Source organism: Chiloscyllium punctatum, chromosome 9 (assembly GCF_047496795.1).
Source record: "Chiloscyllium punctatum isolate Juve2018m chromosome 9, sChiPun1.3, whole genome shotgun sequence".
In the NCBI taxonomy this organism is placed as follows: domain Eukaryota; kingdom Metazoa; phylum Chordata; class Chondrichthyes; order Orectolobiformes; family Hemiscylliidae; genus Chiloscyllium; species Chiloscyllium punctatum.
The window spans coordinates 86,523,834-86,595,922 of NC_092747.1; positions in this window are offsets into that span (position 1 = coordinate 86,523,834).

Genomic DNA, 72,089 nt, shown 5'->3' on the forward strand with positions numbered 1-72,089 from the left:
CAGGATGAATAGAAAGCAGCTGTTCCCCTTTGTTGAGGGGTCAATCACAAGAGGGCATCATTTTAGGGTAAGGGGCAGGAGATTCAGAGGCTATTTGGGAAAAAAATTCTTTTTCACTCAGCGGGTGATGGGAATCTGGAATGTACAGCCTGTGAAGGTAATGGACCCTGGAAATCTTACAACATTTAAAACATATTTGGATGGGTACTTCAAATACCATAACATTGAAGGATTTGAAACAAGTGCAGGAAATTGGGACGAGTACACTTTTGGTGGGACTTACATCGATGCAGACTTGACAGGCTGAAGAGCTCTTTCTGTTCTGTATGAATCTATGAATCTGAATTAACATAGAAGTGGGGTTGTTCACTGATGTTTGCACAATGTTTAGCTTCATTCTTAACTACTGAAGCAAGCCTTGTCTAAATGCAGCAAGACCTTGACAATATCTAAGTTTAAGCTGACTAATGACAAAGAACATTTATGCCACACATTTGACAGGCAATAACTATCAGCACTTGGCATTCAATAACATTACCTTAAATTAATCCACCAACGCCATTGTTTTGGGAGTTACCATTGACCAGAAACTGAATTTAACTGAACGAACAACTGAACTTAACTGCAGGTCAGAGGCTGAAAATTGTGCAGTAGTTAATTTAGATTGTTACTTCTCAAAGACTGTCTGTTATCTACAGGGTACAAACAGAAGTGTATTGGAATACTTCCTACACACCTAGATATGAGCAGCTCCAATAACACTGAGGAAGCTTGACACCATCCAGGACAAAGCAGCCTACTTGGCTGGCATCACATCCACAAACAAAAGTAATAAAGAGGACTGATGAGGACAGAGCGGTGGACGTGATCTATGTGGACTTCAGTGAGGCGTTCGACAAGGTTCCTCATGGGAGACTGGTTAGCAAGGTTAGATCACATGGAATATAGGGAGAACTAGACACTTGGATACAGAATGGGTTTGAAGGTAGAAGGCAAAGGAGGGTGGTGGAGGGTTGCTTTTGAGCCTGGGGGCCTGTAACCAGTGATGTGCCACAAGATTTGGTGCAGGGTCCACTACTTTTCGCCATTCATGTAAATTATTTTGATGTGAACATAGGAGGTATAGTTGGTAAGTTTGCAGATGACACCAAAATTGTAGGTATAGTGGACAATGAAGAAGGTTACCTCAGAATACAACAGGATCTTAATCACCTTGATCAGATGAGTCAATGGGCTGTGGAGTGGCAGATGGAGTTTAATTTAGATAAATGTGAAGTCCTGAATTTTGGAAATGCAAATCTGAGCAGGACTTATACACTTAATGGTAAGGTCCTAGGGAGTGTTGCTGAACAAATAGACCTTGGAGTGGATGTTCATAGTTCCTTGAAATTAGAGTCACACATAGATAGGATAGTGAAGAAGGTGTTTGGTATGCTTTCCTTTATTAGTTAGAGCATTGAATATAGGAGACAGGAGGTCATGTTGCAGCTGTAACATTGGTTAGGCCTCTTTTGGAATATTGCATGCAATTCTGGTCTCCTTCCTATCAGAAGGATGTTGTGAAACTTGAAAAGGTTCAGAAAAGATTAACAAGGATGTTGCCAGGGTTGAGCATTTATGCTATAAGGAGAGGCTGAATAGGCTGGGGCTGTTTTCCTGGAGGGCGAGAGGCTGAGGGGTGACCTTATAGAGATTTATAAAATCATGAGGGGCATGGATAGGATAAATAGACAGAGTCTTTTCCCTGGAGTCGGGGAGTCCAGAACTAGAGGGCATAGGTTTAGGGTGAAAGGGGAAAGATATAAAAGACACCTAAGGGACAACTTTTTCACACAGAGGGTGGTGCATGTATGGAATGAGCTGCCAGAGGAAGTGTTGGAAGCTGGTACAATTACAGCATTTAAAATATATCTACATGAGTAGGAAGATGGTCAGAGGGATATGGGCCAAGTGCTGGCAAATGGGATTAGATTACATCAGGATCTATGGTCAACATGGATGAGTTGGACTGAAGGGTCTATTTCCATGCTGTACATCTCTATGACTTTATTTCTCTATTCACTGTCCACACCACTGATGTTCATGGTTGCCGTTTATACTATCTACGAGATGTACAACAGTAATTCTCCAAGGCTCTTTGCATAGCAGCTTAGGCAATAGATATGTGGAAACATCATCATTTACAAGTTCTTTACCAAACCACTCACCGTCTTGTCTTGGAAATTGTTATTGACCAGACCAAACCCTCTCAAAATGTATTAAGAAGATAGTTTAGATCCTAACTTTTAAAGATTGTAGATGTAAGTGTAAGGCATTGTGTTCCAGATGCAATCCAATTGGACAAATTACTCAACATGATGAAAGCACACTTTATTTTTACACTACAGTTAAAATAAAAAAGGAAATTTAAAAAATTGGCTTAGCTGTCATGATATCAAAACTCTTAGCTAAATAATTGACGTATTATTACTACTAATTAATTTTTCTAATTTAGTAGCATCCCAAAAACACACTTATGGCAAAGTCAAATTCAGTATATAGATAGTCTCACATGAAACTCTAGCAGCAGGAAGAGAACCCTAGCTTTGGCTTTAACATTGAGAGGAATAAGAGCTTCCACATCCAGCTTCAAGACCTCAGCAACTGCAGAAACGTAAAGCTAAAATTCCTACCGTCTGTGGGAGCTTGACCCTACCTACTCAGCCGGCTTCTGTTGTTCCAACTTAAAAAACACACTGCCTCACAAGCTGTTTATTTTGTTGAATGTGAGCAGACAGCTCAGCATTTTGGTCTCAGCCTTTCTTCACAGAAAAACCAGGATAAAATATGTCTCTTAAAGCCATAGTATCATCACAAAATATATTACCATTTCTTCAATGCCACTGGGTCAAAATACTGTCACTCTCCTCTAACAGCATGGTGGGTCAACGTTAGCAGTTCAAGAAGACATCATCTTATTGTGGGCAACTAGGGATCAGCAATAAATGCTGGCCCAGCCTGAAATCCCTACATTCCATGACAAACTTAAAAAAAAGGTAATGATCTGTGTCAGGGAAGTCACATTGAGATAAACTTTGGTCAGGATACCATATTTCTTGAGTAACATCATGGCATCTTTTCCATCCACCTGGGAGGACAGACTGATTTTAGCTAACCTACTCTTCCGTATGGCAGCGTCTCTGAAGGTCGTGTAATCCTTCTATGCTTAGAAATACACTCATAACCATGGAGTGTAAGGTTTTTTAAAATTTAGTCTTTTGCAGAATGTTGGAATCGATGAATGAACCAGCATTTGCTGCCCATCCTTGGATGTCCTGTACCTGCGTGGCTAATGGGTAAAGCCAGCAGAGGAAAAGGAGAAGATGTGACTTTGTCTAATCCATTCTCTGTTCTTTTTTCTCACTATTGTGTTTCTGGCAGGATCTGTTAAGTCCAGCCTACACTTGGTTACAGCTGTTTTTCTTCCCTCCTATAGTCAATCATCCTGTGATATATAGCACAAAATGTCACCTGGTGCGTTATCCAAATCTATCTTTTTCTGTTGCTACATATCTAGCATTGAGCCTTGATAGGAACCAGGAAGATCAGTTATTTCTCCCATAACCCCTGCAGTGCTGCTGAAGTCAGTTATGGAGTCAAAATAACTACCTAACTATTCTAATCCCAATAATGAGATGACTTACAGTGTGGAATCAGGCCCTTCAGCCCAACCCAACCATCCAAAGTGCAACCCACCCAGATCCATTCCCCTGACACATGGCCAATTCACCTAACTTGTGCAACTTCGGACTGTGGGAGGAAACCAGAGCACCCAGAGGAAACCCACACAGACACAGGGAGAGAATGTGCAAACCCCACACAGACAGTGATCTGAGGTGGGTTGCTGGTACTATGAGGCAGCAGTGCTAATCACTGTGCCACCGTGCCTTCCAAATCTAGCAGTGCTTTTAAAAATCATTTGGTAAACTTCAATAATGTTAAACCTGTGTAGATATTATCAATTGGATTATCACAATTATTTTCTGATCACAGGTAGCCTTAAATCTATTTAATAGGTACTAATAGCAGAATAGCAGACAAGTTCAGATCCCATGTTAACAACCAGATAATTTCATAGAATCTGCAGAAACATAAAAGTAAAACTCCTACGGTCTGTGGGAGCTTGACCCCACTTAGTCAGGCTGGAATCACCGACACAGCTCACAAGCTGTTTATTTTGTTAACTGTGTGCAGACAGCTCAGCATCCAGGTCCCTGCCGCTGAGAGGCAGCAGTGCTCACTATTGAGCCCCTAATTTTATTTCGAGTCTGTATTGCTCTGAAAAAAGTTGAATAAGAATTAAAATTCTTAATCCTACTGCTTTGAAAAAGCTTATTATAAACATCAAATTGCTAAATTTGCTCTATCATGCATGCTGTTAACGAATAAATAATTATTCAAAAAGAAGATTGAGGTCATTGAGTTAATGGTCCCTTGATTTGGGTGCTAATCTTACTTCTTGCCATAGGTCATCTTCATTGCTGAAATAAGCACTTCACATCTACTCTGGCTGTACTTCAACATCATCTCAAAAGCCAGAGTAAAACTGTGCCATTACAATTTCAGAAACCTTCAGAGTCCCTAAAGAAATCCATTTTCTTCAGAGCTTTCAGAATTAGGCCTTTTTGAACAAAGTAATGGATGCTGCCTTAATTAATGTTTGGATTTTTCACAGACTTCAAGTGGATTCACACTGTCTTCCAGCAGGCATGAGTTCTTCTGAGCCATGCGGAAGGAATAGAGAACAGAGAAAGCTGTTAACTCCCTCCAGTACTCTCACTTAGGCAGAAAGTTTAGTCACATGGCCATAGATATCCGAATCGCTAGAATTTTCTGAGCTGGGGCCAGAAACTACTACAAAGTCTCTGTTCCTTGAATGGCAGGCTTCTGCTCCAGGAATTTTGTCTATGTTAAGTTTTGATTTTCACTTTACCTTTTGACATTCTACACCTGTTTGAATTTGATCTTTTATCTTTGAAATTTAAAATTGTGTTGTCAACATTTGCCGAACATGAAATCAATAGCAGCCATTCTTCTGACTCAAAAACATCATAGTGTTATTAGCTTTTATTGAGAAACTTGATCTCTGTCTGAGTGAAAGTCTTGTACTTTCAAATTTAGTTGTGAAATCTTTAGTGTCGACTCCCTGCGGATAAAACCACTGTATTTATAAAATGGAGTAAGTAGTTCAACCAGCAATGTGTTAGGAGTGATGGCCAAAAATCAAAAGTCAGAATCAGTCTGGCAGCAGTCTGTTCAGGTCAGGTCATCATATCCTATATGAATGAGAACTAAAGTGCTTTTGGTGTATGGACCATAATTGGAATTCCTATATTCAACACAATTAAATAATCCAAACCCTTTCGTTGTTTTTTTTTTAAATTCCTGTCTTTGAACAGCTGTCTGTTTATTCTAATATGTTTTTCCCTTGAGCAAGGCCATTTTTGTTCTGACAAGTCAATAACCACAGTTTTCATACATTTTCTAAATGAAAATAGATATTCAAATGGCTCAGCTGTATCACTGGTGGGAGCAGAAGGTTTTGAGGCAATTAGACTGACAATAATCCTGCTTTTGATCATCAATATCTTTACATTAACACAATCACAAATTGTGACAAGGTCAAGGAAATAAAGCTATCCACCTGACTTGAAGTTGATTGTTGATGCAATTTGTTCAATTTGAATTTGTGGTATCATTTTTTTTTAGTAACACAAAGGAGGCAATTCTAGCATGTATTCATCCTCTGTCTGGGGAGATGTACCATAAGGGTACATATTGTGCTTTTAGATCTCTTAAAGATTTGCAGAACAGTATTAAATCTTTTTTTAACTTGAAGAACATTGAAATATTCAAGAGCTGAAATTAAGCAATTTAAAATCAAACATCGCAGGTGGTAATTTCTGGGTGAATCACTTTGAATTAACAGATAATTTGAATTGAGCAATTAAAAGTAGATGGTACAGAAAATGAAATGCCAAATTTATAGGACCTATTAACCAATGTGTTGATCAAGTCATTGCAAATTTTTTTCCAAGTGTGATAGTTGCTTTAATATTGACTCTGCTGTGTAAAATGTGTTGCTCCAACCCCATCCCCTTAAGTAACTCTTTAAAGAAAAATGAGATCAGATGATTCACTTTCATTGCCAATATTTCCTGCTGGGAATCTTGCCTTTGGTAGCATTTATAATAAAACTGGATGCTGTACTGAACTTGATTGTGTAATTAAAACTAGATGGGCACAGACGTGGCAACATTTCTGATATGCACTCTTGCTGGTGATTGTGATTCTTTTGGGTAATTCCATGCATACAGGCTAATAGATCAGCAATTCACTTCTCATTCCCAACTAGAAAATCATAAAACTAGTCAGCTCTACTAATCCAGTGACAGAAATATAAATATTTCATCACTATTTGTTTTGCTGTGAAACAGAAATAAATGTTTCCTCTTTCACCGTACTCTATAGACTGGAATTGATGACTGTATTATTGCATTAAGACTTGTGATAATGTCCAGTATTGAACAGACATGTGGAAGGAATGATAGTTCAACTTATATCATCATATTGTCGCACGATGTTTTTTATAATGCTCGATTGTGGTGACGATCAACTTGCAGAAAATAAAATGCTGAAGAACCTGAGCGGGTCAGGTGACATCTGTGGAGAGAGAAAAACAGTATTTGTGTTTTTTGAGTTCTTTTTGACTCTTCTTTGCAAAATGGGAGTTATGGATTGTGATAGGTTTTATACTGTTTAAAAGGTGGTGGAAGATAAGTCGAGCAAAATGGAATGTCAGGAAAATGTTAGAAGTTGAGTGTTTTTAGAGATCAAAGATAACGTAGAACAAAAGTAAAAAGGAGTAGTAATGCTGTTGACAAGCAACAAAGCATTGTGCCATAATAAGTGTAAATAGCAGAGTAAAGGTCAGCTTTGACTGAAAGTGAAATAATGAAAACAAGCTGCTGGCAATGGGAATAACTACATTAAATTGTAGGCCAGCTTTATGGTCTGAAGTTGTTAAGCCTGACACTGAGTCCAGAAAGCTCTGAAGTACCTAATTAAAAAATAATGACTACACTAGGGTTGTAATTTTGTGATTACTGCCTGTGCCACATGTCACTGAGGCTAGGAATAGGAAAAGAGTATTGTTGGTGTAGAGGCGAGGGCTTCAGTTAAATGGATCATTGGGATGTCTCTTTAAGGTTGAGTTCCTTACATTGCAAGTAATAAAGTTGTTGTGTATGTAACAAGCGTACTATTGTCTACCTGAATGTTTTTCTACACTTGCATAATATTATTGCAGTTAGCTTTCCCCCAGTTTAGTGTTTTCACCTGAGGACTATCCTTATCTTTATCCAGGAAAGAACGATACAAGAAGGATGGATTGCACCTACGCTGGAGGGGCACCAATATCCTGGCAAGGAATTTTGCTGGTGCCACTTGTGACAATTTAACCTAGCGTAGAAGTGGGATGGGAATCAGGGCAGTAGGTTAGCAAATAAAATGACCAAGGAAGAGTCAGAGACAAAGGCCAATAACACTAGAGGAAGAAAAGACCGGGAGAGGTTACGAAACATATCTGGACTGGTGGTCGAAGGCATATTTGGTTAAATGCGAGATGTAAGACTGAGGAACATGGAGCTTAGATTAATACTTTTAGTATGATGTTGCAGCTATTACAGAGACTTGGTTGAGAGAGGGACAAGTCTGACTGTTTAACATTCTGGATTTAGATGTTCAGGTGAGATAAGGAGAAAAGGAAAAGAGGTAGGAGACTTGTGTTATTGATAAGGGGCAATATCACATCTGTACTGAGGGATGACACCTTGGAAGCTATACAGCAAGACCATTTAGGCAGAGATCAGAAACAGGAAGGGTGGCAATCACTTTTATGGGATTGTACTACAGGTCTCCCAACTGCTTATGGCTAATAAAGGAACAGATATGTGAAAACATTATGGAAAAATGTAAAACCAACAGCATCATTGTTTCCTCTCTCATGATTGGGACTCATTTAGTACCAGTATCAAGGGTTTGGAAGGCCATAGTTGGATGCAGGTGGGGGGAGGAGCGCGATGATGGTGATAGCTTGGAACGGAGGGTGGAGCAGAGAGGCAGGAAGGAAGATGGACAGGTGGGAGAAGTTCAAGAGGGTGGAGCTGAGTCAGAGGGTTGTATTTGGGGTAAGGTGTGGGGAGGGGACGGGAGGAAACTGGTGAAATCAATGTTGATGTTGTGTGCTTGGAGGGTCCAAAGACAGAAGATGAGGCGTTCTTTCTCTAGGCATTAGGTGGTTAGGATTTGGCAGTGGTGGAGGCCCAGGATTTGCATGTCCTCAGTTAAAATGCTGTGCCAGATTATAGGTGATGCACATTTTTGTTGAAGATTTAGAGAAGTGGAGAGAATAGAGAACAATATGATTGCTGGGAGAAGTAACCGAGAGTGAGTCAGTCATAGAGTATTGGAATTGCTTTCTTCATGAGCTCACTTTAATTTTGGAATCAAACTCAGGGCTTTTGCCTTCTCACTTAATCTGTTTATTTCCCTATGTAGACTCTATATGTATTCCTCACTGTTTGCCTTCCCACCTGCTTTAAGTCATCTGCAAACTTAGCGATAGTTCATTCATTTTCATTATTCAATTCATTATTATAAATTTTAAATACTCGTGGTCACAACACTAATCCATGTGGCACTCCTCCGGATACAGGTTTCCACCCTAAAAATGCCCCCCTTATCCCCAACTCTGTCTTCTATCATTAGTCAATCCTCTATCTATATTCATCTACTACCCCAACACCATGGGGCCTTATTTCATTAAGCAGCCTTATGGGAAATACCTTATCAAAATGCATTTTGGAAATCCATTATATTATATCCACTAGTTCCCCTTTGTCCATCCTGTTTGTTACCCCCTCAAACTACACCGTCATACAAAGGACAGCATGAAGTGCATAAGAAGTGCAAAACACCTAAATTACTGTGTAATAAAAGAATGATAATTAATAGAAATTATTTTAGCAGCAGTTTGCAGTTGTGCAAAGAATTTCAGATGGAAAAGAGTCCAATCATACAGTGTTAAGTAGCCTGATTGCTTGGGGGAAAATACTGTTGCATAGTCTGACCTTGAGCGACCGAATTATACAACATCTGAAGTTCGTCAATTTATTCCAGAAAAAATATTAAACTGACATTAATCTGCAAACTTGTGGAAAAATATTTCAATGATTAACCACCTCAGTAACCAACTGCAAAACTTAACCATATGATCTAACAAGCTGTGTTACATTCTAGGGTTTGACTTGTCTCGTATTACCAATCAGCCAGGTTCATAACTATGTATCAATTTTTAGGAATAGAGCATTTTTACAGCATTATAGCTTTCTATATTGTACTTTGAGTTGCAGCTCAACAGGGCACTTTAGCCTTTTCATTTTAAATGAGGCAATTATATAAATTTATTTTACCTTGAAAGATCTTACATTCAAATAAAAGTAACTGTTTTCTTGTTGTTAATGTCCAGCCAATGGATCTGTAGTTACCTATGCACATAGAAACTGATGCTGCTTAAGAATGTTACATAGAAACACAGAAAATAGGGGCAGGAGTCGGCCATTAGGCCCTTCAAGCCTTTACCACTATTCAATATGATCTTGGCTGATCATGCAATCTCAGTATCCCACTCTCAATTTTACTCTATACCCCTTGATCCATTAAGCTTCCTCTTGCATATATCTAATGAACTAGCCCCAATAGCTTCCTGTAGAGTATTTGTCACACATTGTGAAGCCCATCTAATTTCCAGGTCATTAGATTAGCATCAATTAAACTAAATAAATAAATAAATAGAACAGGTTATACAATGTCAATTTCTACTGGTAATGTCGAATTAATCCATCCATATTTAAATGCATATGAGTTTACTTTCAGTCAATGAAATCCAAGTTTTTATTGAGAACTGACGAAGACTCCTTGAAATGAACTTCCATAATTCAGTAATTCTCACTTAGAATGGAATATTGTTGAGACAGTAGAGGTCTTGTCAACCAGCAAGAGAGGTGGTGAGATGACTCACACAGATGCCTTAAGATAAGATATGCAAAATTATCATGCCACTTACACATTGACAATGCCATCAGCAAACCTTCAGTTGGAATTAAAACCCCAGAGCAGAGGCTGGCAGCCCTCATACTAGGTAATGTCACAATCAGAGATTGTGGCTGTTGCTGAAAGAATACTCAGGATCATGATGGATTAAGGAATGAGTTGTGTCGGATGTACTGCAGAGCCTACTAGTACCTGCTTATGTTGAGATTGAATACAGTGACCAATCTTAATTTCCTTTCTCTTCCTTTCAAAGGGCAGATTTGGCTAACCAAGGTCATTATTTATTCATTCATTCATAAGGTGTGGGCATCACTGACTAGGCCAGCATTTGTGGTCCATCCCAAATCGCCCAAAGGGGCAATAAACAGTCATTGCTGTTGGTCTATTATCACATGTTGGCCAGATCAGGTAAATATGGTAGCTTCCTTCCTGAGTAAACAAGATGGGTTTTTCCTGATAATTGACAGTGGATGTATGGTCATCATTAGACTACTAACTCCAGATTTTTCTTTTATAATTGAATTTAAACTCCACAATCTCGCATTGTAGGATTTGAACCTAATATCACAGATCTCTTGGTTAATTGCCCAGCAATAATACCACTCAGCCATCACTCCCCTTAAATTATGGCCATGCATATTGACTTAACTTGAAGTACTTAAAGGAAGCTTTCTCAATTTCTGATTTAGATAACAGTAAAATCAATTTGTAAACAGAATAAGGAAGCTGCTAATCTGATCCTAAGAAATTTGATAAGATAGAATTTAATGAACAGAAAATCAAATATCTAAAAATAAAGATAATTTGGAATATCAATCCAAATCTGCTGGAGATTCTGCCCAAGCTATGCTATCATTGTTTCTATTTAATCTCCTGGGGCCTTCACCTATTCACTACTAAGTTAAATGAGGAGCACTATCAAGTAAAGCAGTTCATGAAAGTTTGGACTGTAAGACCTAATTTTGCATCCACTGAACTAAAGACAGATAACTTTCATCTGCAAGTTGCATTCTGATGCTTCACCAATAATAACTAAGGTGCAGTTCCAATATGGTTGGTGGTGTTTTACAGTTCACTCAGGGAGTCAACATTGCTGTGTAAACATATACTTTCACATGTATGTTGCAGTCTGAAGTTATAGATGGTAACATTAGAGGAACCAAGTTCCTTTCCATCACATGAGGCCAGGAATCTCTCCCACATTTAATGTACTCTGGAAAGATATACAATTAATAACCAACTTGCTTAGCCATGTTGTAAAGACATCTCCCCTATCTATCCCTCTCAAAGTTGGAACTTGAACTTGGAACTTTAGGTTCAGAGGCATGGATGCAACCATTGTGCTATAAGATTTCAACCTCCAGTCAACCTTTAAAAGTAATGCTGCCCATGTAATGCTAGATAGAGCCATAGAGTCATTCAGAAAAATAAACCCTTCAGTCCAACTCATTCACATCAACCAGATGCCACAATTTAACTCAGTCTCTTTTGCCACCATTTGGTCCATATTCCTCTAAACCCTTTCTATTCATATACCTATCCAGATGCCTTTTAAATGTATTCACCTCCACCACTTCCTCTGGGAATTTGTTCCATTCATGCACTATACACATGGAAATGTTACACACCAGAACCTTTCTAAATCTTTCCCTCTCACCTTAAATCTATGCCTGCTAGTTTTGGATTCCCCCACCCCAGGAAAAAGACCTGGACTGTTCACCCTTTTTCACGCGCCTCATGATTTTAAAAGTCACCATTCAGCCTCTGACATTCCAAAGAAAAATGCCCAGCTAATTCAGCTTCTCCTGATAAATCAAACCCTTCAGTTATAGAACATAGAACATTAAGTGCAGTACAGGCTCTTCGGCCCTTGATGTTGCGCCGACCTGTGAAATCAATCTAAAGCCCATCTAACGTCCATATGTCTATCCAATGACCATTTAAATGCCCTTAAAGTTGACGAGTCTACTACTATTGCAGGCAGTGTGTTTCACACCCTTCCTACTCTATGAGTAAAGAAACTACCTCTGATATCTATTGTATATCTATCACCCCTCAATTTAAAGCTATGTCCCCTCATGGTAGCCATCAACATCTGAGGAAAAAAGCTCTCTCTGTCCACCCTATCTAATCCTCTGATTATCTCCCAGTTAAGTCACTTCTCAACCTCATTCTCTCTAATGAAAACAGCCGAAGTCCCTTAGTCTTTCTTTGTAAACCTTCCCTCCATACCAGGGAACATCCTAGTAAATCTCCTCTGAACCTTTTCCAAAGCTTCCATATCCTTCCTATAATGTGGTGACCAGAACTGTATGCAATACTCCAAGTACCAGACTTCTGTACAGCTGCAGCATGACCTCATGGTTCCGAAACTCAATCCCTTGACTAAAAAAAGCTAACAAACCGTATGCATTCTTAAAAACCCTGTCAACCTGGGTGGCAACTTTCAGGGATCTATGCACATGGACACCAAGATCTCTCTGCTCATCTACTCTACCAAGAATTTTACCATTAGCCCAGTACTCTTTATTCCTGTTACTCCTTCCAAAGTGAATCACCTCACACTTTTCCATGTTAAACTCCCTTTGCCACCTCTTAACCCAACTCTGCAGCTTATCTATGTCTGTCTGTGAACCTCAAAATTCTTTGGCACTATTCACAACTCCACTGACCTCAGTGTCATTGCAAATTTACTAACCCAACCTTCTATGCCCTCATCCAGGTCGTTTATAAAAATGACAAACAGCAGTGGGCCCAAAACAGATTTTTGCAGTACACCATAGAGTCATAGAGTCATAGAGATGTACAGCACGGAAACAGACACTTAGGTCCAACCTGACCATGCCGACCATATATCCCAATTTAATCTAGTCCCACCTGCTAGCACCCGCCCCATATCCATCCAAACCCTTCCTATTCATATACCCATCCAAATGCCTCTTAAATGTTGTAATTGTACCAGCCTCTACCACTTCCTCTGGCAGCTCATTCCATACACGTACCACCCTCTGTGTGAAAAAGTTGCCCCGTAGGTCTCTTTTATATCTTTCCCCTCTCACACTTAACCTATGCTCTCTAGTTCTGGACTCCCTGACGCCAGGGAAAAGACATTGTCTATTTATCCTATCCATTCCCCTCATAATTTTGTAAACCTCTATAAGGTCACCCCTCAGCTTCCAACACATCAGGAAAAACAATCCCAACCTGTTTAGCCTCTTCCCATAGCTCAAATCCTCCAACCCTGGCAACATCTTTGTAAATCTTTTCTGAACCTTTTCAAGTTTCACAACATATTTCTGATAGGAAGGAGACCAGAATTGCACGCAATATTCCAACAGTGGCCTAACCAATGTCCTGTACGGCTGCAACATGTCCTCCCAACTCCTGTACTCAATACTCTGACCAATAAAGGAAAGCATACCAAACGCCTTCTTCACTCTCCTATCTACCTGCGACTCCACTTTCAAGGAGCTATGAACCTGCACTCAAAGGTCTCTTTGCTCAGCAACACTCCCTAGGACCTTACCATTAAGCGTATAGGTCCTGCTAAGATTTGCTTTCCCAAAATGCAGCACCTCGCATTTATCTGAATTAAACTCCATCTACTACTTCTCTGCCCATTGGCCCATCTGGTCAAGATCCTGTTGTAATCTGAGGTAACCATCTTCGCTGTCCACTACACCTCCAATTTTGGTGTTCTTTTCTTGTTTTTACATTTTCCTTTTTTAAAAAAATATCGACATTATGTAGTTTCCAAAAGTTTGTCTTTGAAGTAGAATCTGAAAAAGACTGACAGCAATCAGTTTCCAAAATCTGGGGTAATGCTTGAGAATACACACACACACACACACACACACACACGTTCAAGAAAGAAAGAAAACAGAAAAGGATGGAGAGAAGTTACAAATTGGTGTCATCTGCAAACTTACTAACTATACATTTTATGCTCGCATGCAAATCATTTATGTAAATGACAAAAAGTAGAGGACCCAGCACTGACCTTTGTGGCACTCTACTGGTCACAGGCCTCCAGTCTGAAAAACAACCCTCCACCCTTCCCTTCTCAGCAACAGGGACAGGCTCTGTGCCAGAGACCAGTGCCCCATTGCTTACCCCTGGTAAGTCATCCCCCTCAACAGTATCTAAAACAATATACTTGTTGTTGAGGGGAATGGCCACAGGGAATCCCTGCACTACCTGCCAGTTCTCTTTCCATCCCCTGACAGTAACCCATCTACTTTCTCCTTGTACCTGAGGTGTGACAACCTCCCTGTAACTCCACTTAATAACCTCCTCTGCCTCCTGAATGATCCCAAATCCATTCAGGTACAGCTCTAGTTCCCAAATGTGGTTTTGAGGAGCTGGAGTTGGGTGCACTTCCCGCAGATGAAATCAGCAGGGACACTGGTGGTGACCCTTACCTCCCACATTCTGCAGGACGAACATTCAACTGCCTTAACCGCCATTCCCACTATTCTAAATTCCCAACGAGCCTATTAAAAATAAAACAAAACTACTCTACTTATCAATCCAGCACACAGAACCATTTTCCTTGTCTAGGGGAGGAGGATGGGTAGGAGACACTACTCGAGTTGTGTCTCAGCTAAAGCAACTGCCCAAATTTAAAGCCACACTTACCCAGAAGTCCCATGTCCGCTCCTGCTCAGCGTGCCCTCCGCCTATACATGAGGTACATTTATATACTTTAAATTTACCTTCCCTTTGGGCCTTTGGTCCTCGCTGTCACTCCTCCCACTTCAACTGCTGTCAAAAAAAATTGTCCTGGCAACATTCCTGCGCTTTTTTTAATGCAACTCTCAAGTTTAACAACATCATTTCTAATAGAAGGGCAACCAGAATTGTACACAGAATTGGCCTCACCAATGTCACAACCGTGACATGACATCCCAACTCCTATACTCAATGTTCTGAATGATGGCAAGCATGTCAAATGTCTTCTTCACCACTGCAATCCCACTTTTAAGGAACTATGCACTCAAGGTGATATTTTGTAAGAGTACAATGGAAATTAATTAGCTCAATTGGCTTGGTAGATGGTGTACAGTATGGAATAATGCCACCAATGTGGGTTCAATTCCTGAACCAGCTGAGGTTACCATCAGGGATTCTTCTTCTAACCACTCCCCTTATCTTAGGCATGATAAATCTTAGATTAAGCCACCACTAGTTACTTCCCTCTAATGAGACAACAGCCTTATGAGATGATGGAAGCCTTTTTTTTTAATGAAAATGATTAAACTTAATCCTTACTTGCACACTTCAGAAAACAAAATGCACGTTCATAATATTCAGTTAAGTATGACAATGAATAAAGTTTCTTACTGCCAGTTCATACAAGAAAACATCTTTGTATTAGTAAGTGTAGTAGCTGAGAGGGTTTTTGTATGGTGATAACCATTAGCTGTGAAAACTTTGGAGAGTCCTTATTAATGCAATTCATCACATTCTTACATAGAAGATCAAGCTTTTGGAACCAGAGGTTCAAGTTCCCCTTTTCCCATTTCTCAAATGATTCAAATACCATCTTCTTAATTAAATCTAATATTGGGTGACTGTTTGATTCCTGAACTGATTCTTCTAGTTGCATCTTATCCTCATACACATTTTCCACTAATACATCAATGAGTAGCAGTTTTACAGGAATATAAGAAACAGAAGAGTAGGGAGTAAGAACTTAATCAGCTTCTTCTCAAGACTACTCAAGTGTTCAATTATATTATAGCTGAATGTCTACCACTTCCCCATTGAAATCAGAAATTCTCCCAAACAGCCCAGGTAATTGAGATCAATTGTAACACCTAACTGTCCCACTTCAGCAAAATCTAAATATCTAAAACACATAGAGATGTCAAATCTAGATCCCCTGGCCCTTCCTTATCAGTAATACATTGAATTTAATGCGAAATGTTGACATTTTAGTATGTTCTGTCACAACAGCTGTGCAAACAATTCAGAATATGTTTCCTAAAGATATCAAAATATGGATCTACATTTAACAATTAATGAATACAAATGTGGATCATGAGCAGGACATTCAGACTTCTTGAGAGTCGCAGGTAAACAAGATGGTGAAAAAGGTCTTTGGCTTGCTTGCCTTCATTGGTCAGAATATTGAATATTGGAGTCAGGATGTCATGTTGCAACTGTACAGGTCATTGGTGAGGCCATTTCTCAAATATTGTGTTCAATTCTGATCGCCCTTCAATAGGAAATATTTTGTTTAACTCGAGAGGCGCAGAAAAGATTGACAAGGATATTGTTGGGATTGGGTGGTTTGAGCTATAAAGCGAGGCTGAATAGGTTGGGACTTTTTCTCGTCCTCCAAAAGTTAATGAGCTCAAGGCTGATCTGATGTAAATACAGATCCATATTCCCACCTACCTGACCAAATCCTTCACTACCTCACTCAGCAAGAATCTTTCTAACTCTGCCTTAAAAATATTCAAACTCTTTAAGTCCACCATCTTTTCAGAGAGTGAGGTGTAGAGATTTACAACCTCCTGTGAGAGAAGAAAACGTTTTACCTCATAGAAGAATACAGCGCAGAACATAGAAGAATACAGTGCAGTACAGGCCCTTTGGCCCTCGATGTTGCGCCGATCCAAGCCCACCTAACCTACACTAGCCCACTATCCTCCATATGCCTATCCAATGCCTGTTTAAATGCCCATAAAGAGGGAGAGTCCACCACTGCTACTGGCAGGGCATTCCATGAACTCACGACTCGTTTTAAATGGGCAAGTCTTGATTTTAAAACAGTGGCCCCCAGTTCTTGGCTCTCCATTAAGAGAAGACATCTCTTTCACATTTATCATGTCGAGGTTTCTCCCTGCCTTATATATTTCAATCAAGTTGCCTCATAATTTTTTAAATGGATACAAGCCTGGCCTATCCAACCTGTCCTCATAAGACAACCACTCCCATTCTAGATATTAGTCAAGTAAACATTATCTAAATTGACTCAAATGCATTTACATTCTTCCAATAAATAAGGAGACTAACACTTTACAATACATGTAAAGATGCTCTATGATTTGCTTCCAATGTATTGATGAAAATAGTTCTGTTTCTGAATATTTATGCATTATTGCTCCATCAACTTCAGACAAATATAGATGAGTGATTATATGTAAAAATCCAAGTGTTGCTGTCTGACTCAAATTTCAGCATCAATTTTCAAATATCATAATTTCATTGTCTACTTCAGAAGGAAATATATTGAGGTGCATAAACTTGCTGTATTTTCATGATAAATATAAATATGATTCCCCCCAAAATTAGACATTGTTTTTATCAGCATTAATATTCTGAATCAGTAAGGGTTAATTTCTGTCAAGTAAACACTTTGGTGTTGAAAATGCTTGGTCTTATTTATTCAGGTCTTATTTGTTCCTGGAGATATTCAAAATTTGCAATGTAATTGCTTTTCTTTCTTTTTGATTCTTTTTTTAAAAAAAGCTTCTATCAAATCATCCTTTCTTCTTTTGGTTTCTCCTAACCATTAAAACATTGTATATCCTCATTTTAACTAATTTTATTTCTCAGATGTTATGTCACTAATTTCACAATCTATCAATCTGATTGATTAAGGAGACATCATGTTCTTTCAGGTCCCAAGTACCTGATTTTGCTTCCTTTGACAATATTAGCCTGCACTTTTAGCAACTTAATAACAACAAGATATCATCCCAATTAAACTGACGAGCGCATGTGTGATTCATGGTAGGTGTAGGTCATTGCCTTTCTCCAACAAATTGACTATTTTGTGCTAACCTTTTCACATGGCTCTCTGATTTTCTATAATCTCAATGGAAGGTCCACAGAATTCCCAAAGACAAAAAAAATTCTTAAAGTTTCTTTCAGGTAAAATTTGGAACAATTTCAAAGGAAATTGCAAACCCCCGCCCAAAAATATTCCTTTCATCATGCAAAATTAAGAGAACACTGGTTTCTCCAAAAATGCTGGATTTGTTTGTTTTCTGATTTTATTTTCCCTGTTTAGACTTTTCTGCTACCTAACTGGATTTCAGTAAATTCCTTCTTCTCTATCAATACTGTTTCAAAAAGTACATTGAGGACTTAGATTAGATTACATTACAGTGTGGGAAAGGCCCTTCAGCCCAACAAGTCCACACCGACCCGCAACCCACCCATGCCCCTACATTTACCCCTTACCTAACACTACAGGCAATTTAGCATGGCCAATTCACCTGGCCTGCACATCTTTGTGATGTGGGAGGAAACCGGAACACCCAGAGGAAACCCACGCAGACACGGGGAGAACATGCAAACTCCACACAGTCAGTCGCCTGAGACGGGAATTGAACCCGGATCTCTGGTCCTGCTAACCACTGTGCCACAGTGCCGCCCACATGTGGAGCTTGCCACATGCAGGAGTAAGAAGGATAACTGCAAAACTTGATGATCAAAACTAAAAATAATTTTTGATTATGCCTGAGTTTGGACAATTCAAGTACTGATGTGGGAAATTGGAAAATCATTTGTACTGTATTTGAAAATTGTTTATACACTATGAACAGATGTAAAAACCTTGGATCCACTTAGATTGCTGTGGAGAAAGAGCTGTTGGAAACACAGACTAAATAATCTTTTCTATATTTGAGCCGTATTCATAAGAGACAACTTTCCCTCAATGTGCTGGCAATAGCATTCTGGAAGAGTTGAAAGAACAAACTCAGATATTGAACACCTCCTCATGCTTACAGAGGATTTCGAAAAACAGCTGTTTTGTTCTCCATCTGCCATTGACCTTTTGCTGAACAAATCTATCTATTTGATGGCTATATGTTTATATTTTCTGCACATGTAAATAAACAATACTCAATTTTATAATGCCTTGAGGCCCAATGTGAAATGATTGTCAACTCTTTGGAATACTGAGTGGATATATTTTGCTACAAAGCAAGTTTGAATGTGATGAGAGGATGTACAATGTTTTAGCTGAGAAGAAAGAATAGGATAAAGTTAGGATGAACAGGACTGATCTAGTTGCTGCGGAGTTGAGCCAATATAACATGAGATGTCCTGCAGTGTTTGAATTATCAAATGTGTTGTCAAAAAAATAAATTTCCTCTCAGAAATATAAGGGCAAAAGTCTCAGTTTGGACCAAAAGAAAGACCCAATTTTATCACAAATGCACTCATAAAATGATTCTTCCAATTTTTAGCTATGATTATTAATATCTGAGATAAAGTGAGGATTGCAGATGCTGGAGAACAGCAGGTCAGGCAGCATCCAAGGAGCCGGAGAGTCCACATTTCAGGCATAAACCCTTCACCAGGAATGTGGGGTGGGTAGGAGGAGGGGAGAGGGCTGAGAGATAAATAGGAAGGTGGCGGTGGGCTGAGGTGAAGGTAACTGGGAAGGTGATAGGTAGATGCACGTGGGGGTGATGGGTCAGTGGGGAGAGTGGGGCGGATAGGTGGGAAGAAAATAGGAAAGATCAAGAAGGTGGTGTTGAGTTGGAGGATTGGATCTGATATTCACTAATTAATCGGTATCTTTGAATACATATTTAAGAAAAAGTTAGCATCTAAACATAGCCCAAAGCTTACTATGTAGCTTGGTTCTGTAATTGCACTTAATTCAGTCATTAAAATGATGTAATGCATTCTATGTTTTGTCCAAGCTTGTACTTTCAATTAAACCTGTTAGACAATAATCTGGTATTGTGATTCTTAACTGTAGGATTTTTAACTACTCTCTCTTCCACAATTAAAATTAGTCACTCCAGGCTGGGGTACAGTTCAATCATCTGCCTGCACGTCTTCCAAGTTGCTTTTGTGCAGGATGAGCTTTAATATTGAGGACCAACTTTATTTCATTCTAAGGACTAGGGAGGAGTAACTTGAGTCAGGAAACTTCCAGACTCGGCAGGTTCAATACAACCAATATAGAAGCACTTGTGGAATAAAATGGAGCCCACCAACCTCAGATTTATCATGGACACATTGATCACCTTGTATTGAGGCAAGATGGCTTGGAAGCTATCTTTATTGATGTTGTCCAATTGTTTCTGAAGTACTTTAATTCTATTGCCCTTATCTTTCACAAGCCCTCAACTCCACAAAATCCTACTCCCTATGCCCCTTGAATGCTTCTTTGTTCTCCAAAAACCATCCAGTATTCCTTGTGTTCCCATTCCCCCAGAATGCACTATGTATTGACAATGCACTATACAATTTCAATGGTCAGTGTTGAAATATTACGGACAAAAGTAAAATACACATCCAGAAATCTAAATTGAAAATAATTATTTTCCTCCAAGCTTATTGAGGTGGCAATCAGAGAAATCAGTTGTTGTATTGGTAATATAAGCTTTAACCAGTTCAACTCTTAATCTTCTTCAAATTAACATTCAGACATTGACAATATAGAATACAGAGTCAATATGGAAAATGATTATGTAGAAACAGATGGTCAGACCTCTGCCCTATTGTGAATGTCTGACTGAACTCCACAACTCATAAATGCAATAGGGGTTCTGTTCTGACAACTAAATGACATGTCTATTTTGCTTGATTGTCATCCTTGTGTGTTATAATAAGTTATTTATTCCTGTAATATCTTTTGCCAGTGTTTGGCTGGCTTGATGAAAATCTCAATCTTATTGCTAGCAGGCTGCTCAATTGCAGAGAAAATCAAAAACAATCCTGAATCTGTCCTCATATACACATACATTTCCCTCAAGGATTCCTAGATGCAAACAGGGCCCTGATTACCCCTCCGAGCCTAATGTACTACAACAAACCTATGACCATTTCACTTAGGAGCAGCTAAGTTATGACAGATGAGGGACAATATCTGGGAGCCCTGCCATTACGTGTTGATAAGTTGAATGCTGCATAAACTCACTGTGCTACCAGGAAGTCTGAATTCATGTAAACATCTTTTCAGGATTTTGAAGGATTTATCGAACATATGTTGTTTTTGTCCTAGCTTTTCTTTCAATTCAACTCAACAGAATAACATAATTTTATTTGCGTGCATCCCTAAATTTTAAACCTCCACTGAGCTTGAGTAATGTGAGAAATATATTAGAATCAACCAGGAAGTAACAATATATTTATACTTCAGTGAAGCTAAAGCACACGAATCTGCCTTTCATTGAATCTGTGCCAAAAATGCTGTTTATCGATATTGTTGTATCTTCTGATGAGCTATACCATTGCTGTAAATTGCTTAGAATATTGTTGCCTTGGTATGCTCAACATTTGTCTCCCTGGCTTCCTGCATTGCTACCATCTACTGAGCTTATAAAAGATGGCATTGACCAATTTCTACCATCATATTAATTGACTTTGTGAATGTATCATTGGGTCCACAGTAGGCGCATGCTCTTTACTTCCATTTAAATTATATCCACCATGGCTATCATCATTTGCTGAGATTAATTTATGTGACTTTTTTGAAAATAAGATTGATGTGATTACTTGAATATGCTTCCTCACATAATCTTAATATTCTAACTATAGTGCACTTGCTTGAAAAGACTTGTCAGATTTACTAGATTGCATATGTTCCCTTGAATATGCTTGTTTAACTTTATATATTTCAGTTTCAACAAGTGTTTTAAGTTAAAGCATTTTGATGGCTGTTGTTTGCCTGAACATGGCATTTCTTTGAGTATGCTTGAAAAGCGAATAGGAAGTAAATGTTATGATTGCACAGGATTTTTCAACTATTGTCTTTCAATTACCATTCTTTATTCCAGAATCTACTGATGCAGGGACTATAGTTTCAACAGCCATTGATTGCAATCTGTTATGTTAGCTAAGTGTCCACTTTTATTATTTGAACCTTGAAGGAACTTGTGATGCACTGTTTTGTCTTGACTCTCCCTGACATTAACTGTATGTAAAAAGGAATTGCTTCAGCATTGTAGGACGTGACAGAACAGGCTATTTCATAGAATTATTTACATGTCATCTTGACTATCTGAACATGTGATTTAAATTGAAGTGAAATATTCTGACTTGCATACTTAAATTTTAAACCTCCACTGAGCTTGAGTAATGTGGGAAATATATTAGAGTGAAATAGGAAATAACAATGTGGTTGCATTGAGCTTTGCATTTCCCAGATCACAGGTGGAAGAAAGGATCGAGGAAAACAGCCTATAAAGAATTTTGGCTGCTTAGGAAATCAGTGACTACACCCTTTAGCAGAACATGAAAAAAGCCTTCTACATATTATTGCTGCACATCCAATAAAACAATACATTTTACCACAATCTTCTGTGCTCATAGCAGAGGTGTTACTTCCCATAGAGTAATTCTTCTTACAAATCCAGGAAACCCTGTAGCTTAACATCAAAAAGAGTCACTGACTTCAAAAAGGTGTACCCTCAGTGATCAGAGATTGCACCGTGAACACAACAAATGCCCAGCTGTGAACTGAAAGTATCTTTCTTCAAACAATTTTCAGGTAATGTTGATCTGTCACTAATGATGCACTCCTGTGTTACCTTCCTGTTGTGGATCTTTTGACTTACTGATTCCTGTTGCTAGACTGTTGCTTAGAAGGTAGTATTAGCCAGGACCCAGAAATGAACCATGAGGAAGACTGTTTCAGCAAAATAAGTCATTAAGTTTATTGCTGAGTTTACAAGAGATTCTGTATAGATTTTGATTCTCTTTCATCCAAGGCTAAAACTTTCAAATGGGAATAGAATTTCTGTTTACAATTTTTACTCTTCCTTCCTTATGTTAGATCAAATATACAACGCCATTCAGCACTAACAAACTCTTACAGTCTTAATGATACTCTTCAACCACAACAGTAAATTATAATTAAGATTACATTTGGATTGTCGGTACTACTGATCTTACATGTACAGCCAGTTGAAATTTGCACCTGGTTTTAGAATTTATGGCTCACATGGTGTGAGTAGGAAATGGCTAATGGAATTGTAGTGGGTCTGAATTAACTATACTTGAGTCTAGGAAGTAGTAGCTGAACCTTATGCAACTAGCATTCAGACCCTTGTTGGTTCACTTTAATCTGCACACGAGGTCTTACAACTTTGATATCATATCTTAAGGTATGCCTATACCTATGCTCATTACACAGCTTTTGTTGGCTCACGGTATGACATAATGTCCATACCTTCTGTTAAAGAGAGTTTAAAAAGTGTGCATTTGTTTCTATACTAAATTCTTTAGGCGCACTTTGTTGCTTCCAATATGGAGGTAAATTCAACACAATTCAAAGAAGTGTTTCTTTGCATCCCCATTACTGGATGCCTATTACAATTATATCCTTTCCAGGGATTGAGGATGTTTGTTTTTTACCTTGTCATGTGAAAGAAACACTTGTACCAGCACATCATAACAGGGAACATCTGGTGCAATCTGCAGATGTAATTGGATAAAAGATGAACTCGAATGCAGAAGTGTTGAATGCTAATGAAGTGCTTTGTAAAGACTCAACTTATCTGAACAGCACAGAAAACACCAAGTGTTTAAGCTGACTTTCTGCTAGAGCAATCAAAAGCACATCCCACTGTTCCATTTTCTCTCAGTCACCCTGTCTGCTTCATTCATTCCACAATAAAAATGTAATGGACACTGCCTTAATACTCAGGAAGAAGAGTAGTTAAAATATAAAAGGCACATTCTACACAGACTGGGACCATGGGAAAACATCAGAATTCCATCTTAAAAAAAAGCAGGATGCTCATTTGGAGCTGATACATTGGGGCAACATTGACAGAACTGTTTGTGCAATGCAAGAATTAAGTTAGATTTTTCATATGATTCCATGTGTTTGCAAATAAGTTCAGCAGAAATATCCGCATTCCATTACTCTTATAATAAGTGTAATTGCACTTTCTTATCCTTATCTAATGCCTATATTGCAAAACTGATGGGCAATAAATGAGGCTCAGCTAACAATGCCCATGAATGAATTGTAAGAAATGTGCAATACATTGACCCAAGTTCCGTGATCTCCAGATATTTGGAGACTAGGGGTACAACATGATCTCTCGGAAGACCTGAGTGTATTGCAATTGCCTTGGAGGTTGAAACGTTTGATTGGCATTTACTCTTGATTTGAGTTAAGAGCTGAAGACTCTGTAAGATTCTGATTCATTAAGTTAAATAGTTAGCCGGGAACAATGGAAGTCTAAGACCTGCTCTAATTCATGGTAAATTACAAAAGTGACCCATGCTAATTCGTACCCCAATGTCTTGGATACACAGCCTGTCTGCTGGCCCTGTAACCCTCAAACTTTGAAAATATTTGAAAATTACCCCTTCTAACATCCACACCCTCACTTCTAACACTGGAAACCCTCTCAGACATCTGACCAATGCTAATAGAAAGTGAGGACTGCAGGTACTGGATATCAGTGTCAAGAGTGTGGTGCTGGAAATGCACAGCAGGTCAGGCAGCATCTGATGATGGGCTTAGGCCCGAAACGTCGATTCTCCTGCTTCTCAAATGCTACCTGACCTGTTGTGCTTTTCTAGCACCACACTCTTGAATCTGACCAATGGAACTTTCACACTCACTTTGGTGCCATGTTTACCCCCTCATCTAGTTACCACCTTATCCCTTTACTCACCTGCCACCCTAACCTCTGTGGTGCATGCTTCTCATCCTACCCCTTTCACCCACCTTGCAACCTACTTCCTTCCCCCTCCCGCACACTGTCCCCGTCATGTTAACAACTGATCGGCTTAAGACCCAGTTTATCATCTAAGCCACTTACCTGGCACACTTTCCCTTCACCCATCAAGTGCCCTTATCCCTCTAGATACTCATCCACTCACCTGCCCCTTTACTCCCACACTTATATACCTCCTCTCAGCAGTCTTAGCAAAATGTCCTGGAATGCTAGAATTACTGCTGTAAAAAGGGACACAGTTTGGCCACCAACTTGTGCTGCACTGGAAGGGTTCCTGAACACAAACAGTTCTTAGTCGATGTTGTTTTGATGTTATCATTGTTGAAAATGTCTTAAAATATGAAGTTTTGTTGAATTATTTCTTTTCAGCTGAAAGAAAAATCCAGTTAGTCCAGTTAGTGGTCTCTGCAGAAATAAAAGCAATTGAAGATTTTGACATAGCCTCAAATACATCTGGTTGCTTGTGGTATATTGTTATCCACATCTAATGTTGTGCCATTATGTATAATATTTACTGACTCCAGGTGAAGTCCAGCAAATAGGTGTTACCAACGATGTTACGAAGGGTTTAGAGCAAAGGTACATTGAGTCATGTGTTTTTCTAGCTGCTCTTGTATTTTAGAAATTTATCATTGTCTTTCTCAACATCATCACTCTCTTTGATATTTCCATTATTACTGTCAACCAGAAATTGTTCCTTTTCCTCTGTGCCACATCATTGTCAATGTCATCTGAACTTTCCATTCTTGCACTGCTGTATTAGATCTACAAGATAAGAAAGGAATCAACTAAAATGGGTTAGTATAACTATTTGATGTGAAGAAACTATTGAAGGTTCAATGTTCTGCCAATCAACAGTTTTGCATTGTTACAATTGAAATGCTTTGAGTCTCCACTCAGTAAACTTAGCATGTAGTATGCTTGCCTTCATTGCTCAGATCTTTGAACATAGGACTTGGGTTGTTATGTTGAGGTTGTACAGTACATTAGTGAGGCCTCTTCTGGAGTAGTTTGTCCAGTTCTGGTCAGTGTTATAAGAAGGATATTATTAAGCTGGAGAGGGTTCAGAAGAGATTTACCAGAATGTTGCCAATAGTGGAGAATTTGAATTGTAAGGAGAGGCTGTATTAGCTGGGCGTTTTCGCACTGGAATGTAGGAGATTGAGAGTGACCTCATAGAAGTTTATAAATTAATGAATGTCATGGATAAGGTGAATGGCAGGTGTCTTTTCCCTAAAGTGGGGGATTTCAAGTTGGGACATAACTTTCAGGTGAGAGGAGAAGAATTAAAAAAGACATGAGAGGTAAATTTTTTTACACAGAGAATGGTTCATGTGTGGAATGAACTTCCAGACAAAGTGGTGGAAGTGGCTACAGTTACAACATTTAAAAGACATTCAGATAAGTACATGAATTGGAAATGTTTGGAGGGATATAGGCCAAATGCAGGCAGACAGGACTAGTTTAATTCGTGATTATGGTCGACACGGAGCGGTTGGACCAAAACATCTGTTTCCGTGTTGTATGACTCTATGACCCTATAACTGCAAATTAACATTTGTGAACCTGTTAACAATGATAGAATTGGGAAACTTAGCTACTTATTCTGGAGAGTGAAAATCATGATGGTGTTCATGATGTCCCAAAAGGAAAAGGTTTAAATATTTGAGTGTCGATGTTAAATCCACTCCTAAATCCTCAAAATGCAACAAGGATTTGCAAATGTATCTTTTCACTATTCCTAAGCTTAAATCTGTTCAGTTATAAACCCTAATCTTAAATCTGTTCAATTGTCACATTATAAGAGATATACTAATGTGTGAATTTTAGAAATCAGCACTGGCTTCATATTTCATTCTCAACAAAACCAATTACTGTTTTGAACCAAGTGATCAAAGACTGATGAGCTTAGAATTCTCATATCTGGTGAGAGTAATAATCATCATGCTGCTTCGGACTGACTATTGTTCATATTCTGTAAAATGTGCACTTTCTTCTTTCCTCTTGCCATTCAGTTCACTTGATGCAGGACAACTGTGCAGCGTCAGGCCTTTTATTAATGCTCCCCAGTGATCGTGGGAAGATTTTAGGTCAATCAAATCTTATGGTACTATGGAAAAGCCTGATCTTGTACCTATTGATATCTCCACGAGTGTGCTTGGAGTCGAAGGGGTCACTGGATAACAATCAGGAGTAGGAACCTTTTCTGTCTGGCTGTGCACTTTAATAGAAAATCCAGTGAACCAGCAGAAGTAGTGTTGAAGCTGTTTGGCAGACATTGCTAGCAACTGTGTCAAGATTCACAGAACTTGATTTCTCTAAAACGTAATAATCAAAAAGATAAGCAATTTAAATATCTTAGTGAATTTAAAATTAGTCATTGCATTGAAATAGACATAAATTGCTTGAAACATGCATAGAATGACAAGGACAGATAGCTGACAAGACCAGGAAAGGTATATTCTTTATTAGAAGGAAGTGTCAAGTGCATTGTTTTGTTTGGAGTAGACAAATGCTTTTCACAAGTAATAGTTTATTAGGAAGATGGAACGATTTTGAAATATTTAACTAAATTATCACTTTCAGTGATATCCAACAAGGATGGATTCCTCGCTGGAAATATGAATTGAAGCAAATGTGTTTAAGTTGTAAAAATTCAGATAGATTCGGGCAGTTTATCTGAGCTGACTTCCTAATTTTTGACAAAGCATTTTATTTTCAGGGAAATGCATGTCCCATGTCCATTTCTCATGTAATTATCTGCTCTTCCCTTCAATAAATATGCCACTGGGCCCAAAGATACCTCGCTCAGCCATTGTGCAGCAGCAGAGCTGGGAGCACTTGTCACATTCATGATGATGGCACTATACTTAATGATAGGTCTTAGGCAATTCAGCTGCTGTCAGTCAGAAACAGCCCTTTCACTGTTGTCCTGCCCTTTGATCCTGAATGTCGGAGCCTGAATCATAGAATCCTTAGAGTGAGGGAAGAGGCCCATTCAACCTATTGAGTCTGCAAAGATCCTTAGAAGAATACCTGACCTTATCCCTATAACCCTTCATCCCTGGACACTATAGACAAGTTAGCATGGCCTGCACTTAGCCTGCACATCTTTGGACAGTGGGAAGAAACAGAAGCACCCAGTGGCAAACCCACACAGATACAGGGAGAGTGTGTAAACTCCACACAGTCACCCAAAACTGGAATTGAACCCAGGTCCTTGGGTTCAATTCCAGGTTTTCCTCACTTTACTGACATAAACCAGGAATTTCTGGTTGACAACATAGCCAAACACAGGGCAGTGATTTCCCACTTGACTGCCAAAATGGTCACATTTCCAGTCTGGATGAAAAGATTGGCCTTGGTCATTGTACCTCTACATTGAAAGAAACAGCCAGCAGTGCCAAAAAAGTATGAATGTTCCAATACACTAGCATTCTAACTCACTCAGTGGGGGCACACTTTCATATCTCCTGGACCTCTGACGCCATTAATGGTTGTTCCATTCCATTCCATCATATTTCATCCCTCCTTTTCCTCCTGCAAATGAAACAATCGCTGACAACTGGATCCAGACAACCAAGACCGATTGAGGGTCACAAACATTAAATTCTCATTTCGGATGAGGACAAAATGTTGGCGCTGGTTTGAGAAGAGAACCACAAAACTCCATTTACAATATTTACAATGTACAATACTCCAAACTTAATTTACAATATGCCTGAAGCAGCCACCAAGGACATGGCGTCCAAAAGGCATCCCAAGAAATGGCAACCAATAAGTGCATTGACAGCAAGAAGTACAAGGATAGCTGGGAGGAGGGGTACAGCATTGACATCTTCAAGGTGGTGGAGCAGTCCACACAGAGACAGACATCTCCTCCTCCGCTATGAGTATCATCAACTCATTCATTAATGACAGCTTCAAGTACATCACCTTCTACAGTAGGCAGTAGACCAACTACTGCTGAGAGATCCAGACCAGCTGCTGCATCCTAGGGAGCTGGTCAAACATGTCGTCTCTGAGGGCACAAAGGTGGTGATGCAACTGAAGCTGCAAATGAAGCAACTCACCAGATGATATTAAAAGAGAGGGAAGAAGGTGTTTATTCGTTGGGGAAAATGAGACTCTAACGGCCAACCATTCAAGGGAGTTTTGTTACTCTCTGTTGCCTTATCATCACCACCATTTTATTCATTCTTATCCTGAAGAGGCTTTTAATATGTTCTCAAAATTCCCTTTCCTCTCTTATACACATACTAGGGGATTGTCAGAAAGGGGTTGGCACCACATACATACTCAACATCCACTCTGAAGAGGAAACCTGTCGATCCCCAGAGATGCAGAAGCAAGCCTTTCATGTGCACCTGGCAGTTCAAAGTCTTCCACCTTGTTGAGTTCTGCATTGAGATGAGTTTCAGGAGCACAATCTAATAAGCATGCCTCTGACTCAACTCTGTAGTTGGCTGAAGAAGAAACACAATAGCTCTCTGGCATTATGGGAACCTCTGAAGACTGGGTGTCTGCTCTGTCCCCAGCAGAAGGTAATCCATGATCTTGACCATTAATAACTTGTCAAAACATACAGAGTACAGCAACAGTGCACATGATGGAGCAGTTCCCAACATAGTTAGTATCATTCTAGCACTGGTATATCTGGCTGCATTCATGCACAGGTTGGCAACTGCCTGCAGACCTCTGTCTGACATAGTGTGTTTCCCTGATATGTGTATAGGCCTGCATTTCATTGCTAAGATAACAGCATCAATGGCAAGAAGAGAGAAATGACCTGGAACCCTCTCCAAGTGCCACTTCCTTTCAGGGAGACAATGTTGTGCTTATAATCATCCATTGGGAGTAGAAGCCACATACCAGATCCCCTCCAGAACTTTCTCACAATTCACATGAGGTTCTTGACCTCTCCCTTTGCCTGTGATGCTAATGCCTGCAGATGCCCAGGTCAGGAGGGTGAGCCTAAATCAATGCTTGACACGTTCATCAAGTATGGGCCCTCTTGACCCAAATGCAATAGAGATGACCAGCCAAGTCTTCCCAACCATCAGACCCAACTTCAGAGCTCTGTCACTCCAGCTGCAGACATTGGGACTGCACTTAGATATTGGTACAATGGGAGGGATCGAAAGAACCAACTTACTAAGAGCACATAGGTGGAAGTGTGACCTATAATTTTAAACATATTCACAGAAGTGTGGTATTATTTTCAATTATGCTCTTGTCTCTTTGTACTTGTCCAACCTGGTGAAGTCACCTCATGTGAGGACTGAGAGCCTCTTTGGATATCCCAAGGTTAAAAGTAGTTGAAATGACTAAGCATTACTCACCTATCACAAATAACCAACTTCTTAACTGCAGATCACATAAAATATCATGGCTCCTTCAACTGTCATGTTAATAACTATAGAAAATGCATTGTATTTTAATGACAACAACAGTGAGGCTACAAGCAATGTGTAAAAGTTGTGGTAAGGCCAGGACTGCACAAATCATCCTCACTTACATTGGCATTGTGAGTGTGGGCATGGTATCTGTGATGATTCATTACATCTCTGTAGGAACTGTTTTAATCTATCTCTCACTTTTTCAAGGGTGTACATTGCAGTTCAATGTTGGGAGATGTATAATGGGAGGTTTGCATTCCCACTGCCTCTCATAGCTCAGTGACTTGCTGGAAAAAAACTTTTGAATATATGTTGCTGGAAAAGCGCAGCAGGTCAGGCAGCATCCAAGGAGCAGGAGAATCGACGTTTCAGGCATGAGCCCTTCTTCAGGAATGAGGAAAGTGTGTCCAGCAGGCTAAGGTAAAAGGTAGGGAGGAGGGACTTGGGGGAGGGGCGTTGGAAATGCGATCAGTGGAAGGAGGTCAAGGTGAGGGTGATAGGCCGGAGTGGGAGTGGGGTGGAGAGGTCAGGAAGATGATTGCAGGTTAGGAAGGTGCTGCTGAGTTTGAGGGATTTGACTGAGACAATGTAGGGGGAGGGGAAATGAGGAAACTGGAGAAATCTGAGTTCATCCCTTGTGGTTGGAGGGTTCCTAGGCGGAAGATGAGGCGTTCTTCCTCCAACTGTTGTGTTGCTATGGTCTGGCGATGGAGGAGTCGAAGGACCTGCATGTCCTTGGTGGAGTGGGAGGGGGAGTTGAAGTGTTGAGCCACGGGGTGGTTGGGTTGGTTGGTCCGGGTGTTCCAGAGGTGTTCTCTGAAACGTTCCGCAAGTACGTCTCCCCAATATAGAGGAGGCCATATCGGGTGCAGCGGATGCAATAAATGATGTGTGTGGAGGTGCAGGTGAATTTGTGGTGGATATGGAAGGATCCCTTGGGGCCTTGGAGGGAAGTAAGGGGGGAGGTGTGGGCGCAAGTTTTGCATTTCTTGCGGTTGCAGGGGAAGGTGCCGGGAGCGGAGGTTGTGTTGGTGGGGGGTGTGGACCTGACGAGGGAACCACAGAGGGAGTGGTCTTTTCGGAAAGCTGATAGGAGAGGGGAGGGAAATATAGCCCTGGTGGTGGGGTCCGTTTGGAGGTGGCGGAAATGACGAAGGATGATACATTGTATATGGAGGGTGGTGGGGTGGTAGGTGAGGACCAGTGGGGCTCTGTCCTGGTGGTGGTTGGAGGGGCGGGGCTCAATGGCGGAGGAGCGGGAAGTGGAGGAGATGCGGTGGAGGGCATCGTCGATCACATCTGGGGGGAAATTGTGGTCTTTGAAGAAGGAGGCCAACTGGGTTGTACAGTATTGGAACTGGTCCTCCTGGGAGCAGATGCGGCGGAGACGAAGGAATTGGGAATATGGGATAGCGTTTTTGCAGGGGGCAGGGTGGGAGGAGGTGTAGTCTAGGTAGCTGTGGGAGTCGGTCAGTTTATAGTAAATGTCCATGTTGATTCGGTCGCCCGAGATAGAAATGGAAAGATCTAGGAAGGGGAGGGAGGAGTCTGAGATGGTCCAGATGAATCTGAGGTCGGGGTGGAAGGTGTTGGTAAAGTGGATGAACTGTTCAACCTCCTCGTGGGAGCACGAGGCAGCGCCGATACAGTCATCAACGTAGCGGAGGAAAAGGTGGCGGGTGGTGCCAGTGTAGCTGCGGAAGATGGACTGTTCCACATATCCTACAAAGAGGCAGGCAGAGCTGGGGCCCATGTGGGTGACCATGGCTACTCCTTTGGTTTGGAGGAAGTGGGAGGACCAGTTCAGTTAGTTGAAGGAGGGTGTCAGTGGAAGGGTACTGGTTGGTACGGCGGGAAAGGAAGAAGCGGAGGGCTTTGAGTCCTTCGTGATGGGGGATGGAGGTGTACAGGGACTGGATGTCCATGGTGAAGATAAGGCGTTGGGGACCGGGGAAGAGAAAAACATGGAGGAGGTGGAGGGTGTGGGTGGTGTCCCGAACGTAGGTGGGGAGTTCTTGGACTAAGGTGGACAGGACCGTGTCGAGGTATGCAGAGATGAGTTTGGTAGGGCAGGAGCAGGCTGAGACAATGGGTCGGCCGGGGCAGTCAGGTTTGTGGATTTTGGGCAGGAGGTAGAAACGGGCGGTGCGGAGTTGTGGGACTATGAGTTTGGAGGCGGTGGATGGGAGATCCCCTGAGGTGATGAGGTTATGGATGGTCTGGGAGATGATGGTTTGGTAGTGGGAGGTGGGGTCATGGTGAAGGGGGCAGTAGGAAGAGGTGTCCGCGAGCTGTACAAAGTGCTCTCTCCCTCTGGTTAAACACTGCCCTACAAGATGTTCAATCATTTCAGGGCAACTTAGCAGTGTGCGCTAATTCTCAAACATTCAAGGCTAACTGATGATAGAATGGTGAGAAAAAGGTGGCCCAGGATTGCTCACAGTCTGCTGCCTGTCATGAGGCACTGGACCATACAACAGTAAGATGACCGAAGCTTTAAACGCCAGCTAACCTTACTGTCAACCACTTTACTGCCTTATCTCTCTCACCACTGCTTTCTCCAGAATAGTAAGGAAAACATGTGAAGTGCATCTCTTTTTAGGTTGGACAGCCAAAAGCACCACACATACAATCACCTGGATAAGTGAACACCTATTTATAAACAACAAGTTGAAGGAATATAGATATAACTAAATCAACCTGTTATTGGACTGACTTGGGGCTATTTACCTTATAATCAAAAGAAATTAACAGCAAAAAGAAGTTAAAACCTAGATCCTTTATGTTGGAAACAGATTTCAATGAGGTTTTGTATGTCTTTTCACATTCGGTGCCTAAGTCTGTCTGGGTCTCTTGGATGTCCCCTCTGATCTTAATTCTCATTGTAATCTTCATCCCTAGCTTTGCCATTAGTCAACCATTTTGTTTTGCATTGAGACCAACCCCATTTTGTCAACTTCAGTTGTGAAGTGTCCAGCAATCAAGGGAGTTTTATTATTCAATGTTGCCTTCTCATCACCACCAGTTTACTAATTCTTATCCTGAAGAGGTTTTTTTTAATGCAGGTGCTGTGGAACTGTCAGACAGGGCTACTCTATCTAGTTTAGATTCAGGAACACAATCTGCTAAGCATAGCACTTACTCTGCTCCATAGTTGACCTAGGAAGAAACAAGCAAGTTCTCTAGCACTCAGAAGACTGCTGGAGATGAGGTTCTTGCTTAATCCTTTTCTGGGCTTTATCTCCCCACAAGGCAGACCAGCCATCAAAACCACATCCTAAGGACGTCAATATTTCTTTCTATTATGGCCTTAGAGGAAACTTGAACAAATTTGTATATCTGTTCTATGTCAGTCTAAAGGTTTCAAAAAGTGTCAGAATAAGAATTAGAAGGAAAATTCATCACCACCCAGCAGCCACCACCTTGTTTGTCCAGAGCATCTTGGAAGGACACAGGAACTGTATGGTCTCCAGGATAATTGCATCACAGCAGCTCCCAGGATATGTCTTCTAGGATTTGACATTGGTGGTTACAGATATGTCAGACAATGATGGAGTGGAAACATTTCAGTGGACGGACTCTGCAGGTCGTGATCAGGTACTTTTAGGCTACATTTTGGGAAATGTCTCAAATCTCCAGTTGCTCTTTCAAATGAGCTCCTGGCAAATAACTTTAGGGCAAATGTCATGATAATGGGCTCTGGGATGAATAGCCACCCAGTCTTTCTCACTGCAATTCTTTATCCAGCAGATGAAAGTTTGCTGTTGGTAGCTCATGGACACTGTAGTATACAACAATAGACAATGATAGCAAGGTTGGGGTCTGTACACTCTCTTCCACACTTTTGGAGAGAGTGGAGTTGTCCCTGCTGGAGGCTATGTGGTTGTCACTGGAGGTTGGTTTTCTGACTGGGCTTCCTTACAACATTATAATCGATGTCTTCTGTGATGCTGTTGTCAAATTTTCACCAAGGCCAAAAAAGAATCTGCCAACGTTCCATCTCAAATGTGTGAGTCAAGAATCAGTGGGGAATTTTAGAAATAGAGTAGTGTTTTACAACTGTACTCCTTATTCCTCAGTTTTTAATGAAGCAGCAATTTATGAGCTGAAAGACTGAGAGGAAGGCTTTGCCTTTGTGATATTGAGGTCCTGAGTAAGTTTAAGCAGATGTATGTTGCAGATCCAAAATGGTAATGCTTCATTGGGAGAGTTAAATTCAGGCAATTCACCATTACAGCACCCCCATTCCAAACAACATCATAGACCATGTCATTGCATACTTACATTTTGATCTGAGAATGTAGCAGCTCTAAAGTATTGTACTCCAGTGCCAGTTGTGAATAGTGTTGCAGAAATGGCAAAGCCACTTGAGACTTTTAAGTTTGTAGCCAATTGATGCAAAGTATCTCTCATTTCTGATTGCTAAAAGTTATAATATGTAACATCACTTGTGGCCAGAAGAATAGATTACATTGAAAGTCAATTTGATTGAAGATGGATGGCATTACACAATCAGTGGATGCATGAAAAAACAATTGACCTCACAGAATCCCACATGCAAACCGTTTTACTCCACCCCTGAAGAGAAAAGCCACAACTTAATCTATTCAAGTTGTACATGGTGATAGCCATATTGTCTCAATATTGCACATTTACATTGCTATGAAAATGGCAAGGCTTGAACATCATTCCCTATTATTACTGACTCTACCTCAGACTAATGCCTTTTGACCCATCCTTCATGACTTTTTTTTATGTTACATTATTGCATCTCTGCATCACTGATGAGATTTCATCTTCCTCCCCCATTTCCATTCCCACTTTACCACAACATCAAACATCACTGTTTTGTGAATTGCCATACGCTTGTTGACTTTTCACTCTCCTTATATTGAGGACAGAGCAATTGTGAATTAAGAAGCCCATCTTACAGCTCCCTGTTTCCTTTTTCTCTATGAACTCCCAACATTCTATGTAGAATTGCTCTCTTTCACTCTAATCATTCCCTTAGTGACCCAGTCCAATGAACTCCAACCCCAGTATGAGCTCCTGACTTATCCTAAGACTGTTCGGACTATCTACATAATAGTTAATTCGCAATCTCCCAAGACTGACCATAGCAAACTCTACAAACTGACTTGAAAAGATAGATCAAAATGAACATGGCTCAACATGGAATGAATGTCTCCGTAACACACAAACTGACCTAACTACCACTCCCACACTGCACTTTATCTGAGAGTTAACTTCAACCCATTCTCTGAACTAGAAGGGCACTGATCCCCTGTCTTTGATTGGATGTAGAAACTGACTAATTATTGCCAGCTGCATGACCTGAGATTGAACAAAACTTTTGACTGAATCTGGGTGAACTCTTTAACTGATCATAGTTCCCCTTCAATCCACCAAGGACAGTTTCCTTTTGACTTACAGACATGATAGTTTGTTTGAAGCACATGCACTATGACTATAATGTATGCCTGCTGGTGCATGGTGCAGGTGTGACATTGATGCAGCCCAGTGCCATAGAAGAATATATCCATCCCCATTCACTGTCCAGTGCTCTAAATAGTAAAAAAAAACTGCCTGCCTCTCCCTCTGTGCAATAAAGCAGTGCAAGCCAGAGAGCATAGTTGCTTCCATATGAGTTCTAGGAAAACAGACTAAGAGCCATAAGATTCATCTTGTGTAGAAGCAAGAGATGCATGTGTGTCCATGTGCACAAAGAAATCTGGCAGAAGAATATAAGAGAAAGAGTCTCTGAACTCCAAAGTGAATTACTGAAGGGCTGAAGTTGCATGAGTTGTTCCAAAAACAGGCATAGTGGTGTGGTAAGGCTGGTAGTTTGGCACTACCCAGTTGCATGGATGAAGCATGGAAGAGGACAATGTCGACAGAGCATGTAGCAAGATGGTGGTAACAGAGGAGCTCAATGAAGGCGTGAAGACACAAGTGGTGAGCTGTGGTGCCATAAAGCTGCTGTAACTGAGAGTTAGGAATTGACAATAGGTAGTTTTTGGGGGAAGGTGAGAGGAATCTTGGATCTGCTTTGAAATAACTGAGATTAACTATTAATAAAATACCAGTGCATGGAAATAAAGTTGTCATTACTCATGAGTGAGATTCAGAGCTCACTGCATAAATCTTAAAAAGGAAGAAAATTGAAATCTTTCTCTTGATGTTAAGAATTTTTCTTTTATCCTTACAATGTTTTCTCAACTTTCTTACATTGTCTACACCCATAATCTTGGATAAGGTGTTTGCAGGTTGGACCAAAACTCTTGATTATAATGCTGGCTAGAGTATCAATCACACATATGTTTGGTAAAGAGTCATGGAAAGAATGAAATTATACTTTGCAGTCCATCACACCTGGAAGTACTCAGGGATGCCCTCACAAGAACGGGGTACGATGCCCAACTCATCGACCACCAGTTCCGACTTGCCACAACAAGGAACCGTAATGACCTCCTCAGGAGACAGACACTTGCTGCAAACGACAGGGTACCCTTCGTGGTTCAGTATTTCCCAAGAGCTGAAAAATTACGCCATGTACTTTGTGACCTACAACACATTATCAATGAGGATGAGCACTTCACCAAGACCTTCCCCACACCTCCACTACTTGCCTTTAAACAACCACCAAACCTCAAGCAGATCATTGTTCATAGCAAGCTGCCCGGCTCTCGGGACAACTCCATACAACCCTGTCACGGTAGACGCTGCGAGATGTGGACATAGATACCACCATTACACGTGGGGACACCTCCCGCCTTGTACATGGCAGGTACTCATGTGACTCAGCCAACATTGTCTATCATATACATTTCAGGCAAGGATGCCCTAAGGCATGGTACATTGGGGAAACTGAGCAAAGGCTACGACAGCGGAAGAATGGGCACTGCACAACAATCAACAGACAGGAGATTACCCTCACAGTTGGGGAACACTTCAGTGGTCCAGGACATTTGACCTCGGACCTTCGGGTGACCGTCCTCCAAGGTGGACTCGGGACAGGCAGCAGCGAAAAGTGGCTGAGCAGAGGCTGATAGCTAAGTTTGGTACCCATAGGGAGGGCCTCAACCGTGGACCTTGGGTTCATGTCACATTACAGGTGACCACCATTGTACTATATACACACACAGGCACTCCTACACACACACACACTCACTCTCTCAAACACACCTGCACCCCCTCACAGACTTAAGACACTCTATACTCACTACACACACAGGCACTCCTATACACACGGACACACATATACACAGACGTGTACATAGACACCCACACACACCCTTACAGACACACATGCTCCCATACTCACACATGCACCCCCTCACAGACTTAAGACACTCTGCACTCACTACACACACATACACTTTCTCACACTCACAACCCCCAAACCAGACAGACAGACACAGACAGACGAAGACCCCCATGCACACATATACGTTTGTGGGGTGAATCTGTATTTGCAGAGTTACATTGTACTTTGCTCAAAAACTGCATGAATTCATGTAAAACTCTGTTATCTCACTTTTTAGATTAGAATCAATCTAAACATCATGACATAGACAGAGAACACAGGGGGCTAACACCTTCAACATATTGTCTAGCTATCACCCATTTTAACAGCTAACCTGAGAATGCAACTTTTCAAAAAAGGTTTTGTGATTTACACAAATGAAACTATCATGAATGCAACTTTTAAAAAAAGGTTTTGTGATTTACACAAATGAAACTATCATGAATGCAACTTTTAAAAAAAGGTTTTGTGATTTACACAAATGAAACTATCATGGTATTCAAACAGATGAAAGACTCCACAGACAATCAATTTTTCAATGCAAAATTTCAGTTACATCACACTGTAAATTTTTGCTATAAATTCTGTGTGTTAGGATTGAGCCCTCCACTATCACCTGATGAAGGATCAATGCTCCGAAAGCTAGTGTGCTTCCAATTAAACCTGTTGGACTATAACCTGGTATTGTGTGATTTTTAACATTTTCAAGGTAGCTCAGGTTTTTAAACAATAGGTGTGAAGTTCGACTATGTCTCAATGCTATGTCAGACTGACAAATCCTCTGTCACAGAGTTTTATACAGATTCATGCAGTTTTTGATCAAAATACAATGTAATTCTTCAAAAACAAATTCACTCCATAATCTTATATCTGTGCATATGTCAAAGTGAAAGATTGAGTGTGGATGTGAGTGTGTGCATGTGGGCATGAGTGCATGTGATAGAGTGTGTGTTTATATATGTGTGTGTATAAGCTTGGTTAACTGTGAGTGTGATGAGGTATGTGTGAGAGGGTGCATGTGTCAGTGTGAGTGCGGAGAGTGCATTTGTGTGCATATGAGAAAGAGAGATGGTCTGCGTGCATGCGTATGTAGGGGTTATGTGTGTCAGAGTATTGACACGGGTAATACCATGTGCTCAGCGAGTACTCACGTGACTCAGCCAACATGGTCTATCTCATATGCTACAGGCAAGGAAACCCTGAATTATGGTACATTGTCGAGACCAAGCAGACACTATGACAACAGATGAATGGTCACACACAACAATCACCAGGCAGGAGTGTTCTCTCCCAGGTGGGGAACACTTCAGCGGTCCAGGGCATTCGTCCTCGGATATTCGGGTGAGCATCCTCCAAGGCAGACTTTAGGACAAGCAACAACGTAAAGTGGCTGAGCAGAAACTGACAACAAAACACAGACATACACACGGACACGTACGCTCACATGCAGACCCTTTCTGTCATACGCACACACATACACACCCTGCATTTACATTGACCCATGCACTCTTTCACACATACCCCATCACACTCGCACACACAGTTAACCAAGCTTACACACACACACATTTTTACATACACACTCTAGCACGTACACTCACACCCACACGTACACACTCACATGCACGCTCAATCTGTCGCTCCTACATATGCACACATATAAGCTTATGGGGTGAATTTATTTTTGTAAAAGTACATTGTATTTTGCTTAAAAACTGCAAGAATCCATGTAAAACTTTATAAAACTATTCAGAGGATTTGTCAGTCTGACATAGCATTGGGACATAAGCAGACTTCACACCTATTGTTTAAAAACCTGAGCTAACTTGAGAATGTAATTTAGAAGAAGCTCTGGAATTTACAATTCAAAGAACAGAAACCGGCATATCCCAATGTAAAAGATTAAAGTTTTAATCTAAGATTGTTTACTGTATCACATCTCCATGACACTGGACTCATTTGGGTATAAATTCTGTAAGCATGATCTTAATCTCCACAAACACCTGATGAAGGAGCAGCGCTCCTAAAGCTAGTGCTTCCAAATAAACCTGTTGGACTATAACTTGGTGTCATGTTATATTTAACTATGTTAATGAAAGTAAGCTTTGCTGCCATATTCAAATGACCTAGCATTATTCTTGAGTCATTCATAGAATGTGGGTGTTCCTAACTTGGCTAACACTTGTTGCCCATCCCTCATGGTGAGTTGCCTTCTCGCACGGCTGCAGTCCATGTGCTGCAGGTAGACCAACAATGTGAGTAGGAAGGGAGTTCGGCCCAGAGACAATGAAGGAACTGGGATAATTGTCCAAATCAGGCTAGCAAGATTCAATCAGATTACTTACAGTGTGGAAACAGGCCCTTCGGCCCAACAAGTCCACACCGACCCGCCAACCACCCAGACCCATTCCCCTACATTTACCCCTTCACCTAACACTACGGGCAATTTAGTATGGCCGATTCACCTACCCTGCACATTTGTGGACTGTGGGAGGAAACCCACGCAGACACGGGGAGAATTGCAAACTCCACACAGTCAGTTGCCTGAGGTTGGAATTGAACCCAGGTCTCCGGCACTGTGAGGCAGCAGTGCTAACCACTGTGCCACCGTGCCGCTTGGAGGTGAGCATGCAGGTCGTGGTGTTTGCTGCCTTTGATCTTCTCAATGAAGGGTTCACGGGTGGTGAAGTTACTGTTCTTCCATGACACTGGGCTACATCAATGTCACACCTGCACCATGCACCAGCAACTTACATTGCAGAACGGGTCTGGCTGGTTGGCGGGTCGGTGTGGACTTGTTGGGCCAAAGGGCCTGTTTCCACACTGTAAGTAATCTGATTGAATCTTGCTAGCTTGATTTGGACATTTATCCCAGTTCATGTGCTTCAAACAAATTATCATATCGGTCGGTCAAGAGGGAACTATCTTTGGTGGATTGAAGGGGAATTGTGGCCAGTTAAGGAGTGAGCCCAGACTCAGTCAAAGGCTTTGTTCAATCTCAGGTTATGCAGTTAGTCTCTTCATCTCATCAGAGACCAGGGATAGTGTCCTTCTAGTTCAGAGAAAAGGCTGAAGTTAGCTATCAGATAAAGTCTTTGTGAATTTCCACAGTGTAATCAGCACACATAACTGCTACTATGTATCATAGAATCATACAGCTGTATAGCAAGGAAATGGACCACTCAGTCCAACATATTCATACCAACCAGATAGCCTAAACTAATCTAATCCCACTTGCTAGCACTTGGCCCATGTCTCCCTAATCCCTTCCTATTCATACACCCACCCAGATGCATGGTAAATTTGTAATTATACCAGTCTCCACCACTTCTTCTGGCAGTTCATTCCATATATGCACCACCCTCTGCATGAAAAAGTTGCCCCTCAAGTCCCTTTTGAATTTTTCTCCTCTCACCCTAAACCTATTCCCTCTCGTTCTGGACTCCCCCACCCCAGGGAAAAGACTTTTTCTATTTATCCTATCCATGCCCCTCATGATTTTATAAATCTCTATAAGGTCACCCATCAGCCTCCAACAGTCCAGGGAAAAGAGCCCCAGCCTATTCAGCCTCTCTCGATAGCACAAACCCTTCAACTCTGGCAACATCCTTGTAAATCTTTTCTGAATCTTTTCAAGTTTCACAACATCTTTCCAGTCATAGACGTTTGTGGATCTGGTGTTAATCAAATGGGCTTCTTTATCCTGGATGGTGTCAAGAATTTTGAGTGATGTCTGTGCGTATGAAATAACTTTATATGATAACCAGCTGTAGAGTACATCTGTTAGATGCAAAATATCATGTTCTCAATGCCTAGTTTCATATGATATTAGGATAACATACATTACCAAAAATGTGTTCATTTTGCTCTAAATGTATAACATTTAAATAAAATCAAAAACTGTGAATGCTGGAAATCTGAAGTGAAAGCAGAAATTGCTGGAGGAGCTGAGCATGTCTGGCAGCATCAGTGAAGTGAAACAGAGATCAATGATTTAGGTTCAGTGAATGATAAAGGGTCACTAGACCTGAAATACTGATTCTGCTTTCTATCCACTGATGCTGCCAGACCTGTTGAGCTTTTCCAGCCATTTCTGTTTTTGTATAATGTTGAACTTGCTTCAACATGCTTTATTTGATGACTAGTTGAACAAGAAAATACGAAAACCTCCAAAAAACATCTTAAAATTAGCAACATTAATAAGTGCAGCATTACTGGAGGATTCTGCCATTGTATTAGGAGGTAAAAGGTGTCAACTCTGCTTGAAGAGTTAGATTGGCAAAATTCATATGTGAATTTAAGAAATAAAAAGTAAAGTTTTGCATGTATTGCAAAAACAAGATAACAAGCAATTAAGTTAAAACAGAACGTTTGTAGAGAGGTTCAAAATTTAAGTACAGTATTATAATATGATTCTAGCTATCTTAAGATATATTATACTAAAAGTACAGAACTGCACTGTCAAGGCTGTTTTGTGAATGCGCAGTGGACGTACAATGTAATGTGGGTTTTGGAGTCCAATATAACGAAACTGCAATTTAGCAAGACCCTATTCCAGCTGAAACTCTTCGGCAATCATTGTATTTAAATCAACTTTAACTCTCATCATTTGGCTACACATGACTGCGACACAATGCATCAAAGCTAAATGTCACCTCTATTTAACAACTTTTAAAATTTACAGTTGCAAAAGAGACTTCAGTTATCTCATCTATGTGCATGTCTTTCCATAATTGATCATGTTTGCACATGCTGAAAGAGCACTGACCCAGAGGGGGTCTTACTTTCTTGGGGAGCCATGAGAACCACATGCTGTAGTAAATTTGCAGTATATTGATCCAATTTATATTGGACTTCCAGTGTATTTAAGACTCTCTAATATTGATATAGAAAAGAAAAATTGTTTGATTTAATTCTGAGACATGGACTGTGACAAATAACTGTGAGATTTAGACAGTAATTGAGCATTAGTAGCTATGACATAATTAGAATTGAACGAAGAAAGATTCGGGATAAGTATGGAGAAAGTGAGGACTGCAGATGCTGGAGATCAGAATTGAAAATGTGTTGCTGGAAAAGCGCAGCAGGTCAGGCAGCATCCAAGGAGCAGGAGAATCGACGTTTCGGGCATGAGCCCTTCCTGAAGAAGCCTGACCTGCTGTGCTTTTCCAGCAACACATTTTCAGTCCAGGATAAGTATGCTGTCTTGAAAAATAAAGGCAGCTTCAAGGGATCAAATACAATTGACTTGTTAGAAACTTTAGCAAACTGGTTTGCTAAACTGGAAATATTCAAACTGATGGCGAATACTTAAGAAAATAAGAGCAAGGGCATCAAATACTGGAGTTCTATTGATAAGCAGAGAAATAAAAACTGAGCTAACATGCCTATAATATAGTGTTTGGAGGTTTGGCAATACCTCAGTGGTAGCACTGTTACCTCAACCTTAAGAAGGTTACAGATTCAAGTCTTATTCCAGAACTTTAAGCACAAAATCTAGGCTGATACTCTGGTATTGTACTAAGAGCACAATGTGATGTGTGAAGTGCTGATGCTTAGATAAGGTGCTGTACTGGAGGTCTCAGCTGCTGTCTCTGAGGCAGTATTTCAATATACTGAAAAAATCAGAGGAGTTTTCTTGGTAATTTAGGTGGAATATTTGTCTTTAGTAAAGATCAGCAAACATTTCCTTGAACATTATTGCTTACTGTCGTTTTATAGATTACAACAGTCACTGCATTTCAAAAATACCTCCTTGGTTTTAAAAAGAGCTTTGGATTGATCTAAGTACATGAAAATGCTAAACAGATGACAGCGAGATTTTTCTTTCACATCAGAAATTCTGGACTGACAATGCTGAAGAATATTGCAGAGTGATCAATAGAGATAAAAGGGCCTTTCATATTATCTGCTCATCTTATTGTAAGGAAATTGGACTAAGATCTTGGTATTTGCCGACAATACTAAAGGAGATTTTTCTGTGAATAAAACATAGGTGGAGATAATGGAGGCATTCTGTGATAAAGAGCGGAATCAATTGGTATATGACAAGATATTGAAAGAGAAATTTGCATTTGTAAAAGCCAATAAAGTTGGAAAAATTAGAGATTTACAGCATAACAAGAGACCCTTCAGCCCATAATGTCTTTGTCAATCATAAATCACCCTTCTCTTCCAATCCAATTTTCCAACACCTGTTCTATAGCCTATTACTTTGTGGTGTTTCAAGCATTTATCTAAATCGTACTTGAATGTTGTAATGGTTCCTTCCTCCATGACCCTTTAGGCAGTGAGTTCCAGATACTGAACACCGCCGAGGTGAAAAACATCCTTCCTTAAATCCCTTCTAAACCTCTTTCCCCTTACCTTAATTCTGGGCTCCCTGATTATTGACCTTTCTACGAAAAGGGAACTGTTTCTTCCTACATACTCAACAGAGATGTCCTAATTGCTATGATGGACCTACTGATACAATATTATGGAAGGGAAAATTGTTGCTGATTTCATAGCAAAAACATCCTCAGCTTAGAAAATCCAAGAGCTTCAAGGTCCCTCAGGTTAAAGGCCTTCACAGGTCCCTGCCAAAAATAGAATCAAAGTCAATAATCTTCACCTGAGATACAATATGCAAAGTATTAATGTAATATGTAGCTTGTTGCAATTATGCAATAGCCTACATTTTGTTTAGGACAAAACCTCATTCTCATTAGACTATAAAAGTAATTTTATTCCTATACACTAGGCTCTGTAGATGTCTAGGATGGTGATATCAAATCTGGCGATGGTTCATGCTACATGATGAACATTGGTGGGGATTCATCTCAAGGAGAAAAAAGATAAATGATTAACTATACATCAGTAAATGTCAGTTATAAGAAAATTTGTGAAATCCACCTTTATTCCTGGTATCCATACATTCCTTGGATTTGTAAATAGGAACAACAGCACCATTTGTTAACAAAATAAAAGAAGAATTCTTGGCAATCGTTAAGGAGGATTGTAAAACAAGCTAAACAAGATATAACTCAACCGAGGAAAGTTGATTCTGGATTAGTGGTGCTGGAAGAGCGCAGCAGTTCAGGAAGCGAGGAAAGTTGATGGCTGGTTGGAGATATATGGGTAACTGTGTGATGCTTCTTTTTTTGGGACTAAATCCAAGGATTTGGAAATTCATGTAATAAAGAATTTTTCCTTGCGCGGTCTTTTCAGTTGGACACAAGGGCAGTTCTGGGAGTGAAGGAAATCTTAAGCTATCATGCCTTTTTAATTTTGTCCTGGGCTGTTTTTATTACATTTCATTATAGATTTCTTCTGCACTTTTGAAAATGTTCTTGGTATTTACTTCAATGAAAAAAAACCTGAAGCATTTTTTGATGACATTGTGGCATTTATGTAATTTTGAATAATTACAGATATCATGAGTTATCAGCATGCCAAAGACAGTAGCAGAAATTGACATTTATATTGTACCTTTAACACAATAGATTTCCCAAAGGTGATTTACAGAAGTATTATGGAACAACATCAGTCACTGAGTGATAGAAGAGATATTAGGTTAGTTAACAAACAAAAACTAGTTTACAGAAGCAGGCTGAAAGGTGTAAAGACAAAGGAAATATCAAGATGGCATTCCAGTGCTTAGGGCCAACAGAACTAAAGGGCACCACTCTCAATGGTGAAGTGATTAATGTTAGCAATGCACAAAGAGAGTGGAAGTAGTGAGAGGAAATGGACTGGAACTGGAAGACATTACAGGGAGAAGAAACAGATCAAGGAAATGGATCAGTTTGAAAAACAGATGAAAATTTTAAAATTGAGACGTTGCTTCAATGGGAGCTTGTGCTCTTATGCTTACTGATCTGCAATGTGTAAATTGAAGCCACAACAAATTAGGGTATAAGAAGCAAAGCTTCGAAGATGTCAAGTTTGCAGAGGGTAAAACATGGCAGGCTGACCTGCATTTGAATAGTAAACATGGATCAGGGTCTCATCAATGGAAAAGCTGAGGCAATACTGAAGTCAGTCGATATTGCAAAATAAGAAATCCACAGACTCAGTGATGGTGCTGTTATGTGGTAAGAAGCTCAATGTGAGTTCAAAGATAATTTTTTTAAAAAGTGATTTCATTCAGCCTCTGACATTTGCCAGGGTGTGAAATGAAGTTGATGGCAAGAGAACAGAGTCTGCAGCAGGGGCCAAAGATAATGAGCCAGAGTTTTATCTCCCAACGTGAGGGGAAGATATTAAAAAAAAATAAGAAACCTGAAATGGTGACTTGCTTTTGTTTGAAGAAGTCAAATTTCTTCTGCTTTCCTGACCGTTTACTATTTCCTCTTCTGGGGTTGGAATTCCTGTAGAAATACTTTGCCTTTAGAGAGTTCACCTTTAAATAGAGTCATAGAGACCTACAGCACTGAAAAACACTGGCGTCTCCATATCCTGAAAAAAATAGGCCCTTCAGTCTATTACATCCACACCAGTCAAAAACTCATAGTATTGTATACCTTGGTGTCACAAGTGTTTATCTAAATACTTCTCAAATGGTATGAGAGTTTCTGTCTCCAACACCTTTTCAGGCAGTGAGTTCCAAATTCCAAACATGTTCCCTATCTATACAGTATTATGGCTCTATTTGACAGCTGTGGATCTGCAAGTTGCATGCAGAAATCAACCAGTCAATCAAAATGTCTGCTTCATAATGTACTTCATTTGATGGTTTTAAATAATCTAATCTAGAGAATTAATCAATTTCTGTTGAGAACTTCATTTATAAATTATGAACACTATTATGACGGAGATCACCATTACAATGACCATTTTTTCAGTTTGGCTTCCTCAGTGGTCAGTCACTAAACATTTCACAAGAGATTGTCAATGCACTTTTTAAAAAAGCCATCTCTGGCATGATAATTTGGATTTATTTTATTATAAGCAGCAAAAAAGAAAAGACCTTCAGCATTGGTTTGGCTCACAAGGATGGTGTGTATTTGTTCTGGAATGGAGGGCTGCCAAGTTTCTCCTCCCAGCTCAGCTAATTTGTCTGCCCTTACATTCCCAGTTGGGGAAGTTTGATGGTGTACTGTAATCTTAATGTTGCTTTATTCGTGATCTTCGGGTGTTTAGAGAATAAGTTTGAGCAGGGGTGTGAAAGGGGTGAAAAAACGCCCCGTGTTTACCGTGGAGCAAGGCCCACATCGGGAGAACCAGCAGTATCCATTTTAAGCCAGCAGTATCCATTTTAAAGCAAACAGTATTCATTTTAAGACAGCAGCTGCCAGCCCGACCACGTGATCGGGAGAAGGGGGCCCAAAGACTGATCCGAATACACACCAGACCAGACACTAGTCATGACTCCAGACAATGGTCATGACTCACAGATCGAAACCCACCTTATAATCTCGTCAAGGTTCCAACTGACACACACCCATAACCTGATCATGCAAAACAGTCCTACACAAAAGGCAAACACCAAACAAACAGGATGAACCTAACAGACACTTTGGAAGTAACAAAGGGGGGTGCTAGCCTCCAGCCCTCACGGAGAGACAAGCAGATAGCACCCGGACCCATTTACATAAAGATAAACAGCACACCTTTGGTGTATGCTGCTGACTCTCTGAGGACGGCAGGAAGCTTGACATTCACACATACTCCAGCCATGATTGCCACCATTAACACTCATTCATACCCAATCTCCTACATCCTGACTCATGAAGTATATAACTTGTAACATCGCGCGGGAAACGAGAGATTCGGACCTCGGTTGGTCTCTGCTGGCGTTAAACACTTTAATAAAATTACCGATTGTCGAACCGCACTCTGGGCTCGGACTGAGATCATTTCATCCGTGCTAACAATTGGGGGCTCGTCTGGGATGATGTCGGCTGCTGGATCTCTGCGAAGGCTCTGGGTGAGTATCTTTGCTCTTTTACCTCTCCCGTAAAAGTTCCCCAGAGCCCCGCAAGGGACTCCGCTGCCGGCCGTTATCCGAACCTGTGAACAGAGTGGCTCCAGCAGTCAGGTAACGATAGAGTGCTCTGTAAGAGTGTGCATGTGTGCGTGTGTGAGTGATCCTCCGCGGGTGGGCGATTGGGATCGCGAAGCACTGGTAAAGGTGTGCATGAGACCGTTTTGATTTTCGTTTACTGTCATTTATTGTTGACGTGTTCTAGTAACTGATGGACTGAATTTCCCTGGACCGACGACTTTAGGTACGAGACCCCGACAGATTGACCCCCTGTGTAAAACACCGACAAACAAAGCCTTCCTGGATAACCTCTGCGGTGGGAGTTTAGGGGATCCCATTGTACGTTGAGCCCGGTTTTTTATTTTGGTGCCATTCCTTGAGTCCGCGGTAGGGTCTGGAAGGCCTACGCGCACGACAAGACGGGAAGTCCCCCAAACCAGCCCGACGAGCGGAGCCTCTGGGCCAAGCTTTCGCCCATTGCCTCCGCAGTCCCGGGTGGTGGCCTCTGTGGGATTCGCGCGGAGAGGTCTGAGTTCATGCCCCCCCCCCTGCACACGGGCCCCTGGTTCACGCCCGGTGCCGGCGGGTACACACGGCAGCTGAACTTCAGACGGTAAGAGATAGACTCACGGGTTTTTTTTAGGTTGCGCGCCCTGGTACAGGCCCGCGCCGCGCCCTTTTTATTTCATTTTTGTTTTTTAGTGGTCTGCGCTCACGTCGTTCCCCCTCCCGTTGCACACGGGCCCCTGGTTCACGCCTGGTGTTCGCGGGGCACGCACGGTTGTTGCACGTTAGGCAGTGAGAGTGAGACTCACAGTAACCCGGGCTCGCGCGATCGGGTATACACAGGCGCCCCGTTTGTACCTAACCCATTACCTGCCTTCGTCGACCCGGGGGCTAGGGTCCAATTTTAGGGAGTAGGCTCCCCGACTGGGAGGTGAATAAGTTAGCGCCAGTTACATCTCTTGCGCTCCCACACTGGTAGTGTTGTTATTTCTAAGTCTTCTTTCCATTATGCCCGCTGTGCCCCCCCCGCCCCCCCCACCCACACCCCCACACCCCGCCATGGCTGGCTGCGCGGCCGGCGATTTAGAATGGGGGCCAGAAGGCTCCCTTACTCGTTTCATAGCCGATGAGAATAAAAAGGTCATCAAGGCTATGCTCCGATCGGGCTGGCGGCCCACTGATCCGCTGGATGCCCAGCGGGAGTGGTGGGTCCATCAGAAAAGGGATAGATACGAGAAAGCCTGCATCCTTGTGCTTCAGGCACATGTTAGGCTCGCTAGCGAGGTCCAACTATATGTGCAAGATAAGCAGAAACAGGCCTCAGAACACATCGAAGCCCAGGCACTTGCCAACCGTATGATCCTACTGACATTATCTGAGCCTCCAAGCGCCCCGCCGTCCCCCACCTGGGACTGGGAGGGGCTCGTGGACAACACAGGCCCCCCAGGAATCACACGCGAGTCTAGCTCGCGCCGCCCCAGTCAAAATTGAATATATCCCCGGGGGTGGGGAGAGGGGGAGACCAGCGTCCCAAACCCACAACCCCGCCTTAAAATGACATACGTCTCCTTAACCCCGGGTGATACCATGAAACTCCTGGACAGACTCCCCGCCCCCTCCCCTCGGCACAATAACGCTGAATTTTGGCAGCGGCTTAGGGAGATGCAGATCTGCCACAACCTCCACAATAGGGACGTGGCCGGTCTGGTCCGGACCAAACTCCCGGAGAACCTGTGGTCCAGGCTCTGATCCGCGCACCAGAATGGGTCCTGGTGCGCCGACCTCAACGACAGCCGTCGCAAACAGGAGGCCGCCCTTGCGGACTTTAAGGCCGATGTCAGCGAGGCTATCGGCCACACGCCGGTTGACTGGAACGCCATTGTGGCCGTCACCCAGAAACCCGGTGAGGGTGCTCAGGAATATGGGGCCCGTAAGTTCGAGGCCTTCCAGGCGCAATGTGGGATCCCCGATGCTGACCGGCAGAACCCCGGCATTTATCCAGCTATATAAGGACGGGTTAGGCCCCACACACTAGGCTGTCCTCCGGACGGGGCTGGTACCCTATGTCTCTTTCACGGAGCTCGAGAATTGGGCCACGTCCCTCGATAACCAAGCCCCAGCCACCATTGCGGCACTTTCGACACCCGGGCCGCTCGTTTGCTACCGCTGCAGACAAACGGGTCACTAAAAGTTTAACTGCCTGCTCTCCTTCCAATGCCCCGGAGACCCCGATTTGGGAGGGAGCAGCCCCGGCCAGGGCAGGGACAGCCTGGGTCAGCACCGGGGCCGTTCCCTACCGCGGCATGCCCACCGTCGGCGCCCCTCACACCCCAGCGAACAAGGAACCCCCAAGCAGGGAAACAACGGCGACTCACGGCCGCAAAAACCCCACAAACCCCTCAGCCCTAGCCCAAAGCCATCCCCCCCCGACTGGGATCAGCTCAGTCGCAGGCTGCTGCTCGAGCTCTTACAGCTACTCGCCCGGCTTAAGGACTGAGTAGTGCTGGCCCCCGCCGAGGGAGCCGACCCCCGTATCTGGGTTTCTGCATTGCTTGGGGGCCGCCGATGCAACATTTTGATAGATACGGGGGCGTCAGTCTCCCTCACCGACCTCGACCTCCCTTCCATCCATCACTCCATTTCCATCACAGGGGTGGGGGAAGCTCGGTTGTGGCCCGCCGTAGCGAGGCCACCCTCCTGGAGATCAATGACATTCTACTCCCCGTCCACTTCTGGGTTTGCCCGAACTCGGAAGGGACGATCCTGGGCATTGACCTGCTGGGAGCGGTGGTGGATGCGTTCCACCGGCGCCTCCTATGGACGTCCCGCAAATCCCATAAGAGCGCCCTTGAGGGGAGATGGGTCCCCACTAGATCGGTCGCTGCACTCGCGCCCTGCGTCCCTATCACCCGGGACTGTACCGGAGACGGCGCCTTCAGAACAGTCTGCGAGTTGGTCCCGGAGGTCTGGGCCACGAGCAAGCAGGACTGCGGCCTTGTCCGTTCCCCTCCCGAGCGGATACCCGGCCCTGTACACACCCCGCACCGACAGTACCCGATCAAACCCGAGGCGCTGTGCGCCACAGAGATCATTGTGGCTGAACTCACCGGCCGCGGTGTCTTGCGACCCGCGGTGTCCACTACCAACTCCCCCATATGGCCAGTCCGTAAGCCGGATGGGAGCTATCGGCTCACCATCAATTATACGGCACTCAACCGGGTCACACCTGAAGAGCACCCCATTGTTGCCAGCCCGTCCACCATCTTTAACGGCCTAGAGCCTTCCCACCGGATCTTTACGGTCCTGGACGTGGCAAACGGCTTCTGGTCCATCCCGCTGCACCATGAATCTCAGGACAAGTTTGCCTTCACGCTGCGAGACAGGCAATACACATGGACCCGGCTGCCACAAGGCTTTCACAACAGCCCCAACATTTTCCACAGGGTCATGAGTCAACCCTTGAGGAATGCGACCTCCCGCCTTACTCTAGCACCCTCTTACAGTACGTGGAAGACCTCCTGATCGCGTCCACGGACGCGCGCTCCCACCAGGGAGCCCTGACCACCATCCTGTACACCCTCGCCCGGGCAGGTTTTAAAATCAGCCCCACAAAGGCCCAGATTGGCCTGGCCACAGTCCGATACCTGGGCCACGACATTAGCCAGGGTAGCAAGACCCTGCCTCCCGACATGCCACGGCCGGACACGGTCAGGGGTATCCGCCGTGTTATGGGCCTTTTCAACTACTGCCGTGCCTTCATAGCGCATTTCGCCACCATCGCTGAGCCCATCCAGCGCCTGGTGAAGGGGGGTAGGCCCGGGGCAGAGAGGGTGGAGAGGGGCCCCGAACAAGACGATGCCTACTCCAAGCTAAAAGCCCACGTCCTCAGTGCCCCGGCCCTGTGCCTTCCCGACCTCTCTAAGCCCTTTCACGTCTTTTATAGCCTGGAAGGGGGGTTCTATAGCGCCGTGGTCACCCAGCTCTCTGGGGACCGTATGAAGCCCGTACTCTACTAAGGAGTCCGCGGTCGTGAGGGGGATGCACCTCTGCGTAGCCGCACTTGACTGCGCCGCGTGGGCGGTCCGTGTGTGCATGTCCGGTCAGATCATCCTGCACACCGGACACACTATAGCGGAGCTCCTGAATACGGGACGCCTCCGAACCGTCTCTGACGCCCGTAGGGCAACCTGGGAGGCAGTCCTCCTCCCCCGGGACCAATCCATTAGAATAGTTAGGGACACGGGAATGAACCCCACGGACGGGATTATAACTGTAGGGGAACCCCACCACTGCCAGGCCGTCATGGATTCGGCTGAGGAGGACTACGTTGCCGATAGTCCTATCTCGGACCCCGACCTGGTCCTATACATTGACGGCTCACGCCGGTTGGTTGAGGGGTCCTACCGGACGGGTTGGGCAGTGGTCGACGACACGGGGGCCACCCGAGAACAGGGGACATTAGACGGCGATACATCAGCCCAAGTCACGGAGCTGGTCGCCCTCACGGCAGCACTCCCCATGGGAGGGGGCAAGCGGGTGAATATTTTCACCGATAGCCAGTACCCTTTTGGGGTAGTCCATGACTACATGACAGCATGGAGCCGCCGGGGTTTCGTCACGGCCGGCGGCGGCCAAATAAAACACGAGAACACAGTCCGTGACTTAGTGGCGGCAGCGCGCCTTCCCCTGCTCGCGGCCGTTGTAAAAATCAAGGCGCACCAGCGGGCCACCACCGCCGAACAGATAGGGAACCATTGGGCCGACCAGGCTGCCAAAGCCGCCGCAGGTGCCCCTCTACCCCCCGTACGCGCTACGCCTGTGAATGAAGTCTGGGACATTAACGTCCTGGACGTCCAGAATGGCGCTCAGCCCGAGGAAAGGGAGGACTGGAGGGCAAGGGGCGCGATCGCCGACCGCGGTGGGGTGTGGCGCCGCGACGGCAAGGTAGTGGCCCCCGCGGCCATCAGGACAACCCTGATACGACTACATCACGAGCCCGACCATGCAGGCCGGGAGGGGACCCTAGCGAGGCTGTAGACCGACTGGTGGTGGCCCAGACTGGGTCCGCGCTGGGTAGAGGCTTTCCCGACACGGGACTGCACATCAGCCACTGTCGCCAGAATCCTGGGATTCGACATCTTTCCGCGATGGGGGGTCCCCCTCCAGATTGACTCAGACCAGGGAACACATTTCACGGGACGCGCGATGAAACTGGCCTGCCTCCTACTGGGTATCAGGCAGCGCTTCCATGTCCCCTTCCACCCCCAGAGTTCGGGCATGGTCGAATGCATGAACCGGACCCTCAAAGTGGCGATTGCGAAAGCAATCGCCGAGACCGGTCAGGGCTGGGTGGACATCCTGCCCTGCATTCTGATGCGCCTCAGAGCCACCCCGGGCCGTTCCACTGGCCTCACTCCCTTCGAACTCATGACGGGCAGGGCCATGCGACTACCCGAGACCATCATTGAAGGGGGTGAGGACATGGCCCCACTTAGGGATGGGATGGCCCATTACATCAGACAGCTAGACGCGCAGTTGCGGGCCCTCAGACAGACCGCCCGCGATCAACAGGACATCAGGGACCAAACGAAACAGCAGCAACAACCTCCTCCCCAACCCCTCCCGGGCGTTGGGGACAAAGTCTTGGTCCGGGCCGCCCCCGACCGGCCCGGCTTTGCCCCTCGGTGGCTGGGGCCGCACGAGATCATCCTCACCAGCGACACCTGCGCCTGCATCGATATGAAGGGGAAGGGCAGGTGGAAACATTGGTCCCAACTTAAACCTTTCCCCCAGGGCCCGACTGGATGGACGACAAAGACTTAGTCTGTGGTCCCCGTCCCTAACCACACGATGCCAATGTGTGGAGTGGCCGGAACATCGGCCCAGCCACCTGACTGGCAGCCACCACCGACTTATTCCCCTGCTCACCCGCACTCCCCCGACACGCCTGACGAGATTTTAACATTTTCTCCCCTGACAGCAACAATGGTCCGGGGGAGGGGGGGGGGAAGGGGGCTGCAGAACACATGTACGTTTACTGATCATACACCCTGACGAGGGTGTCTCTCTCTCTCTCTCTCTCCCTTTCTCTTTTCTTTCACAGATCATGTCCCACCGGTACACCGTCCTCCACATCCTCCTCTTCGCCATAGGACTTATACCCTCTTCCTCCGGAGCTTCAGACAACTTCTACCGCCATGGCGTTGTCTTCAACTCATCCAGTGCCATCTGCATCCCTGCGAGGGATAAGCCTGACGAGGTCGACACATTTTTTAACGCCTGGCTGGAGGTCCTCCCCGACATACAGACAATCTGCCTACTCTGCACGTCGGAACGCGACCCACGACCAACCTGCCTACGACATGCAGAGGCTATGGACCTGGGGGGGTGCATGTTCAGAACGATGTGCGCTATGCCAGACGACCTCACTTCGGCCCCGGCCTTCGACGCGTTCGCGATGTGGTACCTGTCCGTTTAAGGTTACTATGAACCGACCAATGCCGCCATGATTTCTCTATATTTGTGTTTCTCAGCCCCCCCCCCAACCACACCACCAACAACCACGACTCCCGAGATACTACCGTGCCCCTCCCTGAGGCCGGGGCCCACGGGGGGACTGGTATTATGGGACGAGGGGGAAGTCCTTTATGATAACGTCCGACACAAGGTCATGCCCGTGCTGATCGATATATCGGGCATCCGGGTACCGGAATATTGCACAGCACAGGTACGCAGCCTATACACCATGATGGGAACAGAGGTGATAGAGAGGGCTATAGATGCTATGGGGGCAACCCACTATCGAACCGACATACACAACACACAACGAAACAGATGGGACATTATCAGTGACACCCTCACAGGACTCAACACAGGAACATCCATGGTAAACTCCCTAGATATCCAGGGCCTTAACGAGAAAGTCGAACAGCTAAGAGGGGTGATGAGAGACCTGTTAGCGAGATCCCTCACACACCAGGCAGAACAGGCATTTCTGGGGGAAGAGGGAGCACACCTTCAGCTCGACGGCATTGCAGTCCTGGAGACACATGCCTACACCATCAACTGCCTTATTGATCAGGAAAGGGAGAATACGGCTCACATTCAGGAGGGGCAGCTGTGCCATGCGTATGGCCTGTGGATGGTAGCCCAGATCCGACACAACCTGGATCAGATACAAAGGGGGGAGGTGCCCGACTGGATCAATAGCACCAAACTGGCCTCACTCGCAGGAGGCTCCGGGACACTTGATAGCCGGACCCTGAAGGGAATGACCCGGGTGATTCCTGACTGTGAGGTCAGTGAGGCAACGGGAGTCGGGATGGTCCTCCTGATCCCAGTAGTCACCCCGGGGTCTGGGCCATTTCCCCTGTTCCACATTGAAAACATTGGAGTAATACGGGAAAACACCTCCTTCAAATATATTTTGGCACACGACACAGCCATCTCCCGAGACGGCGCAGTGTACGGGGTGCCACTTGCAGGCTGCAAACGGCGAGTAGCAATCACAGTCTGCCCCCACCCCTTACGGCGGAGTGAAACAGCGGAATGCGGGTTCCACCGTACACAGGGCTGCACCCTTGGGATCGAACTCACGGGCCTCCACTTCACTAGGGGGGGGTATGGTGGCAGGGGACAATATTGTGTCTCTACCCTTGAAACATCCTTCGGGTTCAACGGACTGCAATGCCCGATTCCCCACCACGAGTTCTGCTTCACCCCTAGGCGCCCAGTGACGATTGGACAAGCCCATATCTCGGAGGTCCGACGTCGGGACCTCGAGTCTATACAGGCCGCCGACGAATTCAGGAACACCCTTAGGGAGTATCAGGAGCCCGAACAAGCCCCCATCCCACATTTGGCCGAGGTCTTGCGGGAACTTAGGACCCGGGTGGGACACTCAGTAAAACTATACCATCAATTACAAGCCCATATCAAAGACCTAGAGGAGGATGCAGAGACAGCTCTGCAGACCCAGGGCTGGGCCCAGAGGGTTTGGAACTGGGGCCTGAATGTCAACATACACCCTGGGTCAGAATCATCTCCCATGCCATCGTGGGGGTACAGTTACTGCTAGCTCTGGCCTGGCTCCTGGTGGCATGTCACTCATGCCGCCAACATAAGAAACGAAGGGCCAGAAAGGCCATGCTCCACGCCATGGACTCCTGGCGAGCAATCAGACACCACGAGCTCACGGGGCTCGAACTAATGTAACCATCTCCCGGGACTATCCAAAGGCCCCATGACTGCAGTATGACGGCCGGCGGAATGTACCGGGCAGGGTAACAGATTTTAAGATGTTGGCTTCAGGGGTGTGGATGTGGCCAACCCCTTGCCGAAAGGGGGGACTGAAGGGGGGTGATAAACCGCCCCGTGTTTACCGTGGAGCAAGGCCCACATCGGGAGAACCAGCAGTATCCATTTTAAGCCAGCAGTATCCATTTTAAAGCAAACAGTATTCATTTTAAGACAGCAGCTGCCAGCCCGACCACGTGATCGGGAGAAGGGGGCCCAAAGACAGATCCGAATACACACCAGACCAGACACTAGTCATGACTCCAGACAATGGTCATGACTCACAGATCGAAACCCACCTTATAATCTCGTCAAGGTTCCAACTGACACACACCCATAACCTGATCATGCAAAACAGTCCTACACAAAAGGCAAACACCAAACAAACAGGATGAACCTAACAGACACTTTGGAAGTAACAAAGGGGGGTGCTAGCCTCCAGCCCTCACGGAGAGACAAGCAGATAGCACCCGGACCCATTTACATAAAGATAAACAGCACACCTTTGGTGTATGCTGCTGACTCTCTGAGGACGGCAGGAAGCTTGACATTCACACATACTCCAGCCATGATTGCCACCATTAACACTCATTCATACCCAATCTCCTACATCCTGACTCATGAAGTATATAACTTGTAACATCGCGCGGGAAACGGGAGAGCGATTGAGATTTGGACCTCGGTTGGTCTCTGCCGGCGTTAAACACTTCAATAAAATTACCAATTGTCGAACCGCACTCTGGGCTCGGACTGAGATCATTTCATCCGCGCTAACAGGTGCAGACAGCAATGGTTTGTCAATATCAATCTTCTAGCTTCGCACAGTAATAGGAAGTCAGTTACACTGTTGCAGACATACATGCTGTCTGAGTGTATGCCTGCTGATAGGGGAATTTTTCAGTGTGGCTGACTATGTAGGCTACAGCTGTTAACTTGGAAGCCTGGGGAGCTTCAGCATTAACTCTATAAAGGGGTTGCCTCTACGGTTCTTGAAATATGCCACATCCTGACTTTTGGTTTCCAAACTCCACCACAGAAGATCCATCTACAAACATATCTTGCAGTGCGTTTCTCTTTTGCTCCCCATATTCTCTTGGGTCTTTCCTCATTTTGTTTTGGCACAAATGGTCCCTTGGGGCCATTTATTGCCATGACCTGACACTCCTAGTGTTGTCCCTCATAGCTTAAAATTTGAGAAAATGTGCATTCTTTAATGCATTTGAGCTCAATGTCGTGACCCTGTTCCATTAGGGTCCAGTGTGCTCTGCTGTTTTGGCTGACCGCATCATCTTTGATCCTGCTGTGCTGCGAACGTGGAATGGAGATGTGTTCCATCAGAATGGCTAGCGGAAGGCTAAACTGATTATATAGGAAAATGTTGTACTGCCCAGTATACGACTAGCAAGTGCTTCTGGCACATGACAATCCCTCCTCTCCTGGTGAAAGAATCCAGGAACAGATGACCAATCCGGGTTTGTTGTGCCATTCTTAGAGAAGGGTGTTTCTGTGGCTGTAGCTTCCAAGTTGAAAGGAAACTCTGTATCAGTTGTGAACCTGCAATGTGGGGCCTGCACATGGGCCCATTTTAATTTAGCAACAGTGTTCGCAAGTAGTTCAGTTCAGTCCCAAATGGCGTTTCTTTTCAGGAGATCAGAGATTGGGACCAATTTAGTGGTGAATCTATTAATGTGGTTGCAACAATATCTCACCAAGTGCAGAATGGAACTCAGTGAGCTCACATCCTGGGTATGGGCAAATGGGTTATAGCCTTGATATGTTTTTCTCCTATTTTTGTATTTCTCCTGAGGTATCACAGTTCCAGAATATAAGACCTGGGGTCTCAATGTCTATGTGAAAAAGGTAACAACCTTCCTATGGCCTATCATGCCCCCTTTTGGCAAGGTATGGCACATCCATTCTACAACAATGGCATGCTGGTTCAATAATTAGCACTGTTTTCTCACAGGGATGGGAGTGTGATTCGAGCCTTGGGTGACTGTCTAGGTGGAGTTTGCACATTTTCCCCACATTTGTGTGAGTTTCATTTGAGTTCTCTGGTTTCTTTGCACAGTCCAAAGATGTGCAGTTTAGGGAAATTAGCCATGGAAAACACAGGTTTAAAGGGATGAAATGGGTCAGGGTAGCATGCACTATGAAGGATCAGTGTTTACTTGATGGCCTGATTTGGCTGCTTCCACACTGTAGGCATTCTATGTTATTAAAACTATGAATTCTGAATGCAAACTAAACTTTTAAGAATTGAGTATTCAAAACTATCCACAATGTTTCAAAAAAGCTTTGTTCACTACAGCTCCCAGAAATGCCACTCACCCAGACCCAACAATTACTCCCCACTCCATCTCAAACAGTTTAATATCCACAACCTTCTTCCATCGTGCTGATGGTCTGTTCCTGTTGGTGCTACAGTACTAACCAGTTAATCGCCCTTATACTGAATCTGTCTGACTTTGACAACTATTTATTTGCATTTCATAGTCCAAAGTAAATTCCACTATACTGTTAACTTCTTAGGGAGAACCACTCCTTCCTCTCTTCACAGAAGAAATTAATTGATACATTCTACTTGGAGTCCTGAAACATAAACGGTGGGCGGCACGGTGGCACAGTGGTTAGCACTGCTGCCTCGCAGCGCCGGAGACCCGGGTTCAATTCCCGCCTCAGGCAACTGACTGTGTGGAGTTTGCACGTTCTCCCCGTGTCTGCGTGGGTTTTCTCCGGGTGCTCCGGTTTCCTCCCACACTCCAAAGATGTGCAGGTCAGGTGAATTGGCCATGCTAAATTGCCCGTAGTGTTAGGTAAGGGGTAGATGTAGATGTAGGGGTATGGGTGGGTTACGCTTCGGCGGGGCGGTGCGGACTTGTTGGGCCGGAGGGCCTGTTTCCACACTGTAAGTAATCTAATAAACCAAAATTTTATATTATAGACTCATAGATTCATAAAGACGTACAGCATGGAAACAGACCCTTCCAAGCGACAAGATATCCCATCCCAATCTAGTCCCACCTGCCAGCATCTGGCCCATATCGCTCCAAACCCTTCCTGTTCATATACCCATCCAGATGCCTTTTAAATATTGCAATTGTACCAGCCTCTGTCTCTTCCTCTGGCAGCTCCTTCCATACACGTACCACCCTCTGTGTGAAAATGTTACCTCTTAGGCCTATTTTATATCTTTCCCCACTCACCCTAAACCAATGCCCTCTAGTTCTGGACTCCCCAACCCCAGGGGGAAAAAAGGCTTTGTCTACTTATCCTATCCATGCCCCTCATGACTTTATAAACTTCTATAAAGGTCACCCCTCAGCCTCTGATGCTCCAGGAACAGCCCTAGCCTATTCATCTCGCCCTATAGCTCAAATTTTCCAACCCTGGCAACATCCTTGTAAATCTTTTCTGAACCCTTTCAAGTTTCACAACATTGTTCCGATAGGAAGGAGACCAGAATTGCACACAGTATTCCAATAGTGGCCGAACCAATGTCCTGTACAGCCACAACATGATCTCTCAACTCCTGTACTCAATACTCTGACCAATGAAGCAAAGCATACCAAACACCTTCACTATCCTATCTACCTGCGACTCCACTTTCAAGGAGCTATGAACCTGCACTCCAAAATCTCTTTGTTCAGCAACACTCCTTAGATCTTTACCATTAAACGTATAAGTCCTGCTAAGATTTCCTTTCCCAAAATGCAGCACCTCACATTTATCTAAATTAAACTCCATTTACCACTTCTCAGCCCATTGGCCCATCTGATCAAGATCCCATTGTAATCTGAGATAACCTTCTTCACTGTTATTGCGGATTTCATAGAAGTTAATAATTCACCCCATCCCCTGTGTTGCTGACTAGTTTCTGAAGGCTTTGAGATTAGCAGTGGACATGGGCCCTCTCCAAGGAACTCAGGTGCAGTACAGAGACAGGCAGTCAGGACTAATTTTTTTTAATTTTGAAAGCCACCATGAAGTTAACCAATTACCCAGTGATTAATAGGGAACACTTATTTATGCTAGATTGGTTTTTTGAGATTTCTCATCAACCTATTCAGATATGTCATGATACAACTTCAGAGCATGTAAGACGTGAACCTAGTTCTCCTAGCCCAGAGGTAAGGACACAATCACTGTACTCCAAAGCCCTTGCAGTTTAAAAAAAAAATCTTTCTTTTAGGCCATCACCAAATACACTTATGAAAACAACTAAACAATTAATGAATTGTAAGCATAGAATTAAAGGAAAGGCAGGAAAAGAGAGACGGAAGTAAATTTAAATGGAGTTGGAGGTAGAGACAACAGACTCCAGCTCCCAGGATGCCCTCCTCTCTCTGAATAGCAGCTAACCCTCTTTTTTTTTAAACGTACCACCAAATCATCCATTTGACAAATTAAACAATTAATAGTTTACAAGCAAGCACCCACCAGATGCTGTGCAATAACACCAAAACAACGGGGAGTGTGGGAAGAGATGGAGTGTTCTAAATTAGATTGCGTAGAGGGGAAGGTAATACACTCTAATTCCCACCATGTCCACCCCTATCCAAAGGCATTGAAGGTGCGGGTGAACACCATCTGTTCCTGCCCTAAGAATGTCCAGACATGAACACAGGCACAAAAGAGAGGCAAGCAATCTGAATTTACCATCACTTCCACAACCCACTGCATGGACCTGTTATGACAGGCAGCTTTTTTAGAAAAAACAGTACCATCAAGTCACCAAAATAACCAAGTAAACAAACAATACCACTCTTCACGGGCAATATTAAAATGATAAAAATCAAATAGAAGTGGGAAAAACAAGGTAAGGTCTAAATCAAAATGGTATTGGAGGGGGAGATAATACACTCTAGTCCATGTAGTTACCACATCTCTCTGAACGGTAACTAATCCTTTATTCAAAAATAAACCACCACCAAACTACCCATTTCAGTGATCAAATTAACAAATTGGGAAATGTGTTCAAAATACATAATATATTAGCTACCATTAGTTCAGAGGAAGGGTCTTGCCGGACCTGCTGAGCTTTTCCAGCAACTTTTGTTTTTGTTCACAATACAACTGCATTCCATATTAAAGCAACATACCCCACATCCCAATCCAGAATATTAGACTCAAACAAATCCGATTATGTGTGAAATTGAATGGCAACAAACTCAAGAACACATATGGTCTCCTCCTACTCCAATGTATAAACATATTTTACAGCTTTGTTCATTTTCATATAAGTACTTGTACATTAGCCTTAATTCTACATGGAGGGAGGACACCAACTCATGGAATGTTTTTGAGAACATCTCTGGGACGCACACACCAAACATCCCCAGTGCCCTGTGGCTGACAACTTCAATTCCCTCTCCCATTCTACCAAGGACATGCAAGTCCTGGGCCTCTTGCACTGCCAAATCCTAACCACCCGATGCTTGGAGTTAGAACGCCTTATCTCCCACTTGGGACCCTCCAACTACACGACATCAACATTGATTTCACCAGTTGCCTCATCTCTTCCCTCCCCACCTCATCCCAGATCCAATTCGGCACTATCCTCTTGAACTGTCCTACCTGCGCAACTTCCTTCCCACTTCTCTGCTCTACCCTCCGCTCTGACCTAGCACCATCACCTCCCTGTACCAACTATCACTTTCCCAGCTACCTACCCCCAGCGCCAGCTCTGTCCTATTTATCTCTCAACTCCCTCACATTCCTGATGAAGGCTTATGCCTGAAATATTGACTCTCCTGCTCCTTAGATGCTGCCTGACCTGCTGTACTTTTCCAGTACCACATTTTTAATCTTAATTCTATTTATATAATTACATCTTGATGCGATACATATTATCTGGGGTGTAGCTAGTTTTTATTCATTCACAGGATGCAAGCATCACTACATAGGTCAGCATTTATTGCCCATCGCTAATTGCTCAGAAGGCAGTTGAGAATCAATCATATTGCTTTGGGTCTGGTGACACATGTAGGCCAGATCAGAGGAAAACAAGTGAATCAGATGGTTTTTCCAATAATCAACAATTATTTCATAGTCATTATTAGAATCTTAATTCCAGATTTTTATTGAATTCAAATTCCATTATCTATTGAGATGGGATTCAAACTCAAAACCCCAGAATATTACCTGGGTCTCTCGAGTTTAACAGTTTAAAAGAACAATGTATAAATACTTCTACTACAACTGTCAATAAGATATAACATCTGAATTCTACACTGTTAAGCTTTTTCCTTTCACCCAAAAAGTTGAAACTCAAAGCAACTTGACTTGTATTTTTCTGTAAGACTAAAAAACATTAGAGTTTTTCCAGCATTGGGAGTAGAACCCTACAATATTTCAATTTGCTGCAGAGAATCAGCATTAAAGATAGAAGACATTAAAGTGAACATGTTACCGCTTTCACTTGAACATTGTTACTAACATTCAACTGAGACAAAAAGCACCTAGTATTTTTGGAGAAATCCTACATATTACAACTATTTGTGTTTTAAAAAAAATGTGTTTTAAAGGAATGGTTTGAGTGTTCAAGATAAAGAAGAGATCTCGAGAAAACAATACCTTTTAAAACAACTCCCTGTCCATTCCCCCTAGATTGTAGCACTTCATGGTACAAATTTCACAGACTTCAGTCAAACTCTAGACAAAAAGTGATTCTATTTGTAAAATATCATGAATGTTTAAGCAATATCCATTGTTTGTATGCATGTTATCAATTGAATGAAATAAAAACTCTGCATACATGTATTTTTACATTATTATGTCATTATGGCTTCCTTTGTTTACGATCAGATCGGTTATCCGAGCAATCAGTTATCTGAGCAAAATACTCACTGCCCGTCTAATTTGGATAATCAAGGTTGTTCTATATAAACGGTTACAAATTTTCTAGTGGTTCAGTTGTAAATTATTTCTCAATAATGGTGCTTGAGACACAATGGCTGTTCATTAATCCTTCCACTACAATACTATCACATATTGAGAAATCATAATAGCTTTCAAAACTAAATGACAACTGCTAACATTCTAAAAGTTAACTTAGGACTTAGATAAAACTTTTTATTTATAGCTCCTTTATTATGATTGATCACAAGGAAGGCCTTCATTTATTGTTTGTTTATAACTGCATTTGAAAAGTTGATGGGGAGATCTTCCATTTAAAAAAAGTCCCATTGAATTCATACCATACAGTCAGTAAACAAACTCTTTACATGGAGTAAATTAAAATAATGCCTTAATCTTTTTGAATAATAGCTAGAATATATGAAAAGAAGAACTATTAGCAGATGTAAGCAATTCAGCCACTCAAACCTGCAGTATTGCAATGAAATGTTGTTCTAACAACCCTTTGGTAAATTCTGCTGGATTAATTACTTCAGGACTGTTTTCCTTTAAGACTATTGGATTCTTAAGGAAACAAAAAGTTAAGAATTCCTTTCTATTATAGCTTAGAACGAGTTCGCAGAAACCTTGTACAATCTGTCTGAATATGTCCTTTCCAATGCTTATATCATTTTACTGGATCTTTTGCCAAAACAGGCATATATTCACTATAACCGTTTTGCAACAACATCCTAAGTTTTAGAATTATATTTACAACTTCAGCAGATTCAACAAATAATGTTTCATAAAAAATTAACATGACAATAAGAGGAATTTTTATTCTGCTTCTAATTCTACTGTTAGAACAGTTGTTAAGGAGTCTACTTTCGAAAATTAGTTTGTCTTAATTTTTAAAGGACCTTGTCCTGGAAGATAAATACTGAAAACTTGTTTCAGCTCATTTTTGATTACCAAACAATTTATTTCCGTGCAATAGCTAGTAACTGGAATAAAACTGCATCTTTACATATCTTCCTCTTTCTTTTTGAACAAAGTGAGAATTTATAGGAAGAATTCAGCTTTCTGTGTGAAGATAGCTTTCAGCAACAAGTCTGGGATTTGGTGTCAATAAATTTTACCTAACTTTCCCAATTCACCCACTTAATATTTCATGTCATGAACCTTGGTTTTCCTTTATTGCTTACATTGTGTTGTTAATCATGTAAACATGATTTAAAATAGCAATAGTGCATATTGGATCTAGGTTGTTCAGTTATTCATAAAACATTTTGTTTCTAAAATTTGTCATTTGTAGTAATGCTGTTCTTTTCTTCCTACACATTGCTGCAACAATGTATTCTATTACCATAAAAATTGGAGCATGACTGCAAAATGGTCATGTGCCTTGATTAGCAAAACATTGCTATGTTGTTGAAGTTCTTAGAGACCAAGAAAAATCCATTCAGGAATGAATCGTGCCCCTGAGAGTGATAAATATAAACCCAACCATTTAGGTTACTGCTCTCCAGATAGCTTTATGATGAATCTTTTTAATAAATCCCTTTACAAGTTCAAAAGACCTAATTTTATATGAAAACTATTTGCCAACTTTCTAACATTGGTCTTCCTTATTATTAAAAGTTCTGCTTACAATTAATAGTTTACTGGATAACTGAGGCACAACTCAGGTAAATTAGGCTATACATTATTTCTCTTCTGTATGATTCTGTCTCTATTTACTGAGATGAAAGTTTCATCTGCAATTTTGCTGTTTTTCAGTTTACCTTCTGAAATATCAGATCACTTTCCTGAACAATAATATAGAATAGACTTATAAAAGCTATACAAAACAAGAAACATTCATGCAACTAATAACACAGAAAAAAGACTACTCATGTTATGCTGCAGACAGCATCCTCCCAGAGCAAAAGCAAAATGTAGATGATTGAGATTTGAAATAAAAGTTGAAAAATGCTGGGAAGACTTCCTGGACACCAGCCGCGTGTACTTCACATCTAAGGATCTTGGCATCTGATATGTGTGAGCCTCAGAGAGCCATCATGGAACATCTTCAATCCACTTGCAGGATACTTCTGCACATTGATACTGCACATAGGCTGTGCCATAATGCTGCAATAAAAACACTGTGCACACGGGGACATACAACCATGCTATGTCTAACTCAGGGACATACAACTAAATTAGATTGCATTTCTGGGATTTTGCTCAATCTCATAGTGCTCACCTACTCTGAACCTCATTGGATGCTCATAGCACCCTGCCTTGCATTGCCCTGCATTGCCTTACTATTTTGCATACTGACCTCAGCCAGCGACATCAGGTTTAAATTAGTTTATTCTTAACATACCATTTACTATAGTCACACAGCTAGTCAGCTTAGCTTAGAACAGGTTCACAGAAACCCTGAACAGTCTGTCTGAATGTGTCCAATTTGGTTCTCTAAACATGCCAATAAAAGGGAAATAAACTTACTTAGGGTTTCCTGGATCAATATGTCAATGCCAGTCCAAGCTTTGCCCATGGTAGTCAAAGTCAGAATCCTTTGTTAACAACGGATGAGGTGTTGTATAATGGGCCCTGTCTTGACTTTCTGTTCTATCGGTGTGCTGCCTTCATTCTGGAATGAGGGAGTGTCAGGGTGAGTTGGAAAGATGTTATATGCATTAGTGAGAATGGTAAAGCATGAATCTTGGTGGGAGGTGGATGCAGTAACAGATATAGAATGAATGTGAGGTATTGGAGAGAAGGTGGTGGCACTTACACTGGCAGAGTGGAGAAGGTCATTGACTTTATTCCTTCAGTGCTGATCATCCTTCGAAATGGCCGAGACTGCACTAACCGAATTGGAAACTTCTAACCAGGCTGCTATGGTCTAGTAGTTTGTCCTCCACTGCTAATCTTGGGGTAAGAAAAAGTCCTGCTGATCCAGCACAACCTTCAGGACCCTTCCTGCAAGGTGGAACACTAATTTTCCCCTTTTAGGCATGTCCAAGATAAATGTCAGGAACTGTATAGGGCAGCTCCTGACTGACAATGCGTCTGGGTGTACAATGGACTTCAAAAATGGTGGGAGGAAGTTCGTGTACTATGGGATATCTGCTGAATGGAAAGTTGGTTTGGGAACTGCACATGGTGTGAAAGAGCCAGAATCAGACATGAAAGAGATCGTAATTTACACTGCATAGTCAATAAAGTGGATTTGATAAGATACAGCTAGCGCATCTGATGGAAATCTTTCAAAACACTTGACGCAACTCAGCCAAATAAAATAAGATTCAGCTTACATACAGCTGGTGCATGATGATTGATAATTTGGTGTGGTTAACTTACAATGGATCTTTCTTGAAGAAACTAAATGTTTCACTGACCTGTACTCTTTTGCTTTCATTCAGAGGGGGTCTTGATTTACAACAAATAATATGCCTATGGCTGAAGCCAGAAATTTTGGGTTCAAGGCATGTTTCAGAATTTCCTGAATTCTTGATTATGCACTTCTGGTAATGCAGCAGTTATCTTGGAGCACAACCTTGTGGTTCAGAGCACACAGGAAGACCCTTCAGCTCATTGAGCTGTGTCAGTCAAAAACATCCACTAACTATTCTAAGCCCATTTTCCAGCTCTTGGCCTTGTATGATTGGCACCACAAGTGCACATCCAAATATTCCTAAATGTCATGAGAGTTTCTGCCTTGACTTGCAGGCAGTGAGTTCCAGATTCAAGATTTATGAGTGAAAAATAAATCCTCACATTCACTCAACCCACCCTTTACCTTAAATCCATGCCCCGGTCATGGATTCCTCTACCAAGGGAAATGGCTTCTTCCTGTCTACCTTATCTATACCCCTCATTGTTCTTTTCATCTCAAAACTTACAGTCATGACACTTTTAGCTTTTTTTCTCTTCCCAGACTTAGTGGCATATGCTTCAGTTAAAGCACTTCAAAAGATGGTCTCAAGATAGCTAGATTTTCCTTACACAAGACACTCTACTCCAAGACCAACTTGACCAGGAAACTCTCTTATGCTTTACTCCTGTAATTGGTGTATTGAAAGGATTTGCAGCTTGATAATAAACTCTCTGATCATGTAATAAACATACTTCCCTTCGCTATCAGGTCCTCAAATGGAAATCAAACTTGAAGCTTCCTGTTCAGATACAGGGATATTATCCACTGCACCAGATAATCTCCTATTGCTTCAGCTGCCAGCTGATTGGTGATTTCCTTTTGCACTCTGGAAGTACCCAAAGGTAGAGAAGTCAAAGACTATAGTGACATTGATTTCACTTGGTTAGCTAGTGTTGATTTTTACTGGAGGTGACACAATCCAGATACCTATGCCTGGTGAAGCACAGTATGTTTTTGTGTTCACTGCCCATCAGATGAACCCAAATATGTAATTATTCAGTATTGATCCATTTAAAGAGGATGTCTGCCCAAATATACATCTCTGTAGGAACCAAGGATTTGCCATATCTGTTGTGTTATTATATAAATCATAGACCAGACAAACAGTATATTTTTAAGACAGTTAGATGACAATATGTGAGGTTCCAATATAAAGGAATTTGCTTGGCTCTCAGTCATAGTAATCACAATAAACTATTTGCAGTTGCTGTCTATATAGTTAATAAACACAGAGACTAGACTGCACTTAAGTATGAGACCTTTTTAACATTGTAAGTAATTAGTGCTGTTAATAAACCTCAAGACATCTATCTCAACAAAGAACCCAGTCTTTATATATTATAAGGACTTATATATAGGGGACACTCAGATCACATCATATTGGCAGTAGTGTTTTATTCAGAAATCACATCAAGATGATAAAGGTCTATTAGGTTTGCATTTTCCTGTCTGGGTAGTTGCCTGATTCAAAGAAAGTGGAGATGCTCCTTCTTCCCAATCTCTCTTATATTTGTTCATTTCTCATATTGCTACTGCTCCTGCATCCACCTCAAGTGAATTTGTAAGAAGAGCTGAAGGTAGAAAAAAAATTATAAGAACCCAGATGCTTTACACCAGCAAGTACTTCAAATCAACTATGCAATCAAAATACTATCTCCACCACCACCAAAATGTTCTTCAAACCTTATTCAGCATTTTAACTGGTAGCAGATTATTATCTCTTTAACCAGAGCTGTTACAACCTCACATAGTTTAGAGGCAGGTTGTGGAAGTTTTGCCGATAGACACATACAAAAACAATGGGGTGTCTTAATTGGGTCACTTGACCCCTGGTTGAATATTTTGAATTAGGCTCCTGCTGCATAGCATCTTCGACTCCCTCAAAGTCTAATTGTGTCTCTGTTTGCAGCCATAGGTGGAGCTATTGTGAGGCAGAAAACATGAGACCCCATGCTTTCTTGATGCACATTGGGAAGTGATCATTTGTACAATGAAAAGCATCGTTTTTAACTCAGAGCTTTCATGGTCATGTGCAATGAACCAATCTCATTAACATTTTGCAATCTCCACTTCATTTAATTGTTTTCCCTCTTTCACCGTAAAATTGAAGTAATTTAATTTCTAATAATTAAGATGCCCAGAAAGCTATCATAGCATTACCCCTCTGACTCTAATTTGAACTCATAACTTTATTATGTTTAAGTAAATTACTGTAAATGGCTTGGTAATTGAACCAATATGTTATTTTTGAAGGCTAATCTAACACTGCCTGATTATGAAACTTGATAACTGCTTAGCTTGTCCATACCCAAAAGCTTTGTTTAAAGTCATTTCTACTTTTGTAATGTAGTGGGAGCAATCAATAGAAAGCAGGAGACTGAATTTTCTAGTTTCCATGCTGCAAATATTGAACCACAAAAAACAAAAAATGTTTAAATTTGAGCTGTGCATAAAACTGGCTTTTTCAGAGATCTCATGATAACATGATGACAGCAAAGGATTTTCTCCAGACCTTGTGAACAAGTGTAAGTAGATGTGATTGAATAATAAGGGATAAGTAGTCAAATGCTGATGCTTTTCTTTCAGAGTAACAAAAAAGAAAAATACTTTTGCCTGGAAGAAACATGGGGCAAAGATAGTGCTGAACGATACTTGATTGTAATTGTGAGTAAAAATTTTGATCTTGGTGTCAACTTTGTTATAGAAGATGAAGGGATTCTGCAAAAAGAAGGGTACATTTTTCATGCCTGCTCCTCCAGTAAGTACAAACATGTAGTCATGGAGCCTTACACTTTTGAGAGGGGCAAAATTCTGACAGATATGTCTCCTTGCAGCCATAAGATCTGTAAGATGCTAAACAGCAAAGATCTGAGTAGATCAGGTGAGCCATCAGTTTGAATTGGGGCACAATGCTGGAGCTTCACTTCGGCCAATTGCATAGCCATTAATATAAGGAACTACCAGATGGAAACTGAGGAATTATTCACGCTTACCCCAATATTCATTACTCCTGGAAGACCTGCAATTGCAAACCACTACACTTATCATTCAAACATGAAACATATACAATGACAATTTCAACGGCATGATTTTTACAATCAACTTAGTGCATGAAACCCTGCTATACCAAAATTATTTCTGAGATTTGCCATAGTGGTCAGCTAGGTTATTAGATTGGCTTCAAGGTTAAATGAGGGGCCTGTGACAGAGCAAGAACTTGTTTGTGTGTGGAATCTCTTGGTTCATTGTGTCTTAACCTTGACCTGGAAATCATTGCTGTACACCATATGCAGAAGCTCTATTTAAAAGATCATCTATCTCCATTAAATGAAGTCTGTGTCTGGATTTTATAGTTGACTGTAGACTATTGTATTGATCTGTGAAAACTGTTTCAGTTCTTGCCTCATTGAGTTGAAATCAAAGAATGTTTATTGGGAGGTCCTACACACTGTTCAAGGATTGTCTATGGGGAAAGGCAGCGGTAAAATGCAGGCACTTAAGCCTGAGCACTGTTACAACTGTCAATACTGATACTCAACAGCTAACTTGAAAGTGTGCAATGTCCCATGCTGGTGTTGAGAATTTGGGGTTCTTCAAGCAGTAGGATAAACCAATAGAGAACACAGTACGATTTGGAAATGGCAGTACTAGTCTGAACAGGGGTTCCATTCTTAGGCATTCAAGGCAAGTTCAGAAATCATTTCCAATTTTTACTGGACTTCCCTTTGTATTGTTGGGGTATTCAATCTGTGGTTAAGAACATGATAGAGTAGATCAATATGGAAGCCAGCCAGATCTTAATATAAATAATCTTCTCGTAGAATATCTTGAGCACAGAACACTGCTGCAGATCTATCTACTTTCATTAGTGCGTAAGGTGATACTCTTCTAGAGGGAGATGTATCTGCATTCCCTGCCTTACAAGTATTTTGAATGAACCTGTTCAGACACATTATTACACTGAGAAGGTGAGATTTGAACTCAGACCTTCTGTCTCAGAGGGCGGCACGGCGGCACGGTGGTTAGCACTGCTGCCTCGCAGCGCCAGAGACCCGGGTTCAATTCCCACCTCAGGCGACTGACTGTGTGGAGTTTGCACGTTCTCCCCCTGTCTGCGTGGGTTTCCTCCGGGTGCTCCGGTTTCCTCCCACAGTCCAAAGATGTGCAGGTCAGGTGAATTGGCCATGCTAAATTGCCCGTAGTGTTAGATAAGGGGTAGATGTAGATGTAGGGGTATGGGTGGGTTACGCTTCGGCGGGGCGGTGTGGACTTGTTGGGCCGGAGGGCCTGTTTCCACACTGTAAGTAATCTAAAAAAAGTAATCTAAAAAAAAAGGTAGGGACAGTGCTAATGCAAGTGATTGTTTCTTTGCTTTATGTACTGAGCATGAGAGGACTATTCAACAACTGATAAACAGAGGTTGGCTTTCTATCCTCAGTTTCTTATGCTACTAGATTAGTGGTGCTGGAAGAGCACAGCAGTTCAGGCAGCATCCAACGAGCAGCGAAATCGACATTTCAGGCAAAAGCCCTTCATCAGGAATAAAGGCAGTGAACCTGAAGCATGGAGAGATAAGCTAGAGGAGGGTGGGGGTGGGAAGAGAGTAGCATAGAGTACAATGGGTGAGTGGGGGAGGAGATGAAGGTGATAGGTCAAGGAGGAGAGGGTGGAGTGGATAGGTCGAAAAGAAGATAGGCAGGTCGGACAAGTCCGGACAAGTCAAGGAGACAGTTACTGAGCTGGAAGTTTGAAACTAGGATGAGGTGAGGGAAGGGGAAATGAGGAAGCTGTTGAAGTCCACATTGATGCCCTGGGGTTGAAGTGTTCCGAGGCGGAAGATGAGGCGTTCTTCCTCCAGGCGTCTGGTGGTGAGGGAGTGGCGGTGAAGGAGGCCCAGGACCTCCACGTCCTCGGCAGAGTGGGAATGGGAGTTGAAATGTTGGGCCACGGGGCGGTTTGGTTGATTGGTGCGGGTGTCTCGGAGATGTTCCCTAAAGCGCTCTGCTAGGAGGTGCCCAGTCTCCCCAATGTAGAGGAGACCACATCGGGAGCAACGGATACAATAAATGATATTGGTGGATGTGCAGGTGAAACTTTGATGGATGTGGAAGGCTCCTTTAGGGCCTTGGATAGAGGTGAGGGAGGAGGTGTGGGCACAGGTTTTACAGTTCCTGCGGTGGCAGGGGAAAATGCCAGAATGGGAGGGTGGGTCGTAGGAGGGTGTGGACCTGACCAGGTAGTCATGGAGGGAACGGTCTTTGCGGAAGGCGGAAAGGGGTGGGGAGGGAAATATATCCCTGGTGGTGGGGTCTGTTTGGAGGTGGCGGAAATGTCGGTGGATGATTTGGTTTATGCGAAGGTTTGTAGTGTGGAAGGTGAGCACCAGGGGCGTTCTGTCCTTGTTATGGTTGGAGGGGTGCGGTCTGAGGGCGGAGGTGCGGGATGTGGACGAGATGCGTTGGAGGGCATCTTTAACCACGTGGGAAGGGAAATTGCGGTCTCTAAAGAAGGAGGCCATCTGGTGTGTCCTATGGTGGAACTGGTCCTCCTGGGAGCGCATCTGCAGTAATTGTTTTTACCTTCTTATGCTACTAGCCAAGTCAAATCACTCATCTACTACCTTCCATGTAGCTTTCAAACATTTACAGATTTTCTTCTTGTAGTAAAAGAGAAAGTGTACCACCTCTGAGAAATCCTTCTTGCACATCTGGCCACCAACCTCATTCTTCCTTACTCTCAGTCTTACTATTTGTTATGATCAAAACTTTGGTGGGCTTCCTTTTCCTTATCCTAATTTGAAATTATGATAGGGCACATAGCTCTCTGTGTACCCTCACACTGCTATAAAACACAACAAACTATGATCTTTCTCCTCAGCATTGCAAGATTTAAAATTGAACCTTTGATGTCATACTATCAATATTTGCTCATTGCTGTTGTATTTTTGATTCTGTTCAGTCCTGTATACCCTAGATTCTGATTTAAAACTGAATGAGAAATGATGGAGTTCGTTGTAATATTGCCT